Source organism: Heterodontus francisci, chromosome 29, assembly GCF_036365525.1.
Source record: "Heterodontus francisci isolate sHetFra1 chromosome 29, sHetFra1.hap1, whole genome shotgun sequence".
Taxonomy (NCBI): domain Eukaryota; kingdom Metazoa; phylum Chordata; class Chondrichthyes; order Heterodontiformes; family Heterodontidae; genus Heterodontus; species Heterodontus francisci.
This window is the reverse complement of record NC_090399.1, coordinates 29,090,871-29,156,140: the sequence shown is the minus strand read 5'-3', so window position 1 is coordinate 29,156,140 and position 65,270 is coordinate 29,090,871. Positions and strand designations below refer to the sequence as shown.

General features: G+C 43.1%; 1 protein-coding gene across 1 annotated transcript; it reads left to right on the top strand.

Moving 5' to 3' along the window:
• Window positions 1–26,464: 26,464 nt before the first annotated feature.
• On the top strand, window positions 26,465–42,399 carry LOC137346217 (zinc-binding protein A33-like). The gene is made up of 6 exons (XM_068009640.1): window positions 26,465–26,887; window positions 26,976–27,071; window positions 27,164–27,397; window positions 29,017–29,039; window positions 29,140–29,255; window positions 35,341–42,399. The coding sequence occupies exons 1-6, from the start codon at window positions 26,480–26,482 to the stop codon at window positions 35,889–35,891; spliced, it is 1,428 nt and encodes a 475-aa protein (XP_067865741.1). The 5' UTR covers window positions 26,465–26,479; the 3' UTR covers window positions 35,892–42,399.
• The last annotated feature ends 22,871 nt before the right edge of the window (window positions 42,400–65,270 follow it).

The following is a 65,270-nucleotide window of genomic DNA, read 5'->3' as shown; positions in this document are numbered from 1 at the left end:
TCTTTCTTCAGTCTCCTAGACCTTATGTATGCTTCCTTTTTCCTCTTAGCTAGTCTCACAATTTCACCTGTCATCCATGGTTCCCTAATCTTGCCATTTCTATCCCTCATTTTCACAGGAACATGTCTCTCCTGCACGCTAATCAACCTCTCTTTAAAAGCCTCCCACATATCAAATGTGGATTTACCTTCAAACAGCTGCTCCCAATGTACATTCCCCAGCTCCTGCCGAATTTTGGTATAGTTGGCCTTCCCCCAATTTAGCACTCTTCCTTTGGGACCTCTCTCGTCTTTGTCCATGAGTATTCTAAAACTTACGGAATTGTGATCACTATTCCCAAAGTAGTCCCCTACTGAAAATTCAACCACCTGGCCGGGCTCATTCCCCAACACCAGGTCCAGTATGGCCCCTTCCCGAGTTGGACTATTTACATACTGCTCTAGAAAACCCTCCTGGATGCACCTTACAAATTCTGCTCCATCTGGACCTCTAACACGAAGTGAATCCCAGTCAATGTTGGGAAAATTAAAATCTCCTATCACCACCTTCCTGTTGCTCCTACATCTTTCCATAATCTGTTTACATATTTGTACCTCTATCTCACGCTCGCTGTTGGGAGGCCTGTAGTACAGCCCCAACATTGTTACCGCACCCTTCCTATTTCTGAGTTCTGCCCATATTGCCTCACTGCTCGAGTCCTCCATAGTGCCCTCCTTCAGCACAGCTGTGATATCCTCTTTGACCAGTACTGCAACTCCTCCACCCCTTTTACCTCCCTCTCTATTCCGCCTGAAGCATCGGTATCCTGGGATATTTAGTTGCCAATCATGCCCTTCCCTCAACCAAGTCTCAGTAATAGCAATAACATCATACTCCCAGGTACTAATCCAGGCCCTAAGTTCATCTGCCTTACCTACTACACTTCTTGCATTAAAACAAATGCACCTCAGACCACCAGTCCCTTTGCGTTCATCATCTGCATCCCTGTCTACTCTTTCCCTTAGTCATGCTGACTTCATTATCTAGTTCCTTACAGGCTTTAGTTACTACCTCCTTACTGTCCACTGACCTCATTTGGTTCCCATCCCCCTGCCACATTAGTATAAACCCTCCCCAACAGCGTTAGCAAAAGCACCCCCAAGGACATTGGTTCCAGTCCGGCCCAGGTGTAGACCGTCCAATTTGTAATAGTCCCACCTCCCCCAGAACCAGTCCCAATGTCCCAAAAATCTGAACCCCTCCCTCCTGCACCATCTCTCAAGCCAGGCATTCATCCTGACTATTCTTTCATTTCTACTCTGACTATCACGTGGCACTGGTAGCAATCCTGAGATTACTACCTCTGAGGTCCTACTTTTTAACTTGGCTCCTAACTCCCTAAATTCTGCTTGTAGGACCTCATCCCGTTTTTTACCTATATCATTGGTGCCTATGTGCACAACGACAACTGGCTGTTCACCCTCCCCTTTCAGAATGCTCTGCAGCCGATCTGAGACATCCCTGACCCGTGCACCTGGGAGGCAACATACCATTCGGGAGTCTCGTTTTCGACCACAGAACCGCCTATCTACTCACCTTACAATCCAATCCCCGATGACTATAGCCCTTCCACTCTTTTTCCCGCCCTTCCGAACAGCAGAACCAGCCACGGTGCCATGAACCTGGCTACTGCTGCCTTCCCCTGGTGAGCCATCTCCCTCAACAGTATCCAAAACGGTATACCTGTTTTGGAGGGAGATGACCGCAGGGGACACCTGCGCTGCCTTCCTGCTCTTTCTTTGCCTTTTGGTCACCCATTCCCTTTCACCCTCAGCAATCCTGATCTGCTATCCACGACCTCCTCAGCATCGCGGATGCTCCAAAGTGAGTCCATCCACAGCTCCAGAGCCGTCATGCGGTCTCACAAGAGCTGCAGCTGGACATACTTCCAGCACGTGAAGGAGTCAGGGACATCAGCCGTGTCCCTGAGCTCCCACATTGAGCAAGAGAAGCATAACACGGGTCTGAGATCTCCTGCCATTTTCAATCTTAAGCTTAAGTTAGTTTTAAGCTTAAGCCTCCTGCATACTGATCTCAGTTACAGGTTGTGTTGATGGTCCAAATATCACTTCAGTTCAGAACAGGTACAACCGAGTGACAATGTCTTGTTGGTCATGTTTGTTTAATCGCTGCAATGGAACAAACTCGTGGAAACTGCTCCAGAGGCTCCTAGAAAATCAAATTTGAAAGCTCAAAGAATATCGAGAATCATTGGGGCGCAGTAACCGAGAGAATTAAAACGTGGGCAGAAATACAGCAAGGGAGTCCAGCTGGGAAGTTAAAAGTAAAGAGAGGGAGGGGAGACGAACTAGGGCGAGATAGGACACCAGTGAGAAGTACATTACAAAGACAATGACATCCGAGACACGGCAAAGCTTTTACAGATACGGAATTAGAGAAGACCATATACTAGGGGTGCGAGTAGTAGAGGAGACTCCAGTACCTAGAGGAGCAGGGCTGGTCTCTGTTACAAAGAGGCCAGAAGTCCTGGACAGGTATAAGAAAGTTGAGGGAAGAAGCACAAGTGTGGTATTTTCTCTCTACTACCCGTGCCACGTGCTAGTGAAGAGACGGAGGGTAATCATGCAAATCAATGTGTGGCTTGGGCTTTCCTTTGGGAATCAGTGTTTCCATTTCTTAAACAGTGGAACACCTGGAATCATAGAATGATAAATCACAGGAGAAGGCCATTCCTCCATCGTGCCTGTGTCGGCTCTTTGGTCTATTCAATTAGACCCACTAGTCTGCTCTTTCCTCACAGCCGCGTAAATTTTCCACTTACAAGTGGTAAACCAATTCCCTTCCGAGAGTTACCAGTGAAGTGGCTTCCATCTGCCTTTCAGTCAGTGCATTCCAGATCTCAACAGCTCGCTGTTTAAAGTGTCTCCCATTATATTGCCTCTGGCATTTTTGCCAATCGCCATAAACCCGTGTCCTTCGATTACTGACCCATCTGCCATGGAAAACAGTTTCACCTTATTTAACCCAGTAGAACCGCTGAGATTTTAAACATCTCTATCAAACCTCCTCTTAACCTCCTCGGCTCTAAAGAACGCAACCCCCAGCTTCTCCAGTCTCTCCACATAACTGAAGTCCCACATCCCTGGTAACATTCTATTAAATCTTTTCTACACCGTCTCTAAGGTCTTGGCGTCATTCCTGCAATGTGATGCATCAAACTGAACGCAAGACTTCAGCTGAGGCCTAACCAGTGAATAAAGATTTAGCATAACCTCCTTGTTCTTGTACTTGCATTTATAAGGCCAAGGATCCCATATGCTTTATCAGCATTCTTCTCAACTTGTCCTGCCACCTTCAAAGGTTTATGTACGTACACCGTCTGGTCTCTGTAGTTGCAGACCCTTTAAAATTGCAGTGTTCAGTTTGCATTGCCCTCACACTTCTCCACGTTAAATTTCATCTGCCATTTCAGCAGTCTGTCCATACTCTCCTGAAGTCTGTTCCTATCCTTCTCAGGAGTTTCATGACAGGTTCAAACTTTAAAATGTGCCCTGCATTCCCTATTTAAGGTCCTTAATATATCAAAAAGACCAATGGTTCTACTACTGACTCTTGCAAAACTATAATAAAAGCAAAATAAAAGCAAAACTATGCTTCTTTCCAGTCTGGAAAAAAACAACTGTTCACCACTATCCTCTGCTTCAGTTCCTTAACCATTTTCATATTTAAGTTGCCACTGCCTCTTTAATCCCAAGGGCTTTAAATTTGCTAACAGGTTTATTATGTGATACATTATCAAATGTTTTTTGAAAATCCATATACACAGCATCAACCACAGTACCCTAATAGACCCTTTCTTACTTCATAAATTAAATGAGTCTTTACTCAAAATTATTTCCCTTCAACAAATCCACGCTGACTTTCATTTGCTATACCATACTTTTCCAATTGTCAATTAATTTTGCGTCTCTGAAAATTTTCCCATCACTTACGTGGTCTGTCATTGTTGGGTTTATCCCTCTCCTCCTTTTATGAACAGTGTTGTAATACATGCATTGTTCCAGTCCTCCAGCACCACTGCTCACATGCCACAAGCCACCCCCATCCCTGCCACCTCCCCCACCCCCAAATTTCTGAGCTGGATTGGAAGATTGTGGCCAGAGCCTCTGCAATTTCCAGCCTGACTATCCTCAGTAACCTAGGAAGCATTCCATCCAGATCAGGAGACTTTTCTACTTTGAGTACTGATAGCCTTTTAATTACCTCTTCTTTACAAATTACTGGTATTCAATATGGCTACGATCTCTTCCTTTACTGCTACATTGGTAGCATTCTGTTCTATAGTAAAGGCAGATACAAAGCACTCGTTTGGTACCTCAGCCATGCCCTCTGCCAAGAAGATTTCCTTTTTGGTGTATAATCCGTCCCACCTTTTCTTTGACGAATCTGTTAATACTTATGTATTGATCAAAGACATTTGGATTCCCTTTTATGTTATCTGCTAATCTGGAATTATTCTCTTTCTCTCTGCACCTCGTATTCTTTTATATAGATGGCAACTGTATTTTTTATATTCAGCTTTGTTCTCTACTGTATTATTACACTAATATTTGTCAAGAGCCTTATGTTTCTTTCTCATTTTAATCTCTACATCTTTAGCCATCCAGGGAGTTCCAGCTTTGGATGCCCTGTGTGGGAATGTGTCTATGCTATATCAGAATAATCTACTATTTAGAGGTCTACCATTGATCAATTACTGATTTGCCTAATTGGACGTCCAATCTCGCTACACCTCCATCTCCCACCAGGACAGTTTGAGGGCTCTCCGCATGGACATGAGGACAGATAAGTCCCCGGGGCCAGACGGGATATACCCAAGGATATTACGGGAAGCGAGGGAAGAGATTGCCGCGCCTTTGGCAATGATCTTTGCAGCCTCACTGTCCACTGGAGTAGTACCAGATGATTGGAGGGTGGCAAATGTTATTCCCTTGTTCAAGAAAGGGAATAGGGATAACCCTGGGAATTATAGACCAGTCAGTCTTACGTCGGTAGTGGGCAAATTATTGGAGAGGATTCTGAGAGACAGGATTTATGATTATTTGGAAAAGCATAGTTTGATTAGAGACAGTCAGCATGGCTTTGTGAGGGGCAGGTCATGCCTCACAAGTCTTATTGAACTCTTTGAAGATGTGACAAAACACGTTGATGAAGGAAGAGCAGTGGATGTGGTGTATATGGATTTTAGCAAGGCGTTTGATAAGGTTCCCCATGGTAGGCTCATTCAGAAAGTAAGGAGGCATGGGATACAGGGCAAGTTGGCTGTCTGGATACAGAATTGGCTAGCCCATAGAAGACAGAGGGTGGTAGTAGATGGAAAGTATTCAGCCTGGAGCTCAGTGACCAGTGGTGTTCCGCAGGGATCTGTTCTGGGACCTTTGCTCTTTGTGATTTTTATAAATGACTTGGATGAGGAAGTGGAAGGCTGGGTTAGCATGTTTGCTGATGACACGAAGGTTGCTGGAGTTGTGGATAGTGTGGAAGGCTGTTGTAGATTGCAACGGGACATTAACAGGATGCAGAGCTGGGCTGAGAAGTGGCAGATGGAGTTCAACCTGGAAAAGTGTGAAGTGATTCATTTTGGAATGTCGAATTTGAATGCAGAATACAGGCTTAAAGACAGGATTCTTGGCAGTGTGGAGGAACAGAGGGATCTTGGGGTCCATGTCCATAGATCGCTCAAAGTTGCCACCCAAGTTGATAGGGTTGTTAAGAAAGCATATGGTGTGTTGGCTTTCATTAACAGGGGGATTGAGTTTAAGAGCCGCGAGGTTATGCTGCAGCTCTATAAAGCCCTGGTTCGACCACACTTGGAATATTGGGTTCAGTTTTGGTTGCCTCATTTTTGGAAGGATGTGGAAGCTTTAGAGAGGGTGTAGAGGAGATTTACCAAGATGCTGCCTTGACTGGAGGGCATGTCTTACGAAGAAAGGTTGAGGGAGTTAGGGCTTTTCTCATTGGAGCGAAGAAGGATGAGAGGTGACTTGATAGAGGGGTACAAGATGATGAGAGGCATAGATAGAGTGGATAGTCAGAGACTTTTTCCCAGGGTGGAAAGGGCTATCACCAGGGGGCATAATTTTAAGGTGATTGGAGGAAGGTTTCGGGGAGATGTCAGAGGTAGGTTCTTTACACAGAGAGTGGTGGGTGCGTGGAATGCACTGCCAGCGGTGGTAGTGGAAGCAGATACATTAGGGACATTTAAGCGACTCTTGGATAGGTACATGGATGATAGTAGTATGAAGGGTATGTAGGTAGCTTGATCTTAGAGTAGGTTAAAGCGTCAGCACAACATCGTGGGCCGAAGGGCCTGTACTGTGCTGTACTTTTCTATGTTCTATGTTCTATGTTCTTCCTTGAACAGAGGTCCAACCAGTCCCCATCCACCACCACCCTCCTCCGCCTGGCTGAATTTGTTCTCACATTGAACAACTTCTCTTTCAACTCCACTCACTTCCTTCAAGTAAAGGGTGTTGCTATGGGTACCCACATGGGTCCTAGTTATGCCTTTCTTTTTGTGGGAAATGTTGAACATTCCTTGTTCCAGTCCTACTCAGGCCCCCTCCCCAGCAGTTTTTCTGGTACATTGATGACTGTATTGGTGCCATTTCCTGCTCCTGCCCTGAACTGGAAAGCTTCATCAACTTTGCTTCTAATTCCCACCCTTCTCTCACCTTTATATGGTCCATCTCTGACACTTCCCTTCACTTTCTTGGCTTCTCTGTCTCCACCTCTGGTGATAGGCTGTCTACTAATATTCATTATAAGCCCACCGACTCCCACAGCTACCTCGACTACAATTCTTCACACTCTGCCTCCTGTAAGGACTCCATTCCATTCTCCCAGTTTCTCTGTCTCTGACGCATCTGCTCTGATGATGCTACCTTCCACAACAGCACCTCTGATATGTCTTCCTTTTTCCTCAACTGAGGAATCCCTCCCACTATGGTTGACAGGGCCCTCAACTTTGTCCAGCCCATTTCCCCGCACCTCGACCCTTACCCCTTCCCCTCCCTCCCTGAACCACGACAGGGTTCCCCTTATCCAGACTTTCCACTCCACCAGCCTCCACATTCAAAAGAACATCATCTGCCATTTCCGCCACCTCCAGTGTGATGCCACTACCAAATGCATCTTACCCTCCCTTCCCCTGTCAGCATTCCGAAGGAATCATTCCCTCTGCGACACCCAGGTCCACCTCTCCATTACCCCCAACACCATGTCCCCTTCCCACAGCACCTTCCCATGCAATCGCAGGAGGTGTAATACCTGCCATTTTACCTCCTCTGTCCTCACTCTGCAAGGCCCCAAACACTCCTTTCAGGTGAAGCAGTGATTTACTTGTACTTCTTTCAATTTAGTATACTGTATTCGCTGCTCACAATGTGGTCTCCTCTACCTTGGGGAGACCAAATGCAGATTGGGTGACCACTTTGCAGAACACCTCCACTCAGTCCGAAAGCATAATCCGATCTTCCGTTTACTTGCCATTTCAACACCCCCACCCACCTGCTGTCATGCCTACATATCTGTCCTGGGCTTACTGCAGTGTTCCAGTGAACATCAATGCAAGCTCGAGAAACAGCATCTTATTTACTGATTAGGCAGGCTACAGCCTGCAGACTGAACATTGAGTTTAATAATTTCAGAGCATGATGGCGCACATTTTTATTTGTAGCTATTATTTATTTTTTCATTTTATTTTAGTTTGTTTCGTCATTTTTTTTTTACCATGTGCCTGACCACTGTTTTTCCCATGTTTGTGCTTTGGGCCAGGGCTGTTCATTTTTCTGTCCATTAACACCCTCTCTGCACTAACGCTTTGCCTTTCATCACACGATTAACATACAGTTTGCCTTTGCTCCATGTCAGTTATTCTCTGTGACCCTGTCCTATCAACACCTTTTCTTTTGTTACCTCTTGCCCCACCCCCGCTTTATTTGCTTAAAACCTATTACATATTTAACCTTTGCCAATTCTGATGAAAGGTCACTGACCTGAAACATTAGCCCTGCTTCTTTCACCACAGATGCTGCCAGACCTGTTGAGTATTTCCAGAATTTCTTGTTTTTATTTCAGATTTCCAGTATCTGCAGTATTTTGCTTTTATTTCAGTAAAATTGAGTTGGATTTATTTTAATAGGATGAATTCATGAGTGTAGCACGGATTGACAATATCTAGGCTTGGGCTCATAAGTGGCAAGTAATATTCTTGCCAGGCAATGACCATCTCCAACAAGAGAGAATCTTACCATCTCCCCTTGACATTCAACAGCATTATCATTGCTGAATCCCCCACACTCAACATCCTGGGTGTTGTCATTGACCAGAAACTGAACTGGAGTAGCCATATAAAAACCGTGGTTACAAGAACAGATCAGAGGCTAGAAATCGTGTGGCAAGTAACTCACCTCTTGACTTTCCGAAGCCTCTACAAGGCGCAAGACAGGAGTGTGATGGAATACTCTCCACTTGCTTGGATGGGTGCAGCTCCAACAACACTCAAGAAGCTCAACATCATCCAGGACGCTTGATTGGCACCCTGTCCACAAACATTCACTTCCTCCGGCATCGGCATTATGTACCATCCGCAAGATACACTGCAGCAACGGACCAAGGCTACTCAGGCAGCACCTTCGAAACCCGCGACGTCTATCACATAGAAGGACAAAAGCAGTAGATGCGTGGGAACACCACCACCTGCAAGTTTCCCTTCAAGCCACACACCATCTTGACTTGGAACTATATCGCCCGTTCCTTCACTGTGGCTGGGTCAAAATCCTGGAACTCCCTTCCTAACAGCACTGTAGGTGTACCTACCCCACATGGACTGCAGTGCTTCAAGAAGACAGCTCACCACCACCTTCTCAGGGACAATTAGGGATGAGCAATAAATGCTGGCCTAGCCAACGATGCCCACATCCCATGAAATGAATAAGAAAAAATTGTTCGTAAACTTCAAAACTTGCGCTTCGGAACCAAATCCGATTGCAAGGTGAAACTGCCTGATAATTTCCTGTATCAGTGTCGGAAGTGAAATTAATTTTGAATCCCCTCAACACAGTATACTAGCAGTAAAGTTGCAATGATTATTGCCACTGGTGACAAGTTTCCTCCATTAACCTGACAACTAAAAATGTACGCTGAAAGATGGGGGAATATTTAGTGTGAAGGGTCAAAGTTTAAACGTGATTTGTTCCAGTTGGCATTACTTGAAAAATAAAGCACAACAGGACTTTACTTTCAATTTATTTACCCATTATCGTGTTCGGTCCTGTTAGAAATTTTGAAAAGTTAGATGAAAAATATCTATCTGAGCTGGAAAAATTTCTTCCAGTTTTTTGTTTCGTGGGTGTAACAATGCCCTTCGAAATCCACAGGAATCTGACATTACCCAGTCTGCAGAGGCTACATATTTCATAAAATTTGCACTCAGGACAAAGATGCAAGTATCTAATACTTCAATTAGGCGTCACCTCCTCCATATAATGATTAGTCATGGAGCATTACTCAACACAAGTAAGCATATTTGCCTTTTTTCCAGGAAGCCTAATCCTATCAAATCAGCGTACATTCTGGATACTTTGTGCAGAAAGTCTTTAAACGTTCCTCCAGGTTGAGTCAATGGCCCAGATTTTGCGGCCCCAATTAGTGGCGGATGCTGAGACGTTCGCCGCTATTGAGGGTCGGAATGAAGCCGGAGCTGCCGGGCGTACACACACCGCCATCCGGAAGTAACAGTGGTCAGGAATTCGCTCCGAAGGATCTTCCAATGATGGTCCCGTCGGCTGGTTCTTCAAAGCGGCAAGGGACCATTACTGTATGAATTTGGGCTAATTTATCGCAACTCATGGGTTTTGTTGGAGCTGGAACCTGCTCGGAAAAGGGTTTTCTCTTGTGTTCAGCAGCTCCACAATTCCAGGAAGGCACCGGCAGCAGCAGGAGTGACTTGCCAAAGGTGATTTTAGATATTTTAAATGTTGAATTTTATTTTTAACTGTATGTAATTTGTAAGCATGGCTTTGAAACTTCTTAAAAGCATATCTGACTTTTTTACTAACAAGGTTGAACTGACTTTTAAAAGATCTCTAAATATATATGACTTTTTATCAAGATTTGTCTGACTTCTTTGTACAGAACCTTTAGCGAGATTGAACTGACTTTAAAAAAAAACTACGTCTGATCTTTTCACAAATCCTGTTTGCATGCACATGACATTGTAAGATGACTTCAAAATAACTTAGACGATCTTTCTAGCAGTTACTGCAACACCTTAAAGCAGCATCTACGATATTTTGCTTTTACCTTAAAGATTAAGTCTGTGAGGGAAAACATGTCTCTTCACCTTTGCCTTTTACGCTTTCTGTCATGCGCGGGGCACGGTACGGGGAGAAACAAAGAACAGTCAGGCACCATTCCCGTAGAAGACAATATTACCCTCCCCAGAGAGTATATAGCGACAGGATGTCGTTCAAGATGATGTTGGAGGAATTGCATCTGAGGCTCCTATGCTTCAATAAGGAGACAAGCGCCAACTCTTACAGGAGGGCCTGAATCCACATTCTAGATCTCGCTTTGCCTTGTCAGTGGCAAGGAAGGTAAACACAGCACTGATTTTTATGCGTGCGGGTCATTTCAGGCGGATACTGGTGACATGTGCAACATCACCCAGAGCACTGCAATGGGCTGCATTCACCAGGTAAATAAATGATGCTATTTTCTGTAGGGCTGCTGATGTTATTGAATTTGACATGGCCCAGCGCAGGCTAAGGAGAGGTCTATGCATTTCGCAGGATTCCTGGCTTTCCCAGAGTGGTTGTGTCTAGCGATGGAACACATATCCCATAGAAGGCACTGAATAATGAACATGTTGCTTACATTAACAAGAAAGGGTTCCACTCATTGAATGTCATGATCATTTGTGATGCCCAACTGTGGATCCCGAATGTGAATGCACATCACTGAGAAAATGCTCATGACAACCTTTGTCCTCCAGAGCTCAAACTTGTACCAGTCCATGAGTACATTACCTCAAAGATCTATTAGAATGGCTATTAGGCAACAAAGGTTATCCACTAAAACTATGGCTGATGACACAGTACCACAAGTCTTTGTCTTCAACCCCTTACCTCCTTTCTCATTAAACCCAGAGTGCCTACCTGCCTGTCATGTTGAACCACTAGTACATCCCTAACTCTTGCAATGAACACCTCTTCCTCTGAAGTCTCATCTTGGGGCTGATGTGGCCCACATATCATTGAAGACCGCAGAGCAAGTGCTTGAACTGTTGCAGATCCCTCACCTCCCAACAGTTTAGACTGTTGTATCACACGTCCTGCCAATGACCCCAGGGCATCAGCTTCAGGGCTGCCCATCGGGGAACTATCTGTGCCTTGCTCAGAGCAAGAAGGGCTAGGAAATGGTGAGGTTTCGATCTAAGCCACAGGATTGTGGCTTCCAAACATCAGCATCCTGATGGTGCAACATAGGGACAGGAGTAACAGCACCATGGATAATGGTAGGGGTTGTGTTTAGTTGTTAATTCTTACAGTTAGTTGTTCGGTATAGTTTTGGGGTTAGTGGTCATGTCAAGCAGTTAGAATGTTAAGATTAGACACTGAGTTTAGGTTGCTGCCTTAGGTTCTCAGGGTTGGGGTTGGGGTTACTGATTCAGGTAGGTTTAAGGTTAAGATTACAGTTAAGGTTAGAATCAGTGTAATGGGATAGGATTAGGTTCAGAAATACTGCCTTGTGTTTTAATTATGGCTATGGTTGGTAGTTAAAGTTAGGGTTAGATTTGGAGACTCTGGATCAAGATTACTTTAGTGTTCAGTTTAATGTTCAGGACAATGTTGGGGTTAGGGTTACATTAGGCTGGAGGTTTGGTTTAGGTTGCTTCTTAGGTTAGGGCTAGCGTTAGAGGTAAGGTTAACATTAGCATTGGGTTTAGAGTTAGGTTAGGGGTTAGGGTTAGAATTAGATTTATGGGAGGATTATTGTTAGTGTTAGAGCTGGCTTCAGGTTGGAGTTAGGGTTATGGTTTGCATTAGCGTTAAGGTTAGTCTTAAAAACCATCATTCACAGCATTGCTTTGATTAGATTTAGGGTGGGGTTAGGGTCAGGAGTGAAACCACCATTGACAACATCACTGTCACTGGACGCTTTCTTTTATACTTCATACAGACCAGCCAGAAAGCAGCCTAATCAATTGTTCCTTCAAGGAACCGTCTTCTGGCCCAATCCCGAGGTCCGCCCTGCTTCCGCACTTTATAATGTTTACAGACAGTAACATCAGGGACAACAGGCGTTGTGATTTTTGGAGAAGAACAGGATGGATCCAGGTGTTCCCCGGATACATTCAGTATTCAGCTGCCTGCAAACATGTCACCAGATCCCACCAGTCACCAACCGATTCCACCCATCGCACCACCTCTGCTTTTCCATTTTCCTGCTCCACCTTTTCCCATCAGATATATCTGATTGAAAAGGGTGTTTAACCGGAGAGCGGAGGAGGGAGACGCCCCACTACAGACAGAGTGAAGGTGACTAAAGGACGGACTCCAGCGGAGAATCAAAGCTCAAGCAGAAAAACGGGAGAGAAAGCGGGGAAAAAAACTGAGTCTGTGATTGGAGGAGCGGAGAGCAGAAGTTATACCAAACTTAACATTACGTGTCAGTTATTAAGGTTTCGGCGGCCGCTGGCGGAATTTTCCCAATAGTCAGTCCGCCTCTGGGGGCCGAAGGTTTGACATCCCTAGTCTACAGCCCAATGAAAGCGGGTTAAAGGAGGTTGACAATGGAGATGCTTAGTTTGGAATCTCTGGTTGCTCAGGGTCCACGAATATTTAATGGAGAACCTCTCTTATTTACTTTTTCATTTTTAAATAGGTGCAATGAAACTTTGTATTTTAGCTTTGCTTTCCTTGCTAACATTATTGCATCTACAAATTTAATCTGAGTTACACTAATGCAAACATAACTAACCTGTTGGGACACAATTGTGACCACCGAGAACCCACCTTTCCCTTTCGTTGCTTCATGTTATAACTAAATGTGGCTGGTGAAAAACTCATCTGGGAAAGGATTGAGACGCAAGATCCTGTTGAAAGTAGGTGCAGAATTCAAGAGTAAAATTCTTCCCTTCCTGTTCAGAGAGGGAGAAACTTCAGAAAGAACGGCAAAAGGTGAGACGCAAATTCTCCCAGCAAGAGTTGTTAAACCACCGAGACGATAGATGGACTCTTGAGCCTCCATACTTGTATATTTTATAATCTATATTGTGTCAATAATTTTGATGTTATCTAATGTTATTTCTTTTTACTTTTAGCATACCAGACTTATCTTTGGAAAGGGGATGTTGTATGATTGCCTTTAGGAGTGATGTGCCTTTAAGATCTGAGTATGCAAAAGAGTTAAGTGCCAGGATGTAGTCATGTGACTCGGAGCCAGCGTCACTCTGCAACTTTAGCACCTGGAGGCAAGTTCTATAAATAATTTGCTTTGTATTGTATATATTGTTAGCTGTTAATAAACCTGTATGAGATCTTCAACCAACTGGACTCCATGCATCTCATTTATGTTGCATCAGACAACATAACATAACTCATTAGAGATCCCATAGCCATCAGCCAGGAAAAGATGTGCTATTTTATCGAGAGACGAGCAATAGCCTCATTGCACCGCACACGGGACCGTTGCTGTGGTTGACTTAATATTGCCGAGTTTAAGACCATTCAGCCTCCAATCATCACTGAACTGCAGCCTTGGCTGTTACCTAATCCTTCTGATTTTCAGAAAACTTACTAAGAGAGGTCAAACACGACATCAATGTCCATTTTGTGCTAAATAGTTCCATTCACCAATTAGGAACACAGGAACGGGAGTCAGCCATTCAGCCCCTCGAATCTGTTCCACCATTCAACTAAACCATGGCAGATCTGCAGATTAACTCCATTTACTCAACTTGGTTCCATAACCTGTAATACCATTGCCTAACAAGAATCTATTACTCTCAGTTTTAACATTTTCAATTGCCCCCAGTCTCAACCACTTTTTGTGGGGAGAGACTTCCAGAACTCCAGGAACATTATCATGATCAAAGGTTTTATAGCAGAGCACTTGGAGAACAGTGGTAGAATCAGATCGAGTCAGCATGGATTTACAAAAGGGAAATCATGCTTGACAAATGTACTAGAATTCTTTGAGGATGTATCTAGCAGAGTTGACAAGGGTGGGCCAGTGGATGTGGTTTATTTGGACTTTCAGAAGGCTTTCGACAAAGTCCCACATAAGAGATTAGCATATAAAATTAAAGCGCATGGGATTGGGGGTAATGTAATGTGATGGATAGAAAATTGGTAGGCGGACAAGAAACAAACAGTAGGGATAAATGGGTCTTTTTCCGAATGGCAGGCAGTGATGAATGGGGTACCGCAGGGATCGGTGCTAGGACCCCAGCTATTCACAATATACATTAATGATTTAGATGAGGGAACTAAATGTAATCTTTCCAAATTTGTAGATGACACAAAACTGGGTGGGAGGGTGAGTTGTGAGGAGGATGCAAAGAGGTTTCAGGGTGATTTGGACATATTGGGTGAGTGGGCTAATGTAAGGCAGATGCAGTATAATGTGGATAAATGTGAGGTTATCCACTTTGGTAGTGAAAACAGGAAGGCAGATTATCATCTGAGTGGCTACAAACTGAGAAAGAGGAATATGCAACGAGACCTGGGTGTTCTCGTACACCAGTTGCTGAAGGTAAGCATGCAAGTGCAACAGGCGGTCAAAAAGGCAAATGGTATGTTGGCCTTCGTAGTGAGAGGGTTCAAATCGAGAAGCACGGATGTCTTGCTGCAATTATACAGGGCCTTGGTGAGGCCACACCTGGAATATTGTGTGCAGTTTTGGTCTCCTTATCTGCAGAAGGATGTTCTTGCTATAGAGGGAGTGCAGCGAAGGTTTAGCAGACTGATTCCTGGGACGGAGGGACGGACATATGTGGAGAGATTGAGTCGGTTAGGATTATATTCACTGGAGTTCAGAAGAGTGAGGGGGGATCTCATAGAAACTTATAAAATTCTAATAGGACTTGACAGGGTAGATGCAGGAAGGATGTTCCCGATGGTGGGGGAGTCTAGATGGATGCTGTGTGCGGGGGTGGCTATATAATGTCAACATTTTTCTAAAACTTACCCCTCGTTCTTCCTATAAAAAAATTTGTTTCATTACTAAAAAAATGATATTTAGATAAATCGGCTCAATGCTGAGCAATAACACACATCCTGCATTATAACAGAAAACTTGGAAGGTGACCATTCTCTATCTTCCCTTTGTTACGACTGCGGCAGGAGCAACACACTGTTAATTCAGTCCCATCACTCCACAGGCCACTGCATATTATTAAGCTTTCAAAAAATTGGAAAAATTGCCAAATTAAACACTCTAGCATCCCCAGAATGAAGCAGACTAAACCGGTATCTTTAGACAACAACAAATGAACTATTAAAAAAACAACTAAATTTTAAAAGCTATTAAGATAAACCTATGTCTAAAGACATTATAACTTCTTAATTTAATCTAACTCCTGCATTCATCACATACAGTCAAAAATAACAGTTTTAAAGGTAGAGTTGTTAAAATTAGCTATCTGCGAGGAACAAATAAAATAAGTAAGTTTTTGCATTTTACGTCCACAGTGAATGAGGTTTTCTGATGTAAAGATAATCGAACTTCACTTGAAATCTTCATCTGAATTTGATGAGAATACTCTGTTCTTGATATTCATTCAAACAGTTTTGCTGCACTAGCATTAAACAGTTCTTTCAATGATGAGCACAGCAATACAAATAATTTGATGAAAAGGAAAAGCTTTTCTTTTTGTACTTAGGGAATTAACTTGGTTCGTAGCTTTGTAGAATTTTTCTTGAGAGAGAATAAAACAGTTCTTTTCCTTCAGATCACCTCACTGGAAAGTCTCTCAGAACTGGTTCAGACCCGTTTCTGCCAGCTCCACAGACAGTCAAATGGACACATTATACCATGTGAACTCTCTCTCTACTGTTGTTGCTCAGTGTAACCAAAAATGCAGCTGCGGTACACTGTGTCTCCAGATTTCCAGAATCTACTCTCCCTTAAAGATGCAATGTTTTAAACAGAGTCTTAAAGGCACACACAAAGTTTTTAATCAGAGGAGAAAAAATAATACAATTCCGTGATACCTCCGCCCTTGGCAAAATGAAATGTCATTCCCGAAATGCATTTCATTATAGTGCAAAAAAAGGTGGAAATTGTAAAAACACTAACATTTATTTGCATTCATGCACCATTCACTCTGCTAATAATTTACAGCATTTTCTTTATACCATCGCCAATATATGAGTTAACATAGTTAAATTCATGACAAAGCATCATCGATAACATTATTTTTCCCCAAAGTATGTATAATTTTTAGATGATAAGGCTGTAATGACAAACTCCATCTAAAGATTCTAGCATTTCAGTTTTTAAACTTTTCCACAAACATTAATGGGTTATGGTCAGTGTACACTAGTATTTCTTTATAGTCCTGGCAGACATATACTTCAAAATGTTTGAGAGCAAGCAAAAATCCTAATGTTTCTTTTTCTATAGTAGAATAGATTTTTTGATGGCAATTTAGTTTTCTTGAAAAGTACTCTACTGGCTTCTCTATGCCCGATTCGTCATCCTGCAATAGGACTGCACCAACCCCCAGGTCGCTAGTATTGATGATTATTCTAAAGGGTTTAGCAAAACTTGGAGCAGCCAACACTGATTCATTAGTTAAAATTGTCTTTAGCTTTTCAAAAGCTGCCTGGAATTCATCTGACCATACCATTTTGTTTTTCTTTTTTTGTAGCAAATCGTTTAGTGGAGCAGCCACAGTAATAAAATTCCATACAAATTTCTTGTAAAAGCCATACATCCCTAAAAACCTCATTATTTCCCATTTGGAGTTAGGGATAGGGAAGTCTGCTAAGGCTTGTACCTTCTTCATTTTTGGCAATACCTTTCCTTGCCCCACTATGTGCCCGAGGTAAGTTACTCTTGCTTTTCCAAATTTGCTTTTTGCCAGATTTATTACTAAGTCCCTGGCTTGTAACTTTTTAAACAGAATTGTTAGCTGGTTTAAGTGTTTTTGCCAAGTGTTACTATATATTAGTACATCATCGAGATATACTACACAGTTGGGAACACTGGCTACCACCTGATTCATTAATCTTTGAAAAGTGGCTGGGGCATTTTTTTAGCCTGAATGGCATCACCCGGCATTGATAAAGACCATCAGGTATTACAAAAGCTGATAACTCTTTGGCTCGAGGCGTCAAAGCAACTTGCCAGTATCCCTGTAACAAGTCAATCTTGGGAAGAAACTGAGCACTGCCCACTCTGTTCATACCGTCTACTAAATGCAGAATTGAGTAGGAGTCTGCCTTCATTACCGTATTGACTTTTCTATAGTCTATGCAGAACGGGTTGACCCGTCAGGTTCATGTACTAGAACTATTGATGAACCCCAGCTACTTTGACTAGGTTTGATCAAATTGTTATCCAGCATGTACTGGATCTCTGCTTTCACTTGGGACTTTTTGTCTGGACTCAAGCAGTGAGGATGTTGTTTTAAAGGAATGGTTTCCCTATATCCACATCATGTATTGCAAAGATTGTACATCCCAGCTTATACCTGCAAATTCTGTTAAATGTATGAAAAGCCTGGTTAAGTGCAAAAGCATGTTGTCCAATTTTCTTATCCATTCTGTATTAGTTAATCTGATAGTTGGAGGTTCAATCTGAGAATTTTCCATGCCTCCTTTTGCCTCATCCTCACTATCCTTTTCCTTCTGAACAGTCCTGATTACCTGACATACCTGCACTGGCTTATCCTCCGCCCTGTGATAATATTGCTTTAACATATTGATGTGACACAACCGTTTTCTTCCAGCAATCAGGGGTGTCAATCTAATAACCTACTTTACTCATTCTTTTGATCACTCTATATGGGCCACTGAACCGTGTTTTTTAATGGTTCTCACTGTAACGGTAACAACACCAATACTTGATCCCCTTGTTGAAAATTGTGGGCTTTTGCATTTTTATCTGCCTGTTTTTTTATATTGGCTTGGGACGCTTTAAGGTGTTCCTGAGCCACACCGCAAGCTTTCGTGAGACTTTCCCAGAACGCAGATGCATAGTCCAGTTTTGAAGATTCATTCTTTTGTTCCAAGAATCTGTCTTTTATGAGTTTTAGATGACCTCATACTTCATGTCCGTAAACTAATTCAAAAGGATTAAAGCCTGTAGACTCACTCGGTGAGTCTCTGCTGGCAAATAAAAGAAAGTCTAGTCCTTTATCCCAGTCATGTGGATATTCATAACAGTATGTTCTAATCATTGTTTTGAGAGTTTGGTGGTATCTCTCTAAAGCTCCCTGTGACTGTGGGTGATATGCTGAAGATTTCAACGGCCTAATCCCCAAATTGCCCATGACTTCTTGAAATATCCTAGACATGAAATGAGACCCTTGATCTGATTGAACTTCAAGTGGTAACCCATATCTCGTGAAGAATGGGGTTAACTTTTCTACTACTATTCTAGAAGTAATTGTCCTCAAAGGAATAGCCTCTGGAAATCAAGTAGCCATATCCATGATATTAAGTATGTATTGCTGTCTTGCTGTTGTTTTTGGCAAGGGTGCTACACAGTCTAGCAATACCCTGCTAAATGGTTCCTCAATCACTGGTGTGGGAGCTAGTGGTGCCGGTTTTATGGTAGGTTGCAGTTTTCCCACCATTTGACATGTATGGCAGGTCCTACAAAATTGTCTCACATCCTTTGTAAGACCTAGCCAGTCATAATGTTGGCTTATACATGATTTGGCCTTCCGAATTCCTCTATGTCCTGCAAAAGGAAAGTCATGAGATAACCTTAATAGTCCCTGGTGATACTTAGGTGGTACCACTACCTGTTTAACAACTGTCCAGTCTTCATCTGCAGGTCTATGAGGCGGTCTCCATTTCCTCTTCAAAACCCTGTTTGTCATATAATAGCCTCCTGAAACTCCTTTTGCCTCAGCTTCTGTCAGAGCCATCTGTGCCATTTGGTATATCTCTGGATCAGCTTGCTGTGCTGCAATGATAGAAGATCTGTTAAACATCCCATTTGGAATTATCTAAGTCCCCAAATAAAGTTTTAGATACTTAGCTATCTGTTTGTGGTGTCATTTTTATCTCCGACATGGATGTTGTTTAGCCATTGCTTAGGTAACTGCACTCGCAGGAAATATTCCTGGAACTTGTTCCTGTAATTGCTCCATTTCCCTAACTTCACTTGGTTCCTCTGTAATTATAGGAGAAACTGATACTTTTGATCTGGCCAAATCATTTCCCAGGAGTAGATCAATTCCCTCTACTGGCTAACTATGAACAACTCCTCCAGTTACTATCCCAGATATTAAGTCACTCTCTAGGCGTACTTTATATAAATGTATGGGTATATACTCCCTGCCAATTCCATGAACTAAAACTTTAGCATTCAAGGTGCTCCCTGGTGTGGAAACGTTATATCTTTCCCCAGCAAGAATGTTTGGATTGTTCCTGTATCCCTGCGTATAATGATATGTTTTCCTGGCTCACTTACAGGATCTGGAGTTACTTTCCCCTTTGACAGAAATTCATTATAACTTTCGGGTATCTTATTCATAATCTCTACTTTAGTTTATGTATCTGGTTTTACAGCTGCCGTTAAATCTATAGCCTGGTCTGTTATACTGTCAGTCAGATTCAATTCCTCTGCATTGCTTTGTGTACTCCCATAAGAACTATGGGTTTACCTCACAATTTCCAGCATTCTGAACGAAGATGACCCATTTTATGGCAATGATAACTCTTTGGCTGTGAACCTCACTTCTACCCTCAGCACCTTCCTTTCTGGCCTGAGGAGGTGATCCTGGGGCAATCCCAGCTGCTCCTTCTTGTCCCCAGCTACTTTCCTTCCTTTCACTCTCCCACTTTCTATACTTCTCAGGTTTATGGGGGTGATGGACAAAAGGTTTTGGCCATTCACAAGCTCAAAATCATCAGCAATTTCCGCTGTTTGCCTGGCTTTCAAAACTTTCAGGTTATCTACATGAGTTCTCAGTACAGAAGGAATTGAGTTTTTAAATTCATCCAAAAGAATCAATTCCCGAATGTTCTCATATGTGGTTTCCATCTTTACTGCCCATACCCAAAGGTCAAAATAATTTTCTTCCCCCCGCCCTCTCAAATTCTACATACATCTACCCAGCCCATCTCCGTATGTTCCAAAACTTCTGACGGTAAGCTTCAGGGACTAACTCATATGTATTGAGAATAGCCCTTTTTGCCAACTCATAATCTGCAGAAGCCTCTTCAGGAAGCATGGCATAAACTTCACGAGCTCTGCCTACCAACCTACTTTGCATAAACATTGTCCAGCTTTCTTTCGGCCATTTCATCTGTTTGGCTATTTTTTCAAAAGACATGAAAAAATGCCTCTAAGCCCCTTTCCTCAAACTGAGGAAGCACTTGTATAAATGTAAACATCTTTTCGCTGGGTTCTGAGCTGAATTCAGATTCTTCCTGACCCGAATTTTCCCTGGAGTTAAGCCCACCCCTTTGTCTTAGTTCTATTTCTTTTAGCCGAAATTCCATCTCTTCCCCTTCACTTTTTCTCTGAAGTTCAAATTTCCTTATTGTTATTGCTTTTTCTTTTTCCCTTTCTGCTTTTTCCAATTCAAGTTTTTTTTTTTAAATTTCTAACCAAATTGTAGCCAATTCTGCTGCATTACTCCTTGACTTAATACCTTCTTGTTCCTCATCATCTTCTTCTTCTAATTCCAGATGTTTGGCTATTAGGGCAATTATCACTCCTTTTTTGGCAACTGATTTCAATTCTAACCCCAATTTTGCCGCCAATTCTTTTAGTTTATTCTTAGTTAAAGTTATCAAGACACTGAGAGATACATTCGCCTTTCCCAGAAACTTTGCTGCAATTACTAATGTCATTAAAATGGTATAGACTGTACCCTATTATGCAAGAAACCTGCTTCCTTTTTTTTGTAATTGGTATTAGATTTGGATCCCAACAATCGAGTTTCCAATTAATATGATCCCAGATATGGGCACAATTAATATGATGCCAGATACAAGACCCTAATTCATCTATTATCCCAGAGATGAGTAATTAATATAATTCCAAATGCGAGCTCCCCAATTAGTCTGATTCTGATCCCGGATGAGCCCCCAATTAAATATGTTATAACCGTGATGGGAACAACGCACTGTTAATTCAGTCCCATCACTCCACAGGTCGCAGCATATTATTAAGGTTTCAACAAATAGGAAAAAGAGCCAAATTAGACACTCTAGTATCCCCAAAATGAAGCAGAACAAACCAGGTATCTTCAGACAACAACAAATTACATATTTATTACAAAAAAAACCTATACCTTATAAACTAGTAAGATAAATCTATGTCTAAAGAGCTTATAACGTCTTAATTTAATCTAAGTCCTGCATTCATGCACATAGATTTAAAAAAAAAGTGGTCCAGTTTTAAAGGTAGAGTTTTTTTAAATTAGCTGTCTGTTAAGAATAAATAAAATAAGTAAGTTTTTGCATTTTACAATCCCGGTGAATGAGGTCTTCTGATGTAAAGATAATCAAAGTTCACTCAAAATTTTCATCCGGATTTGCTGAAAATACTCTGTTCTTGATAGGCATTCAAACAGTTCGGCTGCAGTAGTATTAAACAGTTATTTCAATGATGAGCACAACAATACAAATAATTTGATGAAAAAGAAAGCTTTTCTTTTTGTACTTCGGGAATTAACTTGGTTTGTAGCTTTGTGGAGATTTTATTGAGAGAGAATAAAACAGCTCTTTTCCTTCAGATCGCCTCACTGGAAAGTCTCTTAGAACGAATTGGTTCAGACCCGTTGCTGCCATCTCTGCAGACAGTCAAATGGACACATCATACCGTGTGACCTGTCTCTCTATTGCTGTTGCTCAGTGTAACCAAAAATGCAGCTACGGTACATGGTGTCTCCAGATTTCCAGAATCTTCTCTCCCTTAAAGGTGCACTGTTTTTAACAGTGTCTTAAAGGCACAAACACAATTTTTAATCTGGGGAGAAAAAAATAATACACCTTTTTATGGCTGGGATTCCAATCCTAAATCAAACCAGGGGTAACTGCAATGATAAGACCCATAAGCATAAAGAAATGGATGGATATTATTGTGAAATTAATCCAGACCCGAACGATTTAAAATTTAAGATGAGTCCAATTAATTTACCTCGAATGTTTTATTTTCTTACTCATATAAGATGGTTTAAAATCAAATTTAATTTTGGGTTTGATTTTGGGCAAATATGTAAACTGGCTCAGTGACAAAGTTGCAGAAGCAGATGTTGGGATTTCACTGAGTTGAACAAACCCATTCTCCTTTGGCCAAGAGCTAAGGAGAAAATTGCACAAAACATTCCCTCACATTCAGCTCATGCAGAGTAGAATGTTTTGTAATATGTTTGGAAGATAATTCTAGTGGGTCCAGTTGTAAGGAACACACACCAGGATATGATCTGGAACATGCTATTTGAAGTGATGGTGGAATCAGACAGCATAGGAAATTTCAAAGTACAATTGGATAAGTACACATTGTGAACTAATTTTCAGTGTTTGAGGATAAATGCTGCGGTGTGCCAATGTTACGACCACTGGACCTTGTAACATGATTATGACTTAAAAATTATGTTTTTTAGAAATTCAAGATGCAGTCCAGAAGGCCAGTTGACCTCACCTCCATTCTGTGAAATGTTAGGAGGACATCACAGAATGCATATCAAAGACTGTCTTCTAAAACAAACAGAGACTATTAGCACTAACCTGAAGAACAATGGATTTCACCCTCCCAGACTATCAGGTTGTGAAAGAAATAGTCAGTATTTTTCTTCTTCTTCTTTGGCCTCCTTATCTCGAGAGACAATGGGTAAGCGCCTGGAGGTGGTCAGTGGGCTGTGGAGCAACGCCTGGAGTGGCTATAAAGGCCAATTCTAGAGTGACAGGCTCTTCCACAGGTGCTGCAGAAAAATTTGTTTGTCGGGGCTGTTACACAGTTGGCTCTCTGCTTGCGCTTCTGTCTTTTTTCCTGCCAACTGCTAAGTCTCTTCCACTCGCCACTCTTTAGCCCCACCTTTATGGTTGTCCGCCAGCTCTGGCCATCACTGGCAACTGACTCCCACGACTTGTGATCATGTCGCATTTGCAGACGTCTTTAAAGCGGAGACATGGACTGGTGGCGAGCTCGCTGTACAATGTGTCTTTGGGGATCCTGCCATCTTCCATGTGGCTCACATGGCCAAGCCATCTCAAGCGCCGCTGACTCAGTAATGTGTACAAGCTGGGGATGTTGGCCGCCTCGAGGACTTCTGTGTTGGAGATACGGTCCTGCCACCTGATGCCAAGTATTCTCCGGAGGCAGCGAAGATGGAATGAATTGAGATGTCGCTCTTGGCTGACATACGTTGTCTAGGCCTCGCTGCCATAGAGCAAGGTACTGAGGACACAGGCTTGATACACTCGGACTTTTGTGTTCCGTGTCAGTGCGCCATTTTCCCACACTCACTTGGCCAGTCTGGACATAGCAGTGGAAGCCTTTCCCATGCGCTTGTTGATTTCTGCATCTAGAGACAGGTTACTGGTGATAGTTGAGCCTAGGTAGGTGAACTCTTGAACCACTTCCAGAGCGTGGTCGCCAATATTGATGGATGGAGCATTTCTGACGTCCTGCCCCATGATGTTCGTTTTCTTGAGGCTGATGGTTAGGCCAAATTCATTGCAGGCAGACGCAAACCTGTCGATGAGACTTTGCAGACACTCTTCAATGTGAGATGTTAAAGCAGCATCGTCAGCAAAGAGGAGTTCCCTGATGAGGACTTTCCGTACTTTGGACTTCGCTCATAGACGGGCAAGGTTGAACAACCTGCCCCCTGATCTTGTGTGGAGGAAAATTCCTTCTTCAGAGGACTTGAATGCATGTGAAAGCAGCAGGGAGAAGAAAATCCCAAAAAGTGTGGGTGCGAGAACACAGCCCTGTTTCACGCCACTCAGGATAGGAAAGGGATCTGATGAGGAGCCACCATGTTTAATTGTGCCTTTCATATTGACATGGAATGAGTCAGTATTTTAGTATATGCAAATACACCAGGCAGGTATTATCCTCTGGGGCAATGGAAAGACCTGAGTGCCTTTGTGAACTCAGACTTATGGCTTCTGCATTTTGGAGCAGAACAGTAAACTTCGAAGTCCAGATAAATTTAACAGACTTTCTGGAGAAAATTGCTCTGTAAGAGAAGGAATCAATGGTTGTGGCCTCAAAACAAGCTGTAAGAAGGGGTCTGATCTGGGTGTGACCTCAAGGCAAGCTGCAAGAGAAAACACCCAACGATGGCAACTGGAGAGAGAAAGGGAGAGAGGGAACATCTGCTCTCTGAAGATATAGAGCAAAAGGCTGTGAAGAAGCCAACCTGTTTGAGAGTTGAAACTTGCGGAGGAGTAAAGGACCCATGGAATCACCGGAAATCATATTATTCATGAATGGCCAGGTTGGGAGAACTGAGTAAAATAGAGTTTTAAAAAGTCTGGGAGATCCAGCCCATTGTTTGGGACTTTTAACCGCAAAGAATTTGGTCATCAAAAAGGACTGTGTAACATATAAGTATGGTGTGAGATTTTCAAGTGTTTAAATACGTAAAGAAAATACATTTATTTTTAATTTGGGCTACCAACTACTTACAAAACACTATTTAGTTAACTGAGGATTTATTTTAGTTTAGTTGTTCTAACAAAAAGCTTAAAATGTGAAATCTTGTTACGTAATTGGTTAAATTGGTCTGCGGGTTCATATCTTGTGCTTTTCACATTAACCTCTCAGGAGGTTGTAACAGGCACTAAATTGGACGGCTCTTTCAAAGAAAGGGCACAGACATGATGGACTGAATGACTTCCTTCTGAACTGTAATGTTCTGTGTTTGGATCCACACTGATAAGGGTGGCTGATCAGATCAACATCTGTATGGATCACGAGAGGGCTTTGGGGGATTTGATTGGTTGAGGACTGTACGGGCGCTGTTGTAGCGCGGTGGTGCCAGTGCACCTTCAGTTACAGTGAAAATCAGCACAAGAATACTTTTTAAGCAGTTTGGAAGTTGCCTTCCAGCCCACCCGATGCCTCCTCTTCCCTGGCAATTCACCAAGACCCCTCCAGGTCTGCCCAGCTCTCACTCTCCACAGTGAAATATGACCAGAGCTACTGCCCAATCGGAAAACCGAATATGTTGAGGAAGATAATGCCACGCCCAGTACAAAACGCTATAATATATAATTTTTTAAAAATTCATTCATGGGATGTGGGTGTCTCTGGCTAGGCCAGCATTTATTGCCCATCCCTAATTGCCCTTGAGAAGGTGGTGGTGAGCTGCCTTCTTGAACCACTGCAGTCCATTTGGGGTAGGAAGACCCACAGTGCTGTTAGGAAGGGAGTTCCAGGATTTTGACCCTGTAATAAAAATAAACTGTAATAAAAATCATACCAATGTAAGGTGCATGTTGCACTTAAATATTCTAACCAATACAGGATAAATATCACAGATAATTTCTGACAAGCTCACATCACCTGCAAAAGATTTGAAATAAGAACAGTTACTTCAGCACTTTCAGAGCGTGTTTCCTGGCTCCTTCTTTGGCTTCCTTGTCTCGGAGACAATGGGTAAGCGCCTGGAGGTGGTCAGTGGTTTGTGAAGCAGCGCCTGGAGTGGCTATAAAGGCCAATTCTAGACTGACAGACTCTTCCACAGGTGCTACAGATAAAATTGGTTGTCGGGGCTGTTACACAGTTGGCTCTCTCCGTGCGCTTCTGTCTTTTTTCCTGCCAACTGCTAAGTCTCTTCCACTCGCCACTCTTTAGCCCCGCCTTTATGGTTGTCCACCAGCTCTGGTGATCACTGGCAACTGACTCCCACGACTTGTGGTCAACGTCACAGGACTTCATGTCGCGTTCTTCGTGTACTGGCTCCATACAACATTAAACTGATACACGGAGTAAATCGGTTTGTTTAATGCAGTCCTTCACTGAACATAAAGTAAACACACGGGGTTCCAGGAACAAGAGCTTTTACAGAAAACCTACAAAAATACCTGGTTGAGAAATATTGTCCTGCAGTGACACCTATTGATGGAATCCAGCTGGAGTTTAAAGGAGGGAGTGAATTCCCTGAGTATTGCAGTTTTCCTGATCGGGAAATCACTGAACCGAATGTGTTCGGGAACACACGGGCAGCGAAACTGAAAGCGGTTTGAATCAGGAAGCGCTGAGTGTGAACATGACTTCCAGACAGCAGCCCGAGAGTTGGACCGAGGAGGTAACTTGTCCCATTTGTCTGGATTTCTTCACCGATCCGGTTTCACTGGAGTGTGGACACAACTTCTGCCGTTCCTGTATCACACAGTGTTGGGAAAAGGAGAGAAACTCCTGCCCGGAATGTAGAGAGGAATTTCCGGACAGATACTTGAGGATCAGTCGGGCCTTAGCGAGTCTGGCGGAGAAAGCTCGGAAATTAAACCTGAATCCGAAAGAGAAGGAAAGTAAACTTCAGTGTGAGGAACATCAGGAAGAACTGAAGCTGTTTTGTGAAACTGACAAGAAACTGATCTGTGTGATTTGTAGAGATGCGCGGGAACACAAATCTCACAACTTCATACCGATTAAAGAAGCTGTTGTAATCTACAAGGTAAAGTGGAACAGATTTTATCACCTGATTATTTTATCATGTTTTCATAGTCTAAGTCTTTCATTCTGTGATTTTCTATCCCTCCCAGGATCAGCTGAAAATTTCTTCAGAATCCCTGACAGAGAAGAAATCGGTGTTTCTGGAAACGGAACTGAAACAGAAGCTGAAGATTTCTGAAGTTAGGGTAAGTTCTCCCTGTGCTGATTCTTTGGGATTTCAGTTAGTTTTGTTCCCTTTATCACGGTACATGATTATTTTTCACTATCCATCTGGTAGGAACAGTCGAGCAGTCTGCAAACCCACATCACATCCGAGTTTGCTAAAATGCATCAGATTCTCACTGAGAAAGAGCAGCGTTTAATCAGAGATCTCAGGGAACAAGAGGAGAGGATTCTCGATACAATGGAGAAAAACCTTCGAGAAATTCAAGAGAATTTAAATTCTATTGAGGAGGAGCTTTCAAAGTTGCAGAAACAGATGGAACAACAAGACGGGCTGATATTTCTGAAGGTGAGGATTATACTGTGGGTTAATTGGAAAGTAACTGATGACAATGTTGGTATAAATCGAGAATTTACAGGAAAAAAAATCGAATCAATGATTTGTCTATTCCGGGATAGGTCTGAACTAATGGCCTGGGTCATTGTCTGCAAAATGCCGGGAGCGAGTTGCTGTGGTCTTGATAATTAGTTTGCACTTATTGCAGTGTTTCCCAAGAGTATCTTGCTCTCCCGAACTCATTACATTCCAGTTACATTGCTTGTTTCTTTGGGTGTGGCCGGTACTGTGGGCGCGTGTCCTTTCGTGACACTGATGCTCAGTTGCGGAAAATGGCAACATAAATGACATTTTTCAACTGCTTCTTCTTTCTAACATGTCTTTAATAATTTTTGGTGAAATTTCCGCTGTCTGATATTCAAATTTATCTTCTTCCTATCTGTGTGGCATCAGGTTCACAACAAGGGAAAACGTTTAAAGTAAATTCAGAGCAGCGGCATTGAATGTCACTAAAGTAACACAAACGCAAAGGAAGTGGTTTGCCGCACACACCACTGAAGTAAAAGGGCGCACACTAACCCTTCGGGGTACCGAATATCTGCACGTCTGTTACCTGCCGAAATTATTTTTTTAATTTCAGTGAGAATTCTGAATTATCAGCAGCTTGCAACAATCTGGAAGACATTTCTGCTGTCCGTATGTAAACGGCCAGTCTCTGTTGAAAGACTCTTAAAAAGGGGGTCTCACTTCCCTCTATGGTCTGCACCCCCGTAATGAGTAGCAATCATACTAAACAAGCTTTGGATACCATTTCCACTTTATGTGGAAACACCTTTATAAACTCATCAAGCAATAGTATATATTTACAACACTAGTTGCTTAGTGGACCCGCGCACAGTAGCTCGTTCCCGGGTGGTCAGATCCGCTGATCGAATCCTTCCACACGACTTCCTGTGACTGACCAAGTCACATTTCCCAGCTTCAGCAACAATGGCCTTGTGAGCTGTGGCTTTATACCCTTTCTGACCCTGGTACCTCGACATATAAGGTAATGTCTTGAATTGGGTCGACTGGGTTTCAATGCCTTATCAATCCCACCCTGGCTATGCAGGACCACCTGCATGTGGTCATATCTGCTCTTAAGGCTGGGAGGGCGGGGGTAGGGGGGGCCTTGGGGGCATACCAGCATTGGATGTGATATCTGCATATTGGTAAGGCAAGGAGGTAACCATTCGCTTACATTCCAAAGGGTCATTGTCCATGACAATTGTTGTAGACAGACTGTCTGATGTTGTAATTGCCCGGGCTACCATGTTAGTGGCATGTCCTGACTTGCCTATGTGTGTGTATGTGAGAGAGAGAGAGAGAGAGAGAGAGTCCTTTTTTCAGTTATACTGTCTGTATTTTTTAAAAAGTCCAATATGAACCCCAGCGATGATATCTTCAGTCAGAATTCTTCTCCCTTCGTCCCAATCTCCTTCACCTTCATGTTCTTACCACCCAGTGAGCATCACACGTTGGTCCACACCACAACTGCAAAATAGAAATGCAAGAGATATTAAGAATGCCTTTCAGCATAACAGAAATACAAGAAATATATAAATGCCGGATTTATGTTTTATTTATTTCAGGAGGTAACTTGTCAGAAGAGGAGGTAGGACAAGATGTTTACTGACACTCCACAATTTAGTAAAATAATTCAGCAAAACGTTTATGTTCAATTTATAACATCAACTTTTTAAAAATATTTATAGGACCATTGAGGACTACAAAGAACGACCATTAGCAGAGGCCATGCTGTCGATTGGAAAGTTCAACGGCCCTTTACAGTACACAACGTGGAGAGAAATGATATATGCCATTAATCCCGGTAAAAAAAACCCTTCGTTTCCTTTTCCTGATCCATAAACAAAGAGAAGAGCTTAAACCGGCTCCTAGTCCCATAAATTAAGTGAACGCTGATATCCCTGTCTAATGTAGAGGTCAGGACCTTGGCCAATGTTTTATATTCAACATTAAGGGGCGTGCATAATGATCATGTGGGCATTACCTTACTTTTCATTGTCTCCAAGCATACTGTACGAGGGTGAGTCGGAGGGCATGATCATTATGCACACCCCTTAATGCTAACTATAAAATATTGGCCAATGTCCTGACCTCCAGACTAGACATGGATATCAGTGATCATTAAATGTATGGGACTGGGAGGACAGAAAGCTCCAGCATTATGGCTTTGTAAAACTTGGGAGGGCATCATTTGACATGTTTTTACCTAGATTGGAGTTCACTCTCTGAAATTGGGGAACAGAGTGACTGTGCTAAGATTTTAGCCATGTATTTTGCACCTTAAGGTATATGCGAGGAGATTAGCTTTGCCTAGAGATAGGGAGGGCCTAGAGATAGGGAGGGACTTTAAGTCATGTAAGAGGGCAGGTTTGAGGCTCCAAGGTCTGAATGGAGGATAATTGGTGTAAATCCTGTTTATCTCACATTACACAGGTTAGGCAGGAAAGGCTTTGTTGCTTCAGGAAAGAATATTTTTCCAGGAGAGTTCTTCTGAAGGTTCAAGCAGAAGACGAATGTCTTCACTTTGGACTGTGGACCTGCCATACATCCCCCAGGCCAAGATCACTACTTTGCTTTTGGATTGAACCAGCTGCTTCTCCTCATGTCCTGTGACCACTGAAAGCTTGTCCCATTGGGAGTGAAGAGTACAGTTTAGATCTCCACTCATGGCCTCTGTGCTGACGGTATGTGGGTCGTATGTAGACAGTGCTGACACGGGCAATCCTCATACGGGGTGTAGAACTCAAGCATTACTTGGGGATCTCCAGATAGTCAAATTACATTAGAATGGAGTGACCGAATAAGAATAGTGCTGTTTGGACAGAGAGTAAGGCTGTGAGTTGTGCGTGAGGGACTTTACTGATTAGAGGAAGGAGGTGCACTTTGGTCTCTTTCTTTGCTGCCTTTTTGGCCTCCATGGTACAGGGCAAGATGCTGATTGGCAAGTTATTCTACTTATTACATTAGCAATAATTAGTTTGTAAAGCAACGGTATGGCAGGGCAGTTCGACCAAGTGGAATGTGCCTCCTGTGGTACGTGGGAAGTTGTGGATGCACCATGTGTCCTTGACAAAAAAATCTGCAGCAAGTGTCACCAGCTGTAGAAGCTTGAGCTCCACCTTTCATAAATCAAGCGATGGCTGGAGTTACTGTGGTGCATTCGCAAGGCAGAGAACTACGTGGATAGCACATTTTGCGAGGTAGTCACACCGGAGCTAAAGAGAGCACAGGCAGAGAGGGACTGGGTGGCTGCCAGACAGACAAGAAGGTCAAGGCAGGTAGTGCAGATCTCTGGAGAGCATCCTAATTTATAGCCGGTATTCAGTTCTGAGTACCGATGGGAGAGAGGGTTCCTCTAGAGAGTGCAGTGAGAGTCATGACCAGAGCACCATGGGTGGTTCAGCTCTGCAGGGAGGGAGGAAAAAGACAAGAGAGCAATAGTGGTAAGGGATTTTAAAGTTAGGGGAACACTCAGGCGTTTCTGTGGTCGCAGACGTGATTCCAGGATGGTATATTGCCTTCCGGGTGCAAGGGTCATGGATATCAGTGAGTGGCTACAGGGCATTCTGGAGGGTGAGGGTACACAGCCAGTGGTCGTGGTCCACATTGATAACAACGATATAGGGAGAAAGAGGGATGTGGTCCTGTAGGCTGAGTTTAGGGAGTTAGGAAAGAGATTAGCAAGCAGGACCTCAAAGGTAGTAATCTCCAGATTACTTCCAAGGCCATGTGATAGTGAGTATAGAAATAGGAGAATACACCAGATGAATACAAGGCTTGAGAGATGGTGCAGGAGGGAGGGCTTCATATTTCTGGGACATTGGGACCAGTTCTGGGGAAGGTGGGACCTGTACAAGCTGGACGGTCTACACCTGAACAGGACTGGGACAAATATCCTTGCAGGAAGGTTTGCTAGAGCTGTTGGCAATGGTTTAAAGTAGTTTAGTAGGGGGATGGGCACCTGAGGGCTGTTTCAGAGAGGACAATTTCAGGGCAGGGAACGGGAGGCCAAAAAATTAGCAAGTGACTCTGAAAGACAGAAGAAGCAAAGGTTAAAAGCACAAGAATTTGGCAGTGTTGAAAAGTATTTATTTATATGCAGGGAGTATAGCAAATAAAGCCGATGAGCTGAGGGCACAGATTGACACATGGCAGCATTATATCATTGCTATAATAGAAACTTGGCTTAAAGAGGGGCAAGAATGGCAGCTCAGCATCCCTGGATATAGAGTTTTCAGGTGGGATAGAGAGGGGGAATAAAAAAAAGGAGGGGGCGTAGCATTATTGGTTAAGGAATCAATAACAGCTGTGAGAAGGGATGATATGCTAAATGAATCATCAAATGAGGCCATATGGGTGGAGATCAGAAATTAAAAAGGGGCAGCCACACCACTAGGAGTGCACTATAGACCCCCAAATAGTGAGGGGGAGAAAGAAGAACAAGAACAAATATGTAGGCAAATCTCTGAGTGCAAAAACAATAGGGTAATAATAGTTGGAGATTTCAACTACCCCAATATCAACTGGGATACAAACATTGTGAAGGGCACAGAGGGGACAAAATTCTTGAACTGAGTTCAAGAGAACTTTTTTTAGCCAGCACGTAACAAGCCCAACAAGAAGTGGCACAATTCGAGATTTAGTCTTCAGTAATGACGCTGGGCAAGTGGATAAAGTAACAGTGGGTGACCATTTTGGAGATAGTGACCATAATACAGTTAGTCTTAGCATAATCATGGAAAAGGATAAAGATAAAACTGGAGTAAAGGTTTCAAATTGGGGGAAGGCAAATTTTAAGAAACTGAGAGGTGACCTGGCAAAAGTGGACTGGATACAGCTACTTGAAGGAAAATCAGTGGCAAACCAGTGGGAGGCATTCAAAAGCGAGATTCTATGGGCACAGTGCCCACAAGGATAAAGGGTGGTACAGCCAAATCTAGAGCTCCCTGGTTATCTAGAAGCTTACAGGTTAAGTTAAAGCCACAAAAGAAAGCTTTTGACGATTACAAAAAACTTCATACTTTAGAAAACCTAGAGGAGTATAGAAAGTTGCAGGGGTGAAGTAAAAAGGGAAATTAGAAGAGCAAAGAGAGGACATGAAAAATTATTGGAAGGTAAAATCAAGGAAAAACCAAAGATGTTGTATCAGTACGTTAAGAGCAAGAGGATGACTAAGGAAAGGGTTGGGCCTATCAGAGATGTACAAGGGAACTTACACGTGGATGCAGAAGAAGTGGGCAGGGTTCTTAATGGATTTTTTTGTCTCTGTCTTCACAAAGGAGAGGGCTGATGCAGACATCATAGTTAAAGAGGAGGAGTGTGAAATATTAGATACAATAAGCATAATGAGAGAGGAAGTACTAGAGGGTCTGACATCCTTGAAAGCGGCTAAATCGCCAGGGTAGGATGGATTGTATCCCAGGTTGTTAAAGAAAGTCAGGGAGGAAATAGCAGATGCTCTGAGGATCATCTTCAAATCCTCACTGGATATGGGAGAGGTGCCAGAGGATTGGAGGTCTGTGATCGTTATACCATTGTTTAAAAAGGGTGCGAAGGATAGGCCAAATAACTATAGGCCAGTCAGTCTGAACTCGGTAGTGGGTAAATTATTAGAATCAATTCTGAGGGACAGGATAAACTGCCACTTAGAAAGGCACAGATTAATCAACGATAGTCAGCATGGATTTGTTAAGGGAAGGTCATGCCTTATTAACTTGCTTGAGTATTCTGAGGAAGGAACAAGGAGGATTGATGACGGTAGTGCAGTGGTTGTGCTCTACATGGATTTTAGTAAGACATTTGACAAAGTCCCGCATGGCAGACTAGTCAGAAAAATAAAATTGCATGGGATACAGGGGAATGTGGCAGGTTGGATCCAAAATTGGCTCAGTGACAGGAAACAAAGAGTAGTAGTCGACAGATGTTTTTGTGAATGGAAAGCAGTTTGCAGTGGCGTTCCACAGGGCTCGGTATTGGGACCCTTGCTGTTTGTGGTATACATTAATGATTTGGACTTAAATGTGGGAGGCATGATTGGGAAATTTGCTGATGACACAAAAATTGGCCGTGTAGTTGATAGTGAAGAGGATAGCTGTAGACTCCAGAATGATATCAATGGTTTGGTTGAGTTGGCGGAAAAGTGGCAGATAGAATTCAATCCAGAGAAGTATGAGGTAATGCATTTGGGGAAGGCAAACAAAGTGAGGGAATACATAATAAATGGGAGGATATTGAGAGGGGTAGAAGAAGTGAGAGGCCTTGGAGTGCATGTCCACAGGTCCCTAAAGGTGGCAGGATAGGTAGATAGAGAGGTGAAGAAGGCACATGAAATGCTTTCCTTTATTGGCCGAGGTATTGAATACAAAAGCAGGAATGTAAGTCTGGAACTGTATAAAACGCTGGTTAGGCCACAGCTGGAGTATTGTGTACAGTTCTGGTCACCACATTACAGGAAAGACATAATTGCTCTGGAGAGAGTACTGAGGAGATTTACAAGAATGTTGCCAGGACTTGAAAGTTGCAGCTACAAGGAAAGATTGGATAGGCTAGGGTTGTTTTCCTTTGAAGAGAGGTGTACAAAATTATGAGGGCCCTAGCTAGAGTAGATCTGTTTTCCCTAGTGGAGAGGTCAATTACCAGGGGGTACAGATTTAAGGCGATTAGTGGAAGGATTAGAGGGACATGAGGATAATCTTTTTCACCCAGAGGGTGGTGGGTGTCTGGAATTCACTGCCTGGTTGGTGGTGGAGGCAGAAACCCTCAATTCATTTAAAAGGTACCTGGAAATGCACCTGAAGTACTGTAACCTGCAAGGCACTAGAAGATGGGTTAGATTGGGTGGCTAGATATTTCAGCCAGCACAGACATGATGGGCTGAATGGCCTCCTTCTGTGCCGTAATTTTTCTATGGTTCTATGACCTCCTTCTCTAGAGTAATGGGAAGGTTCCTGTTGATGAATGTGACTGTCCTCCACTCATGGCTGAGGAGGAGTTGGTCAGCATTTGTCTCACTCACTCAATCATAAACAAGATGTGTTCTCAGGGCGGTGAGGAGGGTCTCCTGTCGAAATGCCACTCAGACTGCTGTCTCTTTGTCCATGTCTTTATTACCTTCCTTCAATGAACATACGAATTCGGAGCAGGAGTAGGCCACTCGGACCCTCGAACTTGCTCCGCCATTCAACAAGATCATGGCTGATCTGATTGTAACCTCAACTCCACATTCCCGCTTATCCCAGATATCCTTCCACCCCCTTGCTTATCATGAATCTATCTACCTCTGCCTTAAAAATATTCAAAGGCTCTGCTTCCACCGCCTTTTGAGGAAGAGTGTTCTAAAACCTTTTCTCTGCCTGGATTCTTTATCTCCCTCATCTTTCTATTTTCCACCTGCAGTAAATCATTTCCTTCCTTCCTCTCCCAAATCTCTCCTTTTTATTCCTCTGTTGAGATTTTTAAAATATCCATTTCCTCTTCCCTTCTACAGCAGTTCCTACTTTTGATTCTTTTACCCCTTTTTCATTCCCTTCTATCTTTCCTCTCGGTGTCTGTACCTTTCCCCTCTGCCGTTTCCAAGTCACGCCGTAGCCTCTGGCACGGATCCTTAGTGCATTTCTGAAGGTCCATGGGTCACTCTGCAGCCGGTGATAACAGCAGGGGACTGGGGGCCGCAGAGTTTCTGATCAGGATCGCTGAGTCCAGCAGAGGCCAGAGCGGCCTCAGAGCCTAAACACCCGGGTGGGAGCAGAGTCCAATAACAGAAAGTGGAGCACATTTAAAACACTGGTGTTCACGGGAATCACTTGATTGTTCAGTTTAAAACGGGCAAGTGTTTGAAGACATCACCAGCAAATGAAATCGCTCAATCCCTTATTGTTTCTTACACTCAGCTCCAGCCTCTCTGACTCTGGATCCGTGTACAGCGAATCCTTGGCTCGTCTTATCTGCGGACAGGACCAGTGTGAGAGACGGAGACACATGGCAGGTTTTCCCGGCCGCCCCCGAGAGATTTGATACATGGCCCTGTGTCCTGGGATTGGAGGGATTCGCATCAGGGAGACATTACTGGGAGGTGGAAGTGGGGAGTAAGACATGGTGGGGACTGGGAGTGGCCCGACAGTTTACCCAGAGAAAAGGGAGAATCGACGCGACGCCTGAGGCCGGATACTGGACCGTGTGGCTGGATCCGAGAAGTGTTTATGTTGCCCGCACATCCCCCTCCGATACTCCTCTCACCCCGAGTATGAATCCCCGCATGATCGGAGTGTTCCTGGACTATGAGGCCGGACAGGTGTCATTTTACAATGCGGACAACATGTCCCATCTCCACACTTTCACCCACACTTTCACTGAGAAACTCTTTCCATTCTTCAGCCCGGGTCTGAATGACGGCGGGAAAAACTTAGCACCGCTGAACATCTGTGGGGTGAAAGGTCACTAACAGGACCATCCCATAATTTCACACTATTTACCTGTCTCCTGCCAACTTGAAACTGATGGCGTCGGTCTCAGTTACAGCTGATGTAGGTGATCCAACTCTCACCTGAGGTCAGGGCACGTACAACTGAGTGAGGATGCCTTGCTAGTGATATTTGTCAGGTTAATCAATGCAGTAAAAGAAACGCATGGCAACTGCTCCAGACAGTCTTGTAAAATACAATTTAAAAAAAAACAAGATCAAGAATCATCACAGAGAAAGGGAGAGTTAAAAGATGGCAGAAATACACCAAGGGAATTTATGACACCATTTGGGAAGTTAAAGGTAAAGAGGGGAAGAGGAGATGATCCAGAATGAGATAGGACATCAGTGGAAGTACATGACAAAGGGGTGTATCCAAGACATGGCAAACCTTTTATAGGCGAGGCACTGGGGAAAACCATTCTGGGCGTGGGAGTAGTAGAGGGACCTCAGTATCTAGAGGTGTCTCTGTTACAAAGGGGTCAAAACTCATAATCGGGTAGAAGAAAGCTAAGAGAAGAACCTCACATGTGGTATTTTCTGAAATTCTACCCATGCCACAAGCTAACGAAGAGACGGAGGGTCATTAGGCAGATCAATGTGTGGCTTGGGCTTTGGTTTAAGAAAGCAATGTTTCCATTCCTTAAACGGTGGAACATCTGGAATCCTAGAATAATAAATCACAGGTGGAGGGGGCCATTCTTCCATCGTTTCTGTGCAGGCTCTTTGGTAGAGCTATTCAATTAATCCCACTGGGCTATTTTTTCCCCATGGCCCTGTAAATTTTCCACTTACAAACCAATTCCCTTCTGAGAGTTACCAGTGAATCTGCTTCTATCACCCTTTCAGTCAGTGCATTCCATATCACAACAACTGGCTGTATAATTTTTTCCCATTATATTGCCTCTGGTACTTTTGCCAATCACCAGAAACCTGTGCCCGTTGATTACCAACCCATATGCGACAGAAACCAGGTTCACCTTATTTACTCCATTAGATTTTGCACATCTCTATCAAACCTCTTCTTAACCTTCTCTGCTCTAAGGAGCACAATCCCAGATTCTCCAGTCTCTCCACATAACTGAAGTCCCACATCCCTGGTAACATTCTACTAAATCTCTTCTGCAATCACTCTAAGGTCTTGGTATCCTTCCTACAATGTGATGCATCAAACTGAACACAAGACTTCAGCTGAGGCCTAACCAGTGAATAAAGATTTAGCATAACCTCCTTGCTTTTGTACTTCTATTAATAAAGCCAAGGATCCCATATGCTTTATCAACATTCTTCTCAACTGGTCCTGCCACCTTCAAAGATTTATATACATACACTGAAGGTCTTTGTTGTTGCAGACCATTTAAAATTGTAATGTTTAGTTTGTTTTACCCTCCTCATTTTTCGTATCAAAATGTATCAGTTCACACTTCTCCACGTTAAATTGCATCTGCCACTTCACCAGGCTGTGCATGCCCTCCTGAAGTAAGTTCCTATCCTTCTCATTGTTTTCTGCATTTAGGAGTTTTATGTCATCAACAAATTTTAAAATGTGCCCTGAATTCCCCATTTAAGGTCAATGATATATCAAAAGAAGCAATGGTTCTACTACTGACTCTTGGAGAACATCACTGTATGTTTCCTTCTATGTTGGATGAACAACCATTCTCAGCTTCAGTCCCTTAACTAATTTTGTATCGAAGTTGCCACTGACTCTTTAATCCTAAGGGCTTTAAATTTGCTAACAGGTTTAGTATGTGGTACATTAGCAAATGTTTTTTGAAAGTCCATATACACAGCATCAACCACAGTACTCGAATAGACATTTTCTTACTTCATACATGAACTAAATCAAGTTGCTCAAATGATTTTCCTTTAATAAATCTATGCTGACTTTCATTTGCTATCCCACACTTTTCCACTTGTCAATTAATTTTGTGTCTGAAAATTTCCCCAACACTTATGTTAGGCTATGTGGTCTGTCATTTTTGGGTTTGTCCCTCTCCTTTAATGAACAGTGTTGTAATACTTGCATTGCTCCAGTCCTCCAGCACCACCCCTCACATGCCACAAACTACCCCCATCTCTGCCACCTCCAATGAGTATAGACCCAAACTGCTCAACCTTTGCTCAGAAGACAAACCCCTCATCTCAGGAATCAGCCTAGTGGAGCATCTCTGAACTGCTTCTGATGCAAGTACATCCCTCCTGTACTGTACGCAGTACTCTAAATATGGTCTCATCAATGCCCTGTACAGTTGTAGCAAGACTTCCCTACTTTTATATTCCATCCCCTAGCAATAAAGGCCAAGATTCCATTTGCTGTCCTAATTTCTTGTGTACCTGCAGGCTGACTTTTTATGATTCGTGTACAAGGACACCCAGGTGCCTCTGTACTGCAGCATCCTGTAAGCACTCTCAAGTTAAATAATATTCTGCTTTTCTATTCTTCCCACCAAAGTGGGCAACTTCACATTTTCCCACATTATACTTCATCTGCTAAATTTTTGCCCACTTACTTAACTTATCTGTACCCTTTGCAGACTACTTGCATCCTCCTCACAACTTGATTTCCTACCTATCTTCGTACTGTCAGCAAATATGGCTACAATACAGTTGGTGTCTTCATTAAAGTCATAAATATACATTGTAGATAGTTGAGGCCCCAGCAATGATCCCTGTGACACTCCACTAGGTACAGCTTGGCAACCTAAAACTGACCCATTTATCCAGACTCTGTTTCATGTTAGTTATCGAGTTCTGTATCCATGCTAATATATAACCCCCAACACCATGAACTTTTATCTTGTATAGTAATCTTTTATGTGGCACCTTATTGAATGCCTTTTGGAAATCCAAATACACTACATCTACTGGTTCCCCATTATCCACCCTGCTTGTTTCATCCTCAAAGAACTCTAATAAATTTGGCAAACAAGATTTCCCTTTCACAAAACTATTTTGGCTCCGCCTGATTATATTATGATTTTCTAGATGTCCTGCTACTACCTCTTTAAGAATGGATTCTAGCATTTTCCCAGTGACAGATGTTACGCTAACTGTCCTATTGTTTCCTCTTTCTCTTTCTTTCCTTTCTTGAACAGAGGTGTCACATTTGCGGTTTTCCGATCTACCGGGATCTTTCCAATCTGGACAATTTTGTAAGATTAGAACCAATGCATCCACTATTTCTGCAGCCACTTCCTTTAAGACCCTTGGATGCAGGCCATTGGCTCTCGGGGCTTGTCAGCCTTTAGTCCCATTAGGAGTCGCATCACTTTCTCTCTAGTGATAGTGATTATTTCAAGCTCCTCCCTCCCTTTTGCCTCCTGACTTTCTGCTATTATTGGGATGCTTTTTGAGTCTTCTACTGTGAAGACAGATACACAATACTTGTTCAAAGTCTCTGCCATTTCCTTGTTTCCCATTATGAATTCCCCAGTCTCAACTGCTAAGGGACCAATGCTCACTTTAGCTACTTTTTCCTTTTATATATTAGTTGGAACTTTAGTGTATATTTAGTGTATATTTTAGTTTTTATATTTCTTGCTAATTTTCTCTCATACTCCAATTTTGCTCTCTTTATTTTTTTTAGGTATTCTTTGCTGGTTTCTAAAGTGTTCCCAATCTTTTGACCTACCACTAATCTTTGCAGCATTGACTGCCTTTACTTTCAATTTCATGCCACACTTAACTTCCCTAGTTAGCCATGAATGGTGCATCCTTCTGGTAGAGTATTTCTCCCTCAATCTATATCATTGTTGAGAGTTATGATTTATCTCCTTAAATGTCTGCCACCACTTCTCTGCCATCATATCTCTTAACTTATTTTCCTAATTTACATTTAGCCAATTCTATCTTCGTACGCTTGTAATTAGTTTTATTTAAGTGTAAGACACTAGTTTCAGCCCCACAATTCTCATCCTAAAACTGAATGTGAAATTCTATCATGTTATGACCACTCTTGCCTAGAGGATCCTTGACTACGAGGTCTTTAATTAATTGTGTCTCATTACACATTGCCAGGTTGAAAATAGCCTCATCACTGGTAGGTTCTAGAATGTTTTGGTCTAGGAAACTGTCCCGAATTCATTCTATGAACTCATCCTCCAGGCTATTTTTGTAATTTGATTTGCTCAATCAATTTGAGGATAAAAATCACCCACGATTATTGCAGTACCTTTCTTGCAAGCCCCCATTATTTCTTGATATATACTTTGTCCAACTTGTAGCTACTGTTAGGGGCCCTATAATCTACTCGCACCAGTGACTTCTTTCCTTTGCTATTTCGTATCTCAACCCAAACTGATCTTCCGAGCCAAGATCATTTCTCACAGTTGTACAGATCTCATACTTTATTAACAGAGCTACCACACCTCTTTTTCATTTCCTCCTGTCCTTCCGAAATGTCAAATATCCTTGAATATTCAGGGACTAGCCTTGGTCACCTTGCAACCATGTCTCTATAATGGCTATCATAGCATACTCATTTGTTTTTATTTGTGCTAACAATTCATCCATCTTATGTTGTGAGCATTCAGATAATGAGCCTTTAATTCTGTCTTCTTACCCATTTTGCCTACTCTGATCTCATTTGCTGGTGCACTCTTCTGTTTGTATACTTTTCCCCTTCCTGTCACATTCTGGTTTTGATTACTGCATCATCACCCTGCTACAGTACTTGTCCTTTCTCTTTAACTTTCCAAATCTCCCCTGACGCAAATCCCCCCACCTCCCTCCACTATATATTTTAAAGCCCTCTCTACAGCCCTAGTTATATGATTCGCCAGGACACTGGTTCAAGCACGGTTCAGGTGAAGGCTGTCCCAATGGTACAGCTCCCTCTTTCCCCAGTACTGTAGCAGTGCCCCATGAATCAAAACCTGTTTCTCCCACATCAATCTTTGAGCCATGCAGTTAAATACTTATTGACCCTATGCCAATTAACTCATAGCTCAGGTAGTAATCCAGAGATTATTATCTTTGTCATTCTGTTTTTTAATTTAACCCCTAGCTGCTCATACCCCCTCTTTCTTAGTTCTATCTATGTCTTGGGTACCCACATGGACCACGATAACTGAATCCTTCCCCTCGCACACCAAGTTTCTCTCCAGTCCCGAGGAGATGTCTTTAACCCTGGCACCAGGCAGGCAGCACAGCCTTCGGGACTCGTACTGTTGGCTGCAGAGACCTGTATTTATCCCCATAACTGTAGTGTCCCCTACTATGAGTACATTCCTTTTTAGCTCCCCCAAATGAATGGCCCCCCTGCATTATGGTGCTGTGGTCAGTTTTCTCATCCTCCTGAAGTGATTTATGACTTTAACCCCTTATAGGGGCTAAACCAAATCAGGAGCACATCCCCACGAATCTCCTTTAATCAAGTTCAAACCAAACAAATTCTCAAACACTTATTTGGGTCCAAAGAATTGCACTAGCTTTCCCTCAAAGAAAGCAAGCCAACAGAGAATTTTACCATCTTTTGGATAGCCTATTTCTAATATTTATGGCTAAGTCCTAAATATCCCAGATATTATAAGGGTCTGGGAAACTCTCTTCAATACGCATCTCTCCACTTAAAGAGACACAGAGAGGGGGTTCTTGTAGTTGTATACAAAATACTGCATGAGATGATTTATTAACTTTTATATATATATTAAAGAATGTAACATGCAATAAACTTCTTAAGTGGATACGAATATCACAATATCAAATATTACTGAAATGTAACACAGATTCTTATTTCTAGCACAGAATCCAAAATTTTAACCTTGCTATTGTTACAGTAAAATTATCTTAAAATATCCAGAATACCCATCAAAATTTAAAATAAAGTTGTACCTTAAATCCCTGAATAAGGCATGGAATGAGAAGTGTTGTTTGAGGATTCAATACCCCTAAGTATTTGCTTCAAAACCACGTATTTATACCATTTCTAAGGTGTCATATGACTTGTGCATTGGATGTGACCTTCTTGTGTTCCTTTTAAAATCGTATCTTTAATTTAATGTTTTACTAGAATTTGAAATTGTGAGCCTTTATCTGGTCAAAATGTGTATAATTGTGTTTACTTGACCTCTCTTGTTCCTGTGAGTACATTCCATTTATTGTTAATTGCCCTTTCCATGGTACCCACAGCAACCTCTGAAGCTGACCTGTCTGAACAAACCAATTAAGTTTGTTGCTACCGCTTACTGACAGGATATTTCAATGTATGTTTATCTCTCAAGTCCCTGCTAACAGCAATTCTATTCTAACAGGGACCTTGAAATATTTAACTCTATCATCTTATCATCTTAAAGGGGAACCTCAGTGAGCTCTGAAAACTAACTATTTATTCAATCTTTAACTCTAAAGGCATAATACATGCACTATTTCCAAATTCTACTTAATCAAGCTTATTATACCTATATTCCATCACGCTCCATGCAGCCCCTGCTCTCATCCACACAAACTGAAAGAACATTGAAAATGTTGGACAATTGCAAGGGCTGAGGCTCCTCCAGTGCTACATTCTGAATCCCTATACCTGCCCCTCTTGCAGTTAAAGAGAAAGGACAAGTCAATTGTGCAGGGTAATGATGCAGTCACACCTTCCTGTCTGAGAGAAAAAAACAAATCTGAATTACCTAGCCTAAGGGGTAGGACTGACTCCTGGAACAAAGTGTGCAGGTAACGTTCCCCCTCCACAATTCATCACAGTGTCCAAAGCTCAGACTCCAGCTCATCAGCTCTGAGCCAAAGTTCCTCACGTTGCTGACACTTACTGCAGATGTGATTGCAGTGGATCTTGCAGGCTCCCACCAGCTCCCAAATGCTACAGCTGCAACACATAACCTGCCCGGCCATCTTTATTGTGTTTTATTTAACAAATTAGGTTTAGAAATACCACTCAATGATTATCTGCAGTTATATCAGTTGCTTTAAAAAGTTAAGCTATAAATTTAATGCAATGTCTCCCAGTACCAGTTAAACTACTGCCCCCGATAAAGAAAAAGACACAAAACTCACTAATCACTCACCTGCCTGTTCACCTAAATAATGCTTCTGAGCTTCAGCTCTCGAAACTGGCTGCTGGTCTCCAGCTCCCTTTCTCAGACCACTCCTGTTTTGTAAAAGGTCAGAACAGCACCTCCTCCCTCACTTACCAAATTCCTAAGTTCACACTCTAGCTGCACTCAGTCATGAGCTGCTATCTTCGTGTCTGCTTACCTTGTGGGCTTAACAACGTGTATTTATCCTAGCTGAAATGCTACAGAGCTGAGTCATGCACTGCTGGCTAGAGAAACCACTTCTAATCTAATTAACTAACTGCAGCTGCCTCTCCAGCAGGGAGCTTGTTTATCCATGAGACTGAAAGAAACTTAAGTTTCACAGTTAACTGATGAACGGAGTAAATTGGTTTGTTTAATGCGACCCTTCCTTGCACAGAAAGTAAATGCTTGGGGTTCCTGGAATAAGAACTTTTACAAAAAAAATGACAAAAAGGCTGGGTTTGCTGACTAGCTGACCTGTGCGCAGCTGGGAACGCATTGATGACTTCAGCGCTTGTCTGTGTTGTCAGAAGTCACTTTGTTTATGGATAGCCTTCAAGCTGGAGAGAGAGTTGCAGCAGTGGAGATGTATAGGGATTGAATTCCAGAGCTTGGGCCAATGGTGGTGTGTGAAAAACAGGAATTTGCAAGAGGTCAGAATTGGAAGAGCACAGAGATCTGGGAGATTTGAACACCTGGAATTTGTTTATTTTAGCATCAATGAAAGTGGATAAATCACCAGAGCTGGTGAAATATACCCCAGGTTGTTAAAATAAACCATGGAAGAAATAGCGGAATGTCTGACCATCCTTTTCCAATCCTCACTGGATACAGGTGTGGTGCCAGAGAATTGGAGGTCTGCTAACATTGTACCTTTGTTTGAAAAGGAAGCAAGGGACAGACTGAATAATTCCAGGTGTGGCAGTCTAACCTCTGTAGTGGGCAAATTATTGGAATCAGTTCTGAGAGACAGGATAAACTGTCACTTAGAAAGGAATGGATTAATCAAGGATAGTCAGCATGGATTTGTTAAAAGAAGGTCATGTCTGACTAACATGATTGAATTTGTGAAGAAGTAACAAGGAAAATTGATGAGGATGGGGCAATTGATATAGTCTACATGAATTTTAGCAAGGCTTTTGACAAGATCCCACATAGCAGACTGGTTAAAAAAAATTCTCCAATTCTCCAATTCGCTTAATGGGAGTGGAGCAGACCTGTGTGGAGAATGCCGAGAGTGGAGCCTATAAATCGATCCCAAGGATCGATGCCCAGTCTCTTACCTTCCGGGAGCGCAGAGCAGAGCAGTCGAACCTCTTCCAGCGTGCTGGAGTTTTGAGAAAAAAGCCTACAATGACATCAGATGAGAGCTGCAAGGTGATTGGTTGGTGAGTCACTGCGGTTAGTGTATTTAAATATCTTTAAAAAAAGGGGGGAAAGTTTTTTTTGTTGAAAACAATCCTCTGGTGATAAGATGAGTACTACTAAAGTGTTTTTTTTTTAGCTTATTAAGGACTTCAGATTGGAGTGGGTAGAACAAGGCCCCTAGTGTAATTATTGCTTTTTAATTAAGGGAGTAACTAGCTAATCTAAAGGTAAGTCATGACAGGAGAGCTCAGCCCCGTGATATGCTCCTCCTGCGCTATGTGGGAAATCAGGGATGCTTCCAGTGTCCCTGATGACCATGTGTGCAGGACATGTATCCATCTGCAGCTACTGGCTACCCACATTAGGGAGCTGGAGCTGAGGGTGGATTCACTGTGGAGTATCCACGATGCTGAGGACATCGTGGATAGCACGTTTAGTGAGGTGGTCACACCGCAAGTAATGGCTGTACGGGCCGAAAAGGGATGGGTGACCACCAGATGGAGTAGTAGGCGCAGGCAGGTAGTGCAGGAGTCCCCTGTGGCCATCCCCCTCTCAAACAGATATACCGCTTTGGAGACTGTTGGGGGGGATGGCCTCCCAGGGGAAAGCAGCAACAGCCAAGTTCGTGGCACCACGACTGGCTCTGCTGCACAGCAGGGAAAGAAAAGGGGTGGAAGAGCTGTAGTGATAGGGGATTCTATCATAAGGGGTGCAGATTGGTGTTTCTGTGGCCGCAAACGAGGCTCCAGGATGGTATGTTGCATCCCTACTGCTCGGGCCAAGGACATTCTGAAACGGTAGGGTGAGCAGCCAGAGGTCGTGGTCCATATTGGTACTAACGACAGAGGCAGGAAGAGAGATGAGGTCCTGCAAAGTGAATATAGGGAGTTAGGCAGAAGGGTTAAAAAGCAGGACCTCTTGGGTTGTAATCTCAGGATTACTCCCTGTGCCACATGCTAGTGAGGGTAGGAATAGGAGGATGAGGCAAATGAATGCATGGCTGAAGAGCTGGTGTCGGCGGGAGGGCTTCAGCTACTTGGATCATTGGGATCTCTTCTGGTGCAGAGGTGACCTGTACAAGAGGGACGGGTTGCATCCGAACTGGAAGGGGACCAACGTCCTTGCAGGGAGGTTTGCTAGTACTACTCGGGAGGGTTTAAACTAGTCTGGCAGGAGGCGTGGGACCCAAAGTAGTAGTCTCTCCAATGAGATAGTTGAGGCAAATGTAGAGGTTAAAGCAAGCAAGTTCAGTAGGCAGGCCGGCAGGAGCAGGACAGGGAGCATGGAAGGTCTGGTCGGCTAAACTGCATTTACTTTAATGCAAGAAGCCTTACAGGTAAGGCAGGTGAACTCAGAGCATGGATCGGTACATGGCATTGTGATATTATAGCTATTACGGAAACGTGGTTGAGGGATGGGCAGGACAGGCAGCTCAATGTTCCAGGGTACCGATGCTTCCAGCGTGACAGAGGTGGAGGTAAGAGAGGAGGGGGAGGACATCACGGCAGTACTTAGAGAGGATATCCCAGGGGGAACGTCCAGCGAGGCCATATGGGTAGAACTTAAGGGTGATCACTTTGATGGGATTATACTATAGGCCCCCCAATAGTCAGAGGAATGTGAGGAACATATATGTAGGGAACTCACAGATAGGTGTAGGAATTATAGGGTTGTAATAGTAGGTGATTTTAACTTCCCTAATATTGACAGGGACTGCCTTAGTGCTAAGGGATCAGATGGGGAAGAATTTGTTAAGTGTGTCCAGGATAGTTTTCTGAAGCAGTATGTGCATGGACCTACTAGAGAAGGGCCATCCACATACTGCTTCATACTACTCGACCTCCTCTTAGGAAATGAGGCTAGGCAGATGGTTGATGTGTCAGTGCGGGAGCACTTTGGGACCAGTGACCATAACTCTATTAGCTTCAAGATAGTTATAGAAAAGGATAGGACTGGTCCTCAGGTTGAAGCACTAAATTGGGGGAAGGCTAATTTCGATGACATCAGACAGGAAGTCTCAAAAGTTGAATGGGAGAGGCTATTTACAGGTAAAGGGACGTCTGGCAAGTGAAATAGGAAGAGTTCAGGGCCGGCATGTTCCTGTTAAATTGAAGGGCAAGGCTGGCAAGTTTAGGGAACCTTGGTTGATGAGGGATATTGAGGGTCTGGTCAGGACAAAGAAGGAGGCATATGTCAGGTGTAGGCAGCTGGGATCAAACGAGTCCCTCGAGGAGTATAGGGGATGTAGGAGTGCACTTAAGAAGGAAATTAGGAGGGTGAAAAGGGGCCATGAGATTTCCCTGGCAGATAAGATAAAGGAGAATCCTAAAAGATTCTATAAGTATATTAAGAGTAAAAGGGTAGCTAGGGAGCGAGTAGGTCCCCTTGAGGATAGATGTGGTAATCTTTGTGTGGAGCCACAGGAAATGGGCGAGGTCTTAAATGAATATTTCTCGTCTGTATTTACCGTGGAGAAGGTCATGGAAGCTAATGAGTTCAAGGGAGGGAACAGCGATATCCTGGAGCATATCAACATTACAAAGGAGGAGGTGTTGGAGGTTTTGAAGCGCACGAAGGTGGATAAATCCCCAGGGCCTGACCAGGTGTATCCTAGGATGCTATGGGAAGCAAGGGATTGCTGGGGCCCTGGCAGAGATTTTTGTATCATTGTTAGCCACAGGTGAGGTACTGGAAGACTGGAGGATAGCTAATGTTGTGCCTTTATTTAAGAAGGGCAGCAGGGATAAGCCAGGGAACTACAGGCCGGCGAGTGTTACATCAGTGGTGGGAAAGTTATTTGAAGGGATTCTGAGAGACAGGATTTATATGCATTTGGAGAGGCAAGGTCTGATTAGGCATAGTCAGCATGGCTTTGTGCATGGGAAATCATGTCTCACGAATTTGACTGAGTTTTTTGAGGAGGTGACAAAGAGGATTGACGAGGGCAGGGCGATGGACGTTGTCTACATGAACATTAGCAAGGCCTTTGACAAGGTCCCACATGGTAGGCTGGTCCAGAAGGTGGGATCCAGGGTGAGCTAGCCAATTGGATACAGATTTGGCTTGGTGATAGGAGGCAGAGGGTGGCAGTGGAGGGTTGTTTCTCAGATTGGAGGCCGGTGACCAGTGGTATGCCGCAGGGATTGGTGCTGGGCCCTCTGTTGTTTGTCATATATATTAATGACTTGGATGTGAATGTAGGGGGCATGATTAGTAAGTTTGCAGGTGACACCAAAATTGGAGGTATAGTGGACAGTGAAGAAGGTTGTCTAAGGTTACAACAGGATATATATCAACTGGGAAAGTGGAAAAGTGGGCAAGGGAGTGGCAAATGGAATTTAACGCAGACAAGTGCAAAGTGACGCATTTTGGGAAGTTAAACCAGGGCAGGACATATACAGTGAATGGCAGGGCCCTGGGGAGTGTTGTTAAGCAGAGAGACCTTGGGGTGCAAGTACATCGTTCCCTGAAAGTGGCAACACAGGAAGACAGGGTGGTGAAGAAGGCCTATGGCATGCTTGCCTTTGTTGGCTGAGGTACTGAGTACAAGAGTTGGGACGTCATGTTACAGTTGTACATAACATTGGTTAGTCTGCACTTGGAGTACTGTGTGCAATTGTGTTCGCCGCACTACAGGAAAGATGTGATTAAGCTAGAGAGGGTGCAGAAAAGATTCACAAGGATTTTGCCTGGTTTGGAGGGCATGAGTTATAAAGAGAGATTGGATAGGCTGGGTTTGTTTTCCCTGGAGTGAAGGAGGCTGAGAGGGGACATGATAGAGGTATATAAAATTACGAGAGGCATAGAAAGGGTAGATAGCCAGAGTCTGTTTCCCATGGTAGGGGTGACTAAAACTAGAGGGCATAGATTTAAGGTGAGAGGGAGGAGGTTTAGAGGGAATCAAAGGGGTAAATTTTTCACACAAAGAATAATAGGTATCTGGAATGAACTGCCAGAGGAGGTGGTGGAGACAGAAACAGTAGCAACATTTAAGAGGCATCTGGACAGGTACTTGAATGAGCAAGGCATAGAGGGATATGGAATTAATGCAGGCAGGTGGGATTAGTATAGATAGGCATTATGGTCGGCATGGACGCGGTGGGCCGAAGGGCCTGTTTCTATGCTGTATGACTCTGTGACTCTATGATTGATAGACAGGAGGATAGCTGTTGACTGCAGGAAGATATTGATGGACTGGTCATGTGGGTAGAAAAGTAGCAAATGGAACGTAACCCAGAGAAGTCTGAGGTGATGCATTTGCAGAAGTCAAACAAGGAAAATTATCACAAGGGTTTTTTTTGTTGAAACCTGGGAATTCTGTGTGTTTTTGAAAGCTGGGGAAAGGGATTTTCTGTGAACATTGAATGCTGAAAGTTGGTGTTTGAAGAGTGCAAACTGCAAGACCTGTTTCCAAGCAACCAGGAAGATTTATGACTGTCTTATGACTTGACTGTTGAAAAGTTAGTTACACTTTTGAATTGAAAAGCCAGGAAGACAGCCCAGAATCTCTTTCTCTTGAAAATAATTCCTGTTTCAAGTGAAATTCTAATTTCTTCATGAAGTTAAAAGAACTTTGAAGGAGTTGTAAATCAAATGTATGGGAACTAAAACCCTTGCTGCTCTGTCTGCCTGGAGAGAGGAAGCCTTGCATTGTGGGTGTGGCAGATTACTGTTGCCTCAGATCTCTGAAGAATCTTTGCATTAAGCTGTGAATTTCTGCATCAAGCTGCCTCCTGTGTTTGAAGAAGTCCTGAATTTTCAGAAGTGTTGCATTTTTTGAAAAAAGGGGCTTTTGCATTGAATGTGAGAACTGACACCTGTTGCTGCACCCCTGATGGAAGACCTTGTGTGATGCCTACTGTAAATGAATTGCCTTGAACGCTTACCCATCACAGACTGTTCATCAATCTCACCTGGAGAGACTTCGAGTGGCATCCGAGTATTTGACTCTGGGACACCTCATCAATCCAGAAATATTCTATAGACCGTGACAATGAATTATTTTATTCATGCTAAGAAACCATTGTAAAATCAATACTCCTTTCCCCCCAGTTCACTAGCTTTTGAATGTATGTGTGTGCGCATAAGGGTTAGGAAGAATAAGTTGTTCTAAAATGTTTTCATATATATAGATTTATCCCATTATTGTTTAAGATTTAGTTTATTAATAAATAATTTATTTTGTTGTTGTTTCAAAAAACCTGGTTTGGTGTGCTTTATACTGTGGGACAAATAAAGTGTCTAATTTGGCTATTTTCCTCTCGATGGGAATCCTTACTAATATGTTGTGACCTGTGGAGTAGTGGGACTGAATTAACAATGCATTACTCCCACCTTGGTCATAACAAAAGGAATACACAATAAATGGGAAGATACTGAGTGCTGTAGAGGAAGTGAGGGACTTTGGAATGTGTGTCCACAGATCCCTGAAGCTAGCAGTGTAGGTCGATAATGTGATTAATAAGGCATATGGAATCTTTTCCTTTATTAGTCGAGGCAGAGAATATAAGAGTAGGGAGTTTATGCTGGAACTATATAAAACATTAGTTCGGCCACAACTTGAGAACTGTGTGCAGTTCTGGTCACCTGATCACAGAAAGGATGTAATTGCACTAGACCCAATATCAAGGAGATTTAAGAGGATATTGCCAGGACAGGCAAATTGCAGCAATGAGGAAAGATTAGGCAGGCTGGTGTTGTTCTCCTTGGAACAGAGGAGTCTGAGGAGTAATTTGATTGAGATGTAAAAAATTGTGCAGGACCTGGATAGAGTGGATGGGAAGGGCCTATTTACCTTAGCAGAGAGGTCAGTGACTAGGGGGTATAGATTTAACGTGATTGGTAGAAGGATTGGAGGGGAGATGAGGGAAGGTATTTTTTACACCTAGAAGGTGCCGGGGTCGTGAACTCACTGCCTGAAAGGGTGGTAGAGACAGAATACCTCATCCCATTTAAAAGGTGCCTGGATGCAATCTGCAGGGCTATAGACCAAATGTTGGAAAGTGGGATTAAGCTTTTTTCTGGTTGGCACAGACACAATGGATTAAGTGGCCTTTTTCTGTGCCATAAACGTTCGATTTTCCTATAAGGTCCCATAACCATCATTGTGATAACGACCAGTGAACTGTTATAGTGGTGTTGGGTGAGTGATAAATGCTGGCAATTGCCCTGAAAACTTACCAGCTCTTCTTAAATTATCCAATGGCCTCCTTTACATCCACCTGAGAGGTCAGAAAGGACCTTGGTTTAATGCCTCACCCAGAGGATGGTTACTCTGACTTTGCAGCTCACCCTCAGTACTGTCGCAGAGAATCAACTGAGATTTCATGCTCAAATTTCTGGAGTGGGATTTGAACCCACGAAGGTTGTGATTCAGAATGGAGAGCTTTACCCACTGAGTTACATAGCTAACATTGTGGTTTGATTTATGATTCTTTAATCAACAACCATGACATGTATATACTTACAATCCAGTGTTGACATCAATTACCTCGCAACTGTTTCTTTCTAACCTTGAGGCACTGAATTAGAATTAGAACATTACAGCGCAGTACAGGCCCTTCGGCCCTCGATGTTGCGCCGACCTGTGAAACCATCTGACCTACACTATTCCATTTTCATCCATATGTCTATCCAATGACCACTTAAATGCCCTTAAAGTTGGCGAATCTACTACTGCTGCAGGCAGGGCGTTCCACGCCCTTACAACTCTCTGAGTAAAGAAACTACCTCTCACATCTGTCCTATATCTATCACCCCTCAACTTGAAGCTATGTCCCCTCGTGTTTGCCATCACCATCCGAGGAAAAAGACTCTCACTATCCACCCTATCTAACCCTCTGATTATCTTATATGTCTCTATTAAGTCACCTCTCCTCTTCCTTCTCTCCAACGAAAACAACCTCAAGTCCCTCAGCCTTTCCTCGTCAGACCTTCCCTCCATACCAGGCAACATCCTAGTAAATCTCCTCTGCACCCTTTCCATAGCTTCCACATCCTTCCTATAATGCGGTGACCAGAACTGCACGCAATACCCCAGGTGCGGTCTCACCAGAGTTTTGTACAGCTGCAGCATGACCTCGTGGCTCCGAAACTCGATCCCCCTACTAATAAAAGCTAACACACCATATGCCTTAACAGCCCTATTAACCTGGGTAGCAACCTTCAGGGATTTATGCACCTGGACAGCAAGATCTCTCTGTTCATCTACACTACCAAGAATCTTCCCATTAGCCCAGTACTCTGCATTCCTGTTACTCCTTCCAAAGTGGATCACCTCACACATTTCCGCATTAAACTCCATTTGCCATCTCTCAGCCCAGCTCTGCAGCCTATCTATGTCCCTCTGTACCCTACAACATCCTTCGGCACTATCCACAACTCCACCGACCTTAGTGTCATCTGCAAATTTACTAACCCACCCTTCTACACCCTCTTCCAGGTCATTTATAAAAATGACAAACAGCAGTGGCCCCAAAACAGATCCTTGCGGTACACCACTAGTAACTAAACTCCAGGATGAACATTTGCCATCAACCACCACCCTCTGTCTTCTTTCAGCTAGCCAATTTCTGATCCAAAGCTCTAAATCACCTTCAACCCCATACTTCCGTATTTTCTGCAATAGCCTACCGTGGGGAACCTTATCAAACGCCTGATAACATTTAAAACTAGAATTATCCAGCACAATTCACTGTAACTGGCTTAAGACCCATATTGATTGTATGGTGCACACAAGTATTGAAATCGAATGTCTGAAAGCTCATTGCCCTAAAGTATTTAGTTCATTACAGATTCTGCATCCATTTTGCTGTCTACTTCATTGCTGAGTGCACCATGTTCAAATGTTGAACTTTGAGTTAGTAGTTGTGGCAGTTGGTAAGCATGTTAAGGTCAGGGGCTGGGCTTAGGATGTTTCCTTAGGAGCTAGCAGCTAGCATTAGGATCAAGATTAGAGTTAGTGGTCAGGGTTAATAGTTAGTCTTAGGGGCTATGGTTCGTAGACAGGGTTCATGGTTAGCATCAGTGTTCATGCTGAGCAATAGGATTAATGCGAGTGGTTCTGACAAGTGGTTATGTTGATAAGGTTGGGGGCTCAGGTTAGCATTTAGGGTTATTTTAGGTGTGATGGTGAGGATTGCGCTGAGGGTTTGGGTTAGGGTTACGAATAGTGGTTAATGTTGGGGTTAGAATTGGCGTTACTGGTTAGGATTAGGGTTTGTTTTTAGGATTCCGGTTAGTGTTTGGGGCAAGTGGTTAGGGTGCTTGTTTAGGGTAGTTGTTAGTGGTATTGATCGGATTCGGGTTAGAAACAACGCATTAAGCTTATTGTTCAGGTTACAGATTAGGGTTAGGGTTAGAGTTATGAAAAGTATTATTGTTAGATTCAGGTACAATGATTTGTGTTTGAGTTGAAACACTGGATTAGGGTTTATGTTAGGGTTAGGTTTAGGTTTAATGTTAAAATTAGAGTTTATGTCCCAATACAGGGTCTAGCTGTTTCAGTTAGAGAGGATTAATCTCTGGAATTATGGCTATGTAAAATTTGGTAGGGTGGCCATCAGTTGGTGTGGTTTTGTCAGATTGGAGCTCACTGCCTGGGATTAGGGAACAGAGTGACTGTGTGCAATAGTTGTGTCATGCATTTTCCACCTTAGGGTATATGTAAAGAGATGAACGTCACCCAGAGGGAAGCAGGAACTGTGGTCACGATAGAGAGCAGGGTTGAGGTTCCAACATCTTCATGAAGGATAATCGATACAAATCCTGTTTCTCTCACATTACAACAGGCTAGCAGGAAAGGCGATGCTGCTTCAGGAAGCAGTGTTCCATACAGGAGTGTGTCTTCTGTAGATTCAAGTAGACAGTGAATTCCTTAATATTGGGGTGTGGGTCTGTCATACATCCTGAAGGCCCAGGCCACTACTTTGATCTCTGATTTTTACGGCTGTTTGTCCTCGTGTTCTGTGTCCACTGGGAGCTTGTCCCGTTGGGAATGAAGAGCATAGTTTAGGTCTCTCTTATGGTTCCCGTGTTGTTTGCACTTGAGACGAGTGTGAGGAATGCTGAATCTGGCACTCCTCATCTGGGACACAGAACTGACCATCAGTTTGGGTTCTCCTGTTTTTCAAATTTTATTAGAGTGAATCAACCTCCTTCTGGAACCAATGTCCTTGGGGGTGCTCTTGCTAACGCTGTTGGGGAGGGTTTAAACTAATGTGGCAGGGGGATGGGAACCAAATGAGGAGGTCAGTGGACAGTAAGGAGGTAGTAACTAAAGACTGTAAGGAACTAGATAATGAAGTCAGCATGACTAAGGGGAAGAGTAGGCAGGGAGCAGATGATGAACGCAACGGGACTGGTGGTCTGAGGTGCATTTGTTTTAATGCAAGAAGTGTAGTAGGTAAGGCAGATGAACTTAGGGCTTGGATTAGTACCTGGGAGTATAATGTTATTGCTATTACTGAGACTTGGTTGAGGGAAGGGCATGATTGGCAACTAAATATCCCAGGGTATCGATGCTTCCGGCGGGATAGAGAGGGAGGTAAAAGGGGTGGAGGAGTTGCATTACTGGTCAAAGAGGATATCACAGCTGTGCTGAAGGAGGGCACTATGGAGGACTCGAGCAGTGAGGCAATATGGGCAGAACTCAGAAATAGGAAGGGTGCGGTAACAATGTTGGGGCTGTACTACAGGCCTCCCAACAGCGAGCGTGAGATAGAGGTACAAATATGGAAACAGATTATGGAAAGATGTAGGAGCAACAGGGTGGTGGTGATAGGAGATTTTAATTTTCCCAACATTGACTGGGATTCACTTAGTGTTAGAGGTCTAGATGGAGCAGAATTTGTAAGGAGCATCCAGGAGGGTTTTCTAGAGCAGTATGTAAATAGTCCAACTTGGGAAGGGGCCATACTGGACCTGGTGTTGGGGGAATGAGCCGGGCCAGGTGGTTGAAGTTTCAGTAGGGGACTACTTTGGGAATAGTGATCACAATTCTGTAAGCTTTAAAATACTCATGGACAAAGACGAGGGTGGTCTTAAAGGAAGAGTGCTAAATTGGGGGAAGGCCAACTATACCAAAATTCGGCAGGAGCTGGGGAATGTAGATTGGGAGCAGCTGTTTGAAGGTAAATCCACATGTGATATGTGGGAGGCTTTTAAAGAGAGGTTGATTAGCGTGCAGGAGAGACATGTTCCTGTGAAAATGAGGGATAGAAATGGCAAGATTAGGGAACCATGGATGACAGGTGAAATTGTGAGACTAGCTAAGAGGAAAAAGGAAGCATACATAAGGTCTAGGCGGCTGAAGAAAGACGAAGCTTTGGAAGAATATCGGGAATGTAGGACCAATCTGAAACGAGGAATTAAGAGGGCTAAAAGGGGTCATGAAATATCTTTAGCAAACAGGGTTAAGGAAAATCCCAAAGCCTTTTATTCATATATAAGGAGCAAGAGGGTAACTAGAGAAAGGATTGGCCCACTCAGGACAAAGGAGGAAAGTTATGCATGGAGTCAGAGAAAATGAGTGAGATTCTAAACGAGTACTTTGCATCGGTATTCACCGAGGAGAGGGACATGACGGATGTTGAGGTTAGGAACAGATGTTTGATTACTCTAGGTCAAGTCAGCATAAGGAGGGAGGAAGTGTTGGGTATTCTAAAAGGCATTAAGGTGGACAAGTCCCCAGGTCCGGATGGGATCTATCCCAGGTTACTGTGGGAAGCGAGAGAGGAAATAGCTGGGGCCTTAACAGATATCTTTGCAGCATCCTTAAACATGGGTGAGGTCCCGGAGGACTGGAGAATTGCTAATGTTGTCCCCTTGTTTAAGAAGGGTAGCAGGGATAATCCAGGTAATTATAGACCGGTGAGCCTGACGTCAGTGGTAGGGAAGCTGCTGGAGAAGATACTGAGGGATAGGATCTATTCCCATTTGGAAGAAAATGGGCTTATCAGTGATAGGCAACATGGTTTTGTGCAGGGAAGGTCATGTCTTACCAACTTAATAGAATTCTTTGAGGAAGTGACAAAGTTGATTGATGAGGGAAGGGCTGTAGATGTTATATACATGGACTTCAGTAAGGCGTTTGATAAAGTTCCCCATGGTAGGCTGATGGAGAAAGTGAAGGCGCATGGGGTCCAAGGTGTACTTGCTAGATGGATAAAGAACTGGCTGGGCAACAGGAGACAGAGAGTAGCAGTGGAAGGGAGTTTCTCAAAATGGAGACGTGTGGCCAGTGGTGTTCCACAGGGATCCGTGCTGGGACCACTGTTGTTTGTGATATACATAAATGATTTGGAGGAAAGTATAGGTGGTCTGATTAGCAAATTTGCAGACGACACTAAGATTGGTGGAGTAGCAGATAGTGAAGGGGACTGTCAGAGAATACAGCAGAATATAGATAGATTGGAGAGTTGGGCAGAGAAATGGCAGATGGAGTTCAATCAGGGCAAATGCAAGGTGATGCATTTTGGAAGATCCAATTCAAGAGTGAACGATACAGTAAATGGAAAAATCCTGGGGAAAATTGATGTACAGAGAGATTTGGGTGTTCAGGTCCATTGTTCCCTGAAGGTGGCAACGCAGGTCAATAGAGTGGTCAAGAAGGCATGCGGCATGCTTTCCTTCATCGGACGGGGTATTGAGTACAAGAGTTGGCAGGTCATGTTACAGTTGTATAGGACTTTGGTTCGGCCACATTTGGAATACTGCGTGCAGTTCTGGTCGCCACATTACCAAAAGAATGTGGATGCTTTGGAGAGGGTGCAGAGGAGGTTCACCAGGATGTTGCCTGGTATAGAGGGCGCTAGCTATGAAGAGAGGTTGAGTAGATTAGGATTATTTTCATTAGAAAGACGGAGGTTGAGGGGGGACCTGATTGAGGTGTACAAAATCATGAGAGGTATCGACAGGTTGAATAGCAAGAAGCTTTTTCCCAGAGTGGGGGATTCAATTACTAGGGGTCACGAGTTCAAAGTGAGAGGGGAAAAGTTTAGGGGGGATATGCGTGGAAAGTTCTTTACGCAGAGGGTGGTGGGTGCCTGGAACGCATTGCCAGCGGAGGTGGTAGACGCGGGCACGATAGCGTCTTTTAAGATGTATCTAGACAGATACATGAATGGGCAGGAAGCAAAGAGATACAGACCCTTAGAAAATAGGCGACATGTTTAGGTAGAGGATCTGGATCGGCGCAAGCTTGGAGGGCTGAAGGGCCTGTTCCTGTGCTGTAATTTTCTTTGTTCTTTGTTCTCCCGGAATGTGTATCTCCAGAGTAATGGAAGCTTTCTGTTGATTATTATGACTTTTCTCAGCTCTTGGCTGAGGAGGAAGCTGTCAGAATGTGCCCCACCCATTCACTCACAAACCTGGTAAGTTCTGAGGGTGGTGAGGAGGGTCCCTGGTAGAAATGAAGCTTCCACCTGTCCTGTTACATAGATTCGTTTCATTTTGCCTGATTGTGTTTTGGAGTGTATTGAGATTTATGAATTTGACGATGTTGGTTTGTTGTGTCGAGGCTGCTTGTTTAATGTTCTCTTTGTGATGTTTTTAAAAATCCCTTCTTGGGATGTGGACATCACTGGCAGGGCCAGAAATTGTTGCCCATCCCTAATTGCCCATGAGAAAGTCATGGTGTGCCACCTTCTTGAACTAATGCAGTCCATCTGGTGTAAGTCCACCCACAGTTAGGGACAGAGTTCCAAGATTTTAACATAGCAACAGTGAAGGAGCAGGGATACAGTTCCGGGTCAGGATGATGTGTGACTTGGAGGGGAACTTGCAGGTGGTGGTGTTCCTATGTGCCTTCTAGGTGGCAGAGGCCACAGGTTTGGGAGGTGTTATCGAAGGAAGCTTGGCGAGTTCCAGCAGATGGTGCACACTGCTGCCACTGTGCACCAGTGGTGGAGGGAGTGAATGTTTAAGGTGTTGAATAGGATGCTTTTTCCTGGATGGTCTTGAGCTTTTTGAGTGTTGTTGGAGCTGCAGTCATCCAGGAAAGTGGAGAGTATTCCATTACACTCCTGACTTGTGCCTTGTAGATGATGGCAAGACATTGGGAAGTCAGGAGGTGAGTTACTTGCCGCAGAATTCACAGCATATGACCGAGTTTTACAGTCACAATATGTATGTTACTGGTCCAATTAAGTTTTTGCTCAATGGTGACAGCAGGATGTTGATTTTGCGGGGATTCAGCGATAGTAATGCCATTGGATATCAGGGGATGATAGTTTGATTCTCTCTTGGTGCAGATGGTCATTGCCTGGCACTTGTGTGTCGAAAATGTTCCTCCAGTGTTTCTTGTGATCCTGAGCAGGTTGTTGGACAGATGGTGCTGTGGACTGCAACCTCTTTGTCAATTTCTCTATTCTCTTGCTTCTACAAATCGATCACTGGCACTTGTCATGAGCCAGACAGTTATGAAAATAGGAATGGATGAAGATAAACTCCTTTGCTACTTACTCACATTTATATTTGAATTTCTACTCCCCGATACTTGGTAGTTGGCAGCTATTAGCTTGAATCATGATACCAACATTTGGAGCAAAGGCAAGCAAAATACTGCAGATGCTGGAAATCTGAAATAAAACAAGAAATGCGAGAAATACTCAGCAGGTCTGGCAGCATCTGTGGAGAGAGAAGCAGAGTTAACGTTAGCTCTGCTTTTCCCTCCAAAGATGCTGCCAGACCTGCTGAGTAGTTCCAGCATTTCTTGTTTTTATTTGGAGCAAATGATTGGACGGAGGCTGGTCTTGGATAAAAACATGAGGGCCACTTGACACTACCGGACTTTATACCTTAAAGACTGACAATTGAACAGAATTCCACAACCTCACAACTCCCTGTGTAATGAAATGTTTTCTTGATCACTTTCTAAATATCTTACATTTAATCTCGTATTTGTGTTCCCTCATCTTAAACCTTCAAACACTGGAAACACTTTGCTCCTAACTACCCCTTTCCCATCTTTAATCATTTTAAACTATTCGATCATATCACCCTAGAATATGTTTTGAACACGAGTAGGAAACGCCCGAACAGTAAGGGCACAAAGTCAGAATGGTCCTGAGACTGAACCACCTTTTATTCTGAGCAGGAATACACCTTTCTTGTTTGACTCCCTGTATTCCTAAAATAAAAGCAAAATACTGCGGATGCTGGAAATCTGAAACAAAAACAAGAAATGCTGGATTCACTCAGCAGGTCTGGCAGCATCTGTGGAAAGAGAAGCAGAGTTAACGTTTCGGGTCAGTGACCCTTCTTCGGAACCTTCCTAATCTGGTTTGCAATACCGCTTGACTTCTGGAGTAACTATTAGCTTGAAATCACAAACACAAAGGACTCTCCGCAGTACATAGTGTAAGTATTATCTCTGGGTCATCCACAATGGAGAGATACACTGTGGAGCCCTTCTTTCCCACGGCAACTTACGAGCTTTATTGTGAAACCTTTACTCTTTAAATAAAGTGACTCCCATTGATCTATTTTCAAGGTGGCTTCAGGTGACCTCCCCCGCCGCCGAGTGAAATTGACAACGTGGCCGACCCGCATCATCAGTTACATCACAAATGACGAGAGACATCACAACAAAGCCCCACCCGTCCCACCCCCACCGTCACGCTATTTTTACTGCACCGGTTAGGGTTTAGTGGTTCGTGGTTAGGGATTGTGACTAGTGTTAGTGGTTTGGGTTAAGTTTAGTGATTGGTGTTGGAGTTAGATTTAGGCTTCATCGTTAGGGATTAGGATTAGGGTTCGTGGTTAAAATTTAAGGCTAGTGGTTAGAGTTAGTCGTTATCGTTAATGGTTAGTCTTAGTATTAGTAGTTAGTTTTAGAATTAGCATTATTGTTTTGGAGGTAAAATTAGTGATTCCGTTTAGATTTAGAGTTAGTGGTTAGCAGTTACGACTGATGGTTATGGGTTAGGGCTACGGTTAGTGTTTATAGTTTGTGTGAGAAGTAGTATTCGTGATTAGGTTTAGTGCTAATGGATAGGAGTAATGGTTAGGGTTCGGTTTAGGGTTAGGATTAGGGCAAGTGCTTAGATTTAGAAGCCAGCATTCTTTACTTTGCACATCCTTGTCCTGTGTTCCCAGTTGTGGTCACGCCTGCTGACCATACGAAAGTCATCCCATCGTTCCGATACTTATCCCAGAAACTTGGGGGGGTCAATTTCAGCTACTTTACCTGTCATGAAACCCATAGGATTAGGTGGAACGCAGGTTTTACCATAACCCCCTCCCCGCCGAATATTACAGTACTTCTTAGTTTGCTGCAGTTATGTACTGGTTAATAGCACACTGCTTCGTGTGCGAGTCTGAATTGTGAGCTAAATAATAGGGGGTATGACTTTCTCTGGCTTTAATACGCCCGGCAACTGTGGCGGAAATCCTTTCCGGTGCAGTTGCAAAATCAGTGTCAGCACTCTCGCCTTTGAATCGGAAGGTCTTGGGTTCAAATACAACTCCAAGGACACGAGCTCAAAATCTAGACTGGCACTCTATTGCAGAGTGTTGCACTGTCAGTGGCGCTGCTTTTCAGTTAAACTAAGGCCCCGCCTGCCCCCTCGGGTCCCCAAAAAGATCCCATGGCCACAATTCTATAGAAGAACAGGGCGGTTCTCCCTAGTGTCCTGGCCAGTATTTGTTCCTCAACCAACATCAGTAAAAAGGCATAAAAACAGAAAGTGCTGGAAAAGCTCAGCAGGTCTGGCAGCATCTGTGGAGAGACAAGCAGAGTTAATGTTTCAGGTCAGTGACCCTTCTTCAGAACTGGCAGATATAAGAAATTTTAATGGCTTACAAAATTAAAGCAGCTCTAATGCAAATGGGATAAAATGGTAGGAATGGGAAACAGAAAACATCCGAAGAGACAGTTTGAATTTAAAAATACACTAAAGGAGACCAGTGACGAGACAGAACAGGTGAAGAGGGAGGGCACAGTCCACCTCTATCAGCTCTGTGGTCTGACCAAAGATTCCCCCCAGCATCTTGCTATTCCATTTTATGTACAATGTACATTTGCATTACATGCCGAAAGCATTCTCTGGTGCACACAGCCTGAGGGGTTCCAGCCCCTCAGTTCACTATGGCGGGAGGACCTTTCTAAGTGACCTTTCCCCATTGAGCCTTTGTGGCAGCTGCTCCAAGTTTTAGTGCATCCCTCAGCACATAGTCCTGAACCATGGAATGTGCCAGTCTGCAACACTTGATCGTGGATGACTCATTGCACTGGAAGACCAACAAGTTTCAGGCAGACCAAAGTATGTCTTTCACTGAGTTGATGGTCCACCAGTAGCAGTTGATGTTTATCGCAGTGTGCATCCCTGGGAGCAGCCCGTAGAGCACAGAGTCTTGCTTTATGGAGCTCTTTGGGATGAAACTGAACAAAAACCACTGCATCTCTTTATAGACCTAATTTGGAAAGGCATATTCCAGAAGAAGGTTTACAACAGTCCCTTTCCCACTGCAGCCACCTCAAGGGTAGCATGTGGAGATGGTGAGATTTCAGGTGTGCAGGAAGGATGCGACAGGGAGGGCCCTTCTCACCACCAGCCAACCAAGCCAGGCAAGTTGAGAGGCACCTCACGTTCTGTATTGTAATAAACAGATCTTTTTTGCACTTCCTGAAATGTCCACTGCGAGTTGTTTTGTAATGCATTTTTGTGGAACCTACTGAATAGATCTGTGGAGAGCCAGCATGGACTCAATGGGCTGAATGGCCTCTTTCTGTGATCGATTTATGCAGCTCTCTGATGTGCATTATCCATACTTAGGCCATGAATTCCAAGTACCAATTTTGCTCTATTGATTTCCACACTCAAGATTTACCTCAACAGTAAAATTATTGGGAGATTATGAATGAAAGTGTAGTTAAACAGAACGTGTTGCATACAATAATGAGTCCATAATATTTTCTGAAAAGTAAACAACAAAATGAGTGCACTGGATTGTTAATGAAACTTTAACCTGTCCCTCTCCATTGTGAACTATGAGGAGGATAGTGTAGAATTGCAAAAGGATATAGACAAGTTGGTGGAATGGGCAGATAGGTGCCAGATGAAGTTCAATGCAGAGAAATATGGAGTGATTCATTTTAGTAGGAAGAACATGGAGAGACAATATAAAATAAAGGGTACAATTCCAAAGGGGGTGCAGCAGCAGAGAGATCTGGGTATATGTGCCATAAGTCACTGAAGGTGGCAAGAAAGGTTGAGAGAGCAGTTAATAAAGCATACAGTAAACTGAGCTTTATTAACATAGAATACAAGAGCAAGGAAGTTATCTTGAACTTATATAAGAAACTGTTGGAGGGAGTACAGGACAGATTCACGAGAATGGTTCCAGGGATGAGGAACTTCAGTTATGAAGATAAATTGGAGAAATTGGGATTGCTTTTCTTGGAGAAACGAAGGCTGAGAGATGATTTGATAGCAGTATTCAAAATCATGAGGGGTCTAGACAGAGCAGACAGCAGGAATCTGTTCCCACTTGTGAAAGGATCAAGAATGAGAGGGCACAGATTTAAAGTAATGGGTAATAGAAGCAAAAGTGACATGAGAAAAACCTTTTTCATACTGCGCGTGGTTAAGGTCCAGAATGCACTGCCTGGGAGTGTGGTGGAGGTAGGATCAATTGAAGCATTCAAGAGGGAATTAGCCTGTTATATGAAAAGGAAGAATGGGCAGGGTTACGGGGCAAAGGTGGGAGAATGGTGCTAGGTGAATTGCTCTTTCAGAAAGCCAGTGCAGACATGATGGGCAGAATGGCCTCCTTGTGCGGTGTGATGATTCTGTGATTCTCTTCACTTTAATTATTTACATCTCAGCACTTTGCGAACAGGAAGGAGTTGTCTATTGCTGAGAATAACAAGAAAATTACTACAAATAACAGAATTTCTCACCACCTCACACACTTCACCTTTTTTGTATTGAGTCACACATTAAGCACAACATGTTCCCAAGTGTACAGAGTCTGAGTGAGTATACAGAGAAAAACATAGACATTACAACATGGACACAGGCCCTTTGACAAAACTACTCAAGTCTGAATTCACCCTCCATCAAAACAAGTAATTCTATTCACATTGAACCCTCCTTTTCCCATATCCCTCCAACACTTTTCTTTATCTCTCTCTTCAAACTAAGCTTGAATGTTGACACAGTTTCTCCCTCAGTCGCTGGCCCTGGGAGTGAATTCTCCAGCCTCATAACTCTCTGGTGTGTAAAGGGGTTTCTCCTCTTACCTGCTCTAAATCTATTACATCTAATCTTTGATTGATCGCCGCTTGTTCTTAACCCCTCAGCCACTGGGAGCATTTTCTTTCTCCCCCCCCCTCTCTTCTATCCTTTCATCATTGTAAGCATTTTCATAATGGGACTATAGTATTGTGGTGGCAATATCAGAGACCTTGTTCAAAGAAGGGGAAGATTGCAAACTTAATATTCCTGGCTACTGGGTGCATGCTATCCACCACCTAATAGTGTGGAGGAGATAGAGGTACAAATTTGCAGGCACATTAAAGTAATGGCAGTGAGTGACTTCCAATTATCCTAATATTGATTGGGATAATAATAATATATACAGCAAAGAGGGGCAGAATTCTTGCAATTTGGATAAGAGAACTTTCTTGATCAGATGACATTAAGCTTTGAAATGTAGAAGCCAGAAAAGATATTAACGGATTCAAGGAGGACATAGACTGGTGAAACGGCAGATGAAATTTCACACAGATTAGTGTGAAGTGACACATTTTGGTAGGAAGGATAAGGAAAGGCAATACTAAATGCTACAATTTTAAAGGAGGCTGCAGGAGCAGAGAGACCTGAGGATGTATGTATATAAATCTTTGAAAGTAGCAGGAGAAGTTGAGAAGGCTGTTGAAGCAGAAGATCGGATCCTTGGCATTATTAATAGAGACATAGAGTACAAAAGCAAGGTAGCTGTACTCAACCTTTATAAAACAATTGTTGGACCTCAGCTGGAATATTGTGTTCCATTCTGGGCACCAAACTTTAGGAAAGATGCTAAGGCCTTAGAGAGGGTGTGGAATAGATTTGCTAGAATTTTACCAGGGATGAGGGGAACTACAGCTATCTGGAGAGACTGGACAATATGGATAGTAGAATGTTGTCAAAAAGAACAATAAATCTGAGGTTTGGGGGTAGATTGTAGAATTCAGCAAAGGGAGTCCAAGAAATTGATAAGTAAAGACAAAAGAGAATATGAGAGTAGAAAGAGATATAAAACTGATTTTCAATGTTCCTACACGTGTAAATGAAGAGATTAGTGAAAGTAAACATGGGTCCATTAGAGACAGAGAGAGGTGAAATTATAATGGGGAATTAGAAATGGCCGACATTAGACAAGTACTTTGTATCTGTCTTCATGGTAGAGGACGTAAAAAGCATTGTGGAAATAATGGGGGATCAAGGGTCTCGTGAGAATGAGGTACTTAAATAAATCAGTATAAATAAATAAAAATGGCACTGGAGAAATTAATGGGACTAAGTGACAAAAAAATCCCCTGGACCCTGATGATCTGTATCCTAGGGTTTTAAAAAAGTTGACTGCAAAAATATTGGATGTATGGTTTTGATTGCCCAGAATTCCTTAGATTCTAGAACAGTTCCCAAGGTCACAAACATAATCCAACTATTTAAGAAAGGAGGAAGGGAGAATGGGGGTACTATAGGCCAGTTAGCATAACATCAGTCGTAGGCTAAATGTTACAATCTATTATTAGGGACATCAGAACACATCACTTAGAAATTCATAATATGATTAAGCAGATTCAATATGGATTTATGAAAGGGAAATAATGTTTGACAACCATATTTGAGTTTTCTGAGGATGTAATGAGTAAGGTGGATAAGGGAGAGCAGTGGATGTAGTGTATTTAGATTTCAAAAAATGGCAAGGTGCCGCACAGGAGGTTACTGCATACAATCATGGGATTGGAGATAATCAATTTTCATGGATTTAAGATTGGTCAATGGACAGTAAACAGAGCGTAGGAATAAAACAGTACATTTTTTGGGTTGGCAGTCTGCAACCGGTGGGGTATCACAAAGATCAGTACTTGGACCTAAGGTTTTTACAATCTATAATAATGACTTCAATGATGGGACTGAGTGTAATGTATCCAAATTTGCTTATGAAACAAAATTAGGGGAAAAGTAAGTGGTGAGGAGGACACAACGAGACTGCAGAGAGATGTAGATAGCTTGGATGAGTGGGCAAGAACATGGCAGATGGAATACAATGTGACCAAATGCGAAGTTGTCGACTTTGGTAGGAAAATTAAAAACGCAGAATATTTTTTGGATGATGAGAAAGTAAGAAATGATTACATTCAGAGGGGCCTAGGTATCTTTGCACATGAGCCACAGAAAGTTAACATGGAAATACAGCAAGCAAATAGGAAAGCAAATGGTATGTTAGCTTTTGTTACAAAGGGGTTGGAACATAAGAGTAAAGAGATTTTACTACAAATCTATATGGCATTGGTGAGGCCACACCCTGGAGTATTATTTTCAGTTATGATCTCCTTACGTAAGGAAGGACATACTTGCCAAAGAGTGAATGCAATGAATGTTCACTAGACTGCTTACTGTGATGAGGAGATTGTCCGATGAGGAGAGATTGAATAAACTGGACCTATTTTCTCTAGCGTTCAGAGGAATGATAAGTAATCTAATTGAAACATATAAAATTCTTAAAAGGCTTGACGGGGTGGATGCTGTACAAACGTTTCCCCTGGCTTCGGAATCTAGAACATGGGGTCACAGGCACAGAATAAGGGGGCAATCGTTTAAGCCTGAGACGAGGACATATTTCTTCATGCAGAGGTTGTGAATCTTTGGAATTCTCGACCCCAGGGAGCTCTGGATGTTGAGTCATTATGTACATTCAAGACAAAGGGTGATAGATTTGTGGGTATTAAGGAAATTAAGGGATATGAGGA

Bases quoted from the DNA above. Each gene is read 5' to 3' on its own strand.
- LOC137346217 (XM_068009640.1), top strand. From the start codon at position 26,480: ATGACTTCCAGACAGCAGCCCGAGAGTTGGACCGAGGAGGTAACTTGT. The intron at 26,888-26,975 runs GTAAAGTGGAAC...TATCCCTCCCAG, and splicing joins AAGCTGTTGTAATCTACAAG to GATCAGCTGAAAATTTCTTC. The intron at 27,072-27,163 runs GTAAGTTCTCCC...TCCATCTGGTAG, and splicing joins TGAAGATTTCTGAAGTTAGG to GAACAGTCGAGCAGTCTGCA.